Source organism: Lepidochelys kempii, chromosome 15 (assembly GCF_965140265.1).
Source record: "Lepidochelys kempii isolate rLepKem1 chromosome 15, rLepKem1.hap2, whole genome shotgun sequence".
In the NCBI taxonomy this organism is placed as follows: Eukaryota; Metazoa; Chordata; order Testudines; family Cheloniidae; genus Lepidochelys; species Lepidochelys kempii.
The window spans coordinates 788,332-840,769 of record NC_133270.1 but is presented as its reverse complement, the minus strand read 5'-3'; the positions used below and the strand labels follow the sequence as shown (position 1 = coordinate 840,769).

The 52,438-nt window shown below is 52.2% G+C and overlaps 1 protein-coding gene and 1 long non-coding RNA gene across 6 annotated transcripts; one reads left to right on the top strand and one right to left on the bottom strand.

The window, feature by feature from the left end:
* Window positions 1-6,272: 6,272 nt before the first annotated feature.
* Window positions 6,273-51,746, bottom strand: CASTOR1 (cytosolic arginine sensor for mTORC1 subunit 1). 4 transcript variants are annotated; one of them, XM_073313608.1, is made up of 10 exons: window positions 49,687-49,757; window positions 41,482-41,670; window positions 41,114-41,348; window positions 13,735-13,928; window positions 13,142-13,274; window positions 11,663-11,786; window positions 10,719-10,832; window positions 10,258-10,340; window positions 9,549-9,643; window positions 6,273-8,685 (listed from the first exon to the last, which is right to left on the bottom strand). In XM_073313608.1, the coding sequence occupies exons 3-10, from the start codon at window positions 41,127-41,129 to the stop codon at window positions 8,620-8,622; spliced, it is 825 nt and encodes a 274-aa protein (XP_073169709.1). In that variant the 5' UTR covers window positions 41,130-41,348; window positions 41,482-41,670; window positions 49,687-49,757; the 3' UTR covers window positions 6,273-8,619. The 4 variants fall into 4 exon arrangements, with proteins under 4 accessions (XP_073169709.1, XP_073169708.1, XP_073169711.1 ...); XM_073313607.1 differs by lacking the exons at window positions 41,114-41,348; window positions 41,482-41,670 and adding an exon at window positions 51,520-51,746; XM_073313610.1 differs by lacking the exon at window positions 41,114-41,348.
* Window positions 22,950-28,361, top strand: LOC140898965 (uncharacterized). 2 transcript variants are annotated; one of them, XR_012155169.1, is made up of 4 exons: window positions 22,950-23,114; window positions 23,898-24,176; window positions 25,604-25,711; window positions 26,770-28,361. It is a non-coding gene; the product is annotated as an uncharacterized lncRNA (long non-coding RNA). The 2 variants fall into 2 exon arrangements; XR_012155167.1 differs by having other exon boundaries at window positions 23,898-25,711.
* Window positions 51,747-52,438: the final 692 nt, after the last annotated feature.

Genomic DNA, 52,438 nt, shown 5'->3' with positions numbered 1-52,438 from the left:
GACAAGGAATCTGGGCTTACACAAGCACAAACTGTCCCCACAATAAATAGGTGTGAATAGGGAGAGCATTCTGGGTAGTATGCAAATTAGTATATCATCTGCAGCATTCCAGAGTCAGCAAAATTCTGCTCCAGATTCAAAAGCCAAGGGCAGTCACCCACACGGCTGGGCTGGGCAGCAGAGCTGCTAGGGTACAAGCCGGAGGAATGGAAGCTGAAGCAATCGTCATGGCAAGGCCCAAGGGGACAGAGCCCCTTTGCCAATGGAGTGCTTCCCCCCTGTACTCCTCACACTTCTTTGCACAGGTGGGAAGGGTCCCCATCTTACAGAGGGGAACTCACACAGACCACAGCCAAGAATGGCTACTACATCTTATGGCTGCCAGCTCTCCCCCCGCCCCGTGTTCTCAGCTTGCTGCTAGTTTGTTCAACTCATCACCTTCCCAGGAACAGGCTGCCAAGTCTGTGGTTAACAGGTCCTCCCTCTGATGCAGTGTCAGCACTTGCTGCTGTGGGGAAGGAGGGGGGAAGCAGCAGGCCGTAACTGAGGTGAGAGACACCCGACCACGGGGCTAGACAGAGCTCATGGTAAAGCATGGGGCACCTCCCATCACCACGGCTTCCCGATCTCACTCGGCTCAGCCTGGGGGACCCATCAGATCACGCCACATGCTGAGTAGTTAGGAGCTGGGGTGTGGAGTTCATTAGTACACAGGGACCTGAGCCTTCAGCTGTTGTTTATGATCATGGGAAACATTCCCAGCAAAGCAGAAAAACCTCAACAGCAAGAGGATTTTGCCTCATTGCTTCCATTCTGCAAGCTGGCTCCATTCTCCAGAACCAGCAGCAGTTGGCTTTGACCTGCTTACAGACCAGGTGACATGGGCGTAAAACATGCTTACCCCCACACACCAGGAACCAAGAGCTCTGCTTGGCAGAGTCCAACATTCCCTTTGGGCAAAGAACAATCCGGGCCTCAACACAGAAGGACTGGGTGGGGGGGAAGGGGGAGATTTCAATTTATAAAACCACAAGGATTTGTGGAGGATTGGGCCAAAAGAAATCTGATGAGGTTCAACAAGGACAAGTGCAGAGTCCTGCATTTAGGACGGAAGAATCCAATGCACCGCTACAGACTAGGGCCCGAATGGCTAGGCAGCAGTTCTGCAGAAAAGGACCTAGGGGATACAGTGGACGAGAAGCTCGATATGAGTCAACAGTGTGCCCTTGTTGCCAAGAAGGCCAATGGCATTTTGGGATGTATAAGTAGGGGCATTGCCAGCAGATCGAGGGACGTGATCGTTCCCCTCTATTCGACACTGGTGAGGCCTCATCTGGAGTACTGTGTCCAGTTTTGGGCCCCACACTATAAGAAGGATGTGGAAAAATTGGAAAGAGTCCAGCGGAGGGCAACAAAAATGATTAGGGGACTGGAACACATGACTTATGAGGAGAGGCTGAGGGAACTGGGATTCTTTAGTCTGTGGAAGAGAAGAATGAGGGGGGATTTGATAGCTGCTTTCAACTACCTGAAAGGGGGTTCCAAAGAGGATGGCTCTAGACTGTTCTCAATGGTAGCAGATGACAGAACGAGGAGTAATGGTCTCAAGTTGCAGTGGGGGAGGTTTAGGTTGGATATTAGGAAAAACTTTTTCACTAGGAGGGTGGTGAAGCACTGGAATGGGTTACCTAGGGAGGTGGTGGAATCTCCTTCCTTAGAAATTTTTAAGGTCAGGCTTGACAAAGCCCTGGCTGGGATGATTTAGTTGGGGTTGGTCCTGCTTTGAGCAGGGGGTTGGACTAGATGACCTCTTGAGGTCCCTTCCAACCCTGATATTCTATGATTCTATGAAGGGATTTCCCCTAAAGATCATGGGTTATTCATACGTGCCAGCTCCCCCAATCCCCCAGCCTCCTCTCTGCCCCCAGCCTCATAGGGAAGCCAGCAATAAAGTCCCTCCCCAAGCATCTCCACAGATCCCTGCTCTGAAACCAGCAGCTGCCCCACTCCCTGAACTACAGCTGCTGCCCATCAACCCAGTCAGCAAGGGGGGCTGGGGGTGGGACACGGCTGAGACAGAGGCAATAGTGCGGGATGGAGGGGGGACAGATGCTTCCAGGTGGAAGTTGGCGAGAAGGCTGCGGTGAGGTAGCACTTGGTCACATCTAGCCCCTGGTACATGGAACAAGTATCTACCTTTCATCACCCTCGTCTCAACAAGGCCCACGGGGGGGGGGGGAGGGGGGGCAGCTGCTTCTCCTCCCGCCCAGGGGCTGTGCTGGGGTAGCAGGCAGGGCCGGTGCAACCACTAGGCAAACTAGGTGGTCACCTAGGGCACCAAATGGTTGGGGGCAGCAGTGGAGCGGAGGGGAGCTGGGGCGGGTGGCGGGCTGCCTGCAGCAAGTAAGGGGGGGGGTGCACAGGGGCACTGCTCCCCCCCCCAGCTCACCCCTGCTCTGCCTCCTCCCCTGAGCCCTGCCCTGCCCTGCCCTGCCTCTCTCCCTCCCAGGCTTGCCGGCAAACAGCTGATTGGCGCCACCAGCCTGGGAGGTGGAGAAGTGGCGCGTGCTCGGGGAGGAGGCGGAGCAGAGGTGAGCTGGGGCGGGGAGGTGCCCAGGCCAAGGGGCGGGGGCTTTGGGGGGGGCCTCAGGGCGGAGAGCTGCCGTGGGGGAGGGGCACGCAAGGTGGAAGTTTTGCCTAGGGCGTGAGACCTCCTTGCACCAGCCCTGGTAGCAGGAGACAAGTCCCATGGCCCCCAGCTGTCTGGCCTGCAGGCTGAGATGGCACTGTGCTGGAGAGGGCTCCAGAGGGGGCACGAGAGCCAAGGGGGCTGACGCCAGGCGAGGTGGCAGCTGTCCTGGCACTCCCGGCTTTGGGCTGGGAGTCTAGATGCCGAGCGCTCCTACACACTTTGCCACGTGACCTTCACCTCTGTGCCTCACTCGTTCCAGCACACTGGGGAAGGGGTTTCCTTGCCTAATTCACACATTGGTCAGCCACCAAAACCCAGAGTGGGGCAGCTAGCAGCAGCGTTCATTGTTAGGACTGTCACAAGGCCTCGGCTATTGGCACAAGCCTCCAACAGCCCCTGGGAACCCCACTGAAGGCCGTAGGGTGTTCGTGCCTGCAGCCCCCCAGGCAAGATCCAGGCCTGCAGGTAACTGGCACTTCAGTTTGTAAGTAAGCTGGGTTCCTTGCTCGGAGATGGGGTCAGTGCACCAGGTCCAGCTGAACTGCATTGCCCAGCAGTCTGTGGCTCCTCTACTGCTCGACAGAACAGGGGGGCTGCCTGCTATATAAACTCCACTGGCCCAGGCTTCAGTGGGCCCTCCAGACCTTGGACACCATGGGCTTGTCTACACAGCACTCCGTATGAATCCACCGTGCACCAGCTTGGTGTGCAACAACACCCCCTCTGGATGCTGTTAAGCAAGAGTGTGGCTTGGCTTATCGCCCTCTGAATCAGTACGTCAAACCACCTGCTGGGACTTTCCCTGTACTGTAGCACCGTCCACACAGGAGGGCACTGTGCGCTGTCGGTTCGCACCCTAGCTTGCCACGGAGGAAGCCCTAGGAGACATCTGATCCTTGCTCCCATCCCACAAGCAGAGTGCTAGAGGCAAGGCTGGATTAAGGCAGGGGCTTTAGGGGCTGCAGCCCAGGGTCCCAGCTCAAGGGGATATCCACAAAAATAAATCACAGGCAGCGATCTCCAACTCCAGGCCACTAAGAGTCTCGCAGCACAGCACTCAAGCAGGCTGCCTGAATGCCGTGGCCCCACGCTGTTCCCGGAAGCGGCCAGCTGCTAGCACAGTGTACAGAGACACGCTATTCCCCTCCCCACAGGGGCCATAGAGACATGCCAGCAGCCAGCTGCTTCCACGAGTGGCGTAGGGCCACGGCATGCAGGCAGCCTGCCTAAGCCCTGCTGCACCATCACCTGGGAGGCGCCTGTGGTGAACACCTCCTGTCCAGAGCCTACTCCTCACACTCCCTCCTCCATCCCAACACCCAGGCCCCTCCCAGAGCCTGCACCCCACCCCACCAGCCCTGAGCCCCCTCCCACACCCAAACTCCCTCCCAAACCCTGCACCCCTCCTGGACCTCAACCCCTTGCCCTAGATCAGAATCCCCCTCCTGCACTCAAACTCCTTCCCAGACCCTGCACCTCATTCTGCACCCTAATCCCCTACCCCTGCCCCAGCCCCCTCCTGCACCAAACTGCCTCCCAGGAAAAAGACTCTTATACAGGGGCCCCACAAAATCTAATAGCCCTGGGCCCACAGGAGAGTTAATCTGGCCCTGGCTAGGGGAAAGTGCTCTAGGTCAGTCAGTGCCATGGGCTGCAAAAGTAGCAGGGCTCTTTATAAGGATGGGGACTAGCTCCCCATGCTGGTTTGCAGGAAGACTTCATGGAACTCTACTTGACCTACCCTCCGAATTCATCGCTTGTGGTACTGATCATTCAGATATCTGCCAACAGCTCCACATGGCAGGATCAGGGCACCTCATCTGTCCTCCCCAGCATCTTCCTCTTGCTAGGTCTCCCCTGCAAGCTGAGGGTGCGCCATCATCTATCCTGATCCCAAGCCCAGAGCCACTGAGCTCTGAGAGCTTTCCCCTGTTCCCCCAAAGTCAGCCCTACGGCTATAGGTGGCTTCGCACCTGGTCATGGTCTGTCAGCGCCACTACACCAAATGCATCCAGCAGAGCTGGTGGGAGACGCTTCGGCTGAGCCTTTGTCTATCAGAATAGGCAGTTCAGGCACAAGGCAAAATGGAGCATGAAATCAAGTCAGTTTTGCCAAAATTTCACTTAAGAAAACCAAAAAGTCCCAAGGGGACACCTTTCAGGGCAAAGACACTTCCATGTTGAAGTTCAGTTAAAAACAAAATTTTTTTTTTAAACAAAGTTTGTCATGGTGTAAACACAATCAGGAGTCAAAATTGAAAGAAAATGGTACAATTGACCCAAAATGATTTTTAAATTTTCCTTTGGAGAATTAAGATTTTCAGGTTTGCTCCAATTTAGACACCAAGTTCCAAAATCCTTTGCAGAATGGAACTGCTGTTCTCTGCCTGAAGACTGTTCAAAAATAATCCTCCAATTTCTTCATCCACAGCCTGATTCTTCCATTGCATCCCACCCCATAGCTTGAATGCTCACCCAGGGTCAAGGCACCTCCTTCCTGGACTGTTGCAACTTCCTCCTCCCCATGCCCCCATCCAACTCGTCAGAAATCCCCCCCACATACTACCCCTCCAGACTGCTGCAGCAAAATCAAGCTTAGTGACCCAGAGTTCAGGTTGCTAGGCCCTGTGCTTGTCACGCTCGCTACCAGAGCACTCCTCCATTCCAGGGACCCACAGCTATCACATTCCTTTGGGGCTGCAGTGGCCTCTGCTCCACTGTGAATTCCTGGCAGGACCCAGCAGCTATTTTTGAGTTAAAAGGAAAAGTGACTTCCCCTCCTGGTAAAGACACCAGATACAGTATGTCCTGGTTCTGTTTTAGCGTCCTACTGCTTATTCTGTACCACGCGCACCACGAGCTGCGTTGCCCAGACACTGCCGTCTGTTAGTGCTGGGGCTTTTCCAATTTCCCAGCTATCTGGGCCACCGTAACACAAGGGCTTTTGCATTAGCCTGGCCCTAGACTGCAGCACCCAGTAGCACTTTAGGAGCGACTTAGGGCAGCTGTAGTAGAAGTGAAACCTGTTAACAAGGGAATTGGGTAATACGATCTTCTTAAGAACTACAGGCCTCTAGTTTGTTGCTTGCTGTAGCAGATTTTCTGAGAGACAGCTGCTCTTCTCCATTCCTAGCAAAGGAAGAGCTGGCTTAACAGTATTTGGCTCCCACCCCCAACCGCTTGTCTAGTTCCTGAGCAACCTTTGCTGCAGTATGCCTCTCCCCCAAGGCCAGCTTGTCTCCTTGATGTGTTGAGAATCCATAAAGGTGCTGGCCCAAAAACCATTTCCCTAAACTCTCGCTACCCACCTTCCCACTCCAGTACAGCTGGAAACACAACACAGCTAGGTCCCATTCTCTTTGGCAATGGAGTGGAGGGATTAGAACTGGTCTAGAGACAGATTCTTGGTTTGTGTAGTGGAGACCAGTGAAGTGCCCTTCCATCCTTGTTCAGTGCCTCACTCCTCAGGGAAGCTCGTGTCCCCTGACGCTTATGGTCTGGCACTGCAAAGCTAGACGCTCTGAGCATGAGAGGGGCCGTTCCCCTCCAACACCGGGCATATACACAGCAGCAACCACATGTTCTTCAAAACGGGAGATTTATTGATATTAAAAACCCTATGCAAAACTAGAAGATTAAGGAAATCTGGTTTTGCTGCACAAACTAGTGGGCGCCTTGCTGCATTGGCAAGAAACTCAACAGGGATAAAGTCACCTGAGGATGAACTGGTCAGCCACTGGGCTAGCAGCCAGAGGCCTTTCCTATGCACACTAAACGGATGAAGAAGAGTCGTCAGTGGAGGACAGCTGCCCTTTCCCAGAAGATGACCCTGCTGTTCTGAGAACCTGCACGTGGCCTCCCTGAACACACCTAGTTCAGCCCTGAACTCTTCATTGTGGCACACAGGCTGCCCTGACTAGTGAGTGCTTCCAGCAGCCCAGGCCGAGCCTGGGATGGGGCAGTGGACCATAGAAGTTTCTCACGGGTTTTCCTATGCTAAGGCGTGGTGGGAGTGTTCAGCCTGGTGAGACATAGTACTGCTGCCAACCCAGCTTGCTCCGTCCAGAACAGAAAAGGGAGTTGAGGGGTAGGTTGAAATCCAAGAACAGGCTCTGGGAGAATCTTTCAGTCACTGCTGGCAGCTGTTCCCTCATGCAAGAGGCAGAGCTGTGCTTCAAAAGGGGAATGAGTTTTGAGAGGAAGAGTGCCCTTGCGATGGCCTGGAGATTAAGAGCCATTCCCTTGCAGAAACAAGAAAGATCTCTATATGGTAACAAGCTACGCATTCACCTAGAGGCAGCTTTCCTGGCCACACAGGAAGGACCGCCTCACCACTTCGGGAGGACCATCCCCCTCTCTGGGAAGCAGCAGGCCGTGGCAGAGGCTTGTGGGGGGTCCCTTGAAAGCCACTGCCATGACAATGCCCCAGAAAACAGGGGTGCAGGAGACACAGAGGGAATTCCACCTCCATGGATACCAATGGCTACAAGAGGAAATATTGTGGCTTTCCTACTCCAGTCTGAGAGGAATGTGAAAAAACACACCAGGCTCCTGGCTCTCTCAGTGTCCATCACAAAGGTACCGCCAGCTAACCCAATGCACACTTCAGCTGCAGTGGGGCACTTCAACCACCCAGCTCAGACACGCTTTTCTTCCACAACTGTCTTGCTCCAATCCAGGGAAATTCTCAGCTTCACAACCATAAGATTTGTATATTTCCACCATCCTCCCTTCCCTGCCTGGAGTTGCATATATCCCAGAAATCCTACAAGAACTCAACTGTCTAGCGCACCCCATCCTGGCACAGACGCCATCCCGCCCATCAGATGGGATTCTGAGCCAATCAATCCCTGCTCGCCTGCCCTAAGGAGAGGGGGCTTATAAAAGCAATAAAAATATCGTATCCAAGTACAGCTAGGCAGCCACAGAGGGGTTCGGATCACATGATATTTCCCAGCACGTATGGAAAGGACAGTCTACTCTAGAAAGCTCTCTGCCCCTCCTTCCTTGGGCGGGCCATGCTATAAATAGGGGCCATTCTTACGTGCTTTAGGTTACCTGCAATTCTTAATACTGTACTAAGCCAGGACTGTCCAAGAGGCCGAGCGCCTGTCCTGAGCACCCGGCAGAGGTGTTAACACTGGTACAAGACCACACAAAGCAAGAAAGTAATTTCTCCCACATCTTTGACCATGTGGCAGGAATGATTGTATCATAGGAACCCTCTTCCTTGGCAACTCAGGAGCTGCTAGACAACCCAATGCCCAGCACCTCTTCTCATGCCGCCAGCCACTGCCCCCCCGACACGTGAAGGGAAGAAACTCCCTACCCCCTACCCCATACACAGAGATGCCCCCTAGCCACGTTTTAGGGAGAGAGCCCCACTGCTGCCTAAGCCTGGCATTGCGAACGAAACACTAAGTACTGGAGGCTCTACGCAACTAGGCAATTGGCTACAAAAATAGTCAAAGGAAAAAACAACGTGACAGGCTTGACTCCAAGCCGGAAGAGTTACAATCCGGGGATGGGCAAAGTCTGCCCAACACCACCTCACGGTCCATGACAGACTCTGCTCCCTGAGGGGCGGGTCTGGGGATACAAGGAGCCTTAGGGCAGGTAACACAAACTGCTGCAGGAAACTCAGGTTCCCAGTGGGACGCCCTGGGAGCCCGTCAGAGCCCACGCTCCTGCGGAGAATGCAAGGACTCTCCTGCTGGAGCCCAGGGCTAGCTCTCCACAGCTAGAGCAGTGCCCCACACCGCAGGCAAGCCACACCCCGGAAACCTGAAGACAAACAAGAGGCCCCTGCTGATGTGGAGCCAGCCATCAGAAACAGGAGACTGGAGTGTTCTCTGCCCTGCTCCCCGTGTTGAGCTCCCCCTCGCCTTTCCGGACAGGTATCAGAGCGCACGGGAGCTGCCATGCCAGCTATCTGCTGCTCTCCTGGCGCTTCCGGAGCAGCTCGATGATGCTGTCAATGCCTTCCTCTGGGACCTAGCAGCAGAGAGAGGAAGTCAGGGCTATGTTACCAGAGACAAAGCTTCAGTCACTCCTTTGCCAACTGTACTTGGAAGGGGGGTGCTGGAGGGAGGACTGGAGTCTGTTCCCATGCAGCTCCACAGGGATCACTAACTTCCACTGCAAGGTGGGATCAGATCCAACTCCCCAGCTCTATTCATCCCCCCTCGGCAAGGAAAGCAAGATTTGGACCAAGCTAGTTATCGCTCACCTTCTCCACTCAACATGGAGATGGTGCTTCATAGCCTCAGGGCAAGGTGGCAGCTAGGCAGGGCTCCCACAATCCCCTCAGCACCCCTTTCCCCCGCCTTTGTGGGGCTGGCACTGACAGCCAACAGGTCAGCAACAGACCTCCTCCTGGACCCACCTGGGGCCCCTCCTACTGCCCCACACATTCCTGGTACCAGCATTTCTCACGCCGCAGCCCTGGCTTGGCAGTAATGCCAGTGAGCGGGAGCCAGTGAGGTTCATTCTTCGGAGGAGACGCATTCCTGTGCCACCCACCCCGGGTGGGCCCCACACAATGGTGCATTGAACCTTGCACTGGTGTCAGAGCAGCCAGGCTGAAATGCCCCCTTCCAGGGAGCCACGCAGGGCTAGGAGACTGATGAGCAAGGCTGGCATGGAGCCAGGGACAATGGGGAGAGGCCCATTCAGAGAGCAAGGCAGTCAGGTGGCCTCACCCCCTCGGAATGTCTGTCCCCAGCAGTGGCCTCTGCTCCCCCCCGGGCTGGGAGAGAACTCCTCAGTTAAGGGGCTGGGAAGTTGGTCAATTAGCAGCATCTGTTTGCCTGGTTCATTTCCAGCATGCTGGGATCTGGGCAGGGGAGTCTACTTACCAGGGCATGGTCGAAGTTAAAGGTGCTGATGTAATATGCCGATATGTCTGCATCGGCCAGAGGCTCGGCGATCTGAGCCACTATCCCACACTCATCTGAGGAAGGGGAACAGAGGAGTCAGCGTGGGTACCAGCCCAGTGCCTCTGGGGGGCATCCTCCTCCTCCTATCACCCATGTGCCCCTGCCCCCTAGGCAAGGAGCTCTCTCGTCATTGGCTAAGACTGGCAGACCCATTGGCAGACCCATGCCTGAAAAGGGCTTTGAGCAGGGGGTTGGTCTAGATGACCTCCTGAGGTCTCTTCCAACCCTAATCTTCTACAAACTCAGATAGGACACCATGAAATGAGTGCCTCTTGGCTCCCTGCCATTGAGTGGCCACAGGGTCTGTGCAATGGGGCAGGGGCCTCATGGCCAGGCACTGGTGTTCAGTACCAGCATGATTTGTTGCTCTCTGGGGCCTGATAGCGATGGGATAGCGAGATCCTGGTTACAGTGCTGGCCTGGAACAGGGGAGTCCTGGCTTCAAGTCTACTTTGCCACTGGCTTCTGTGACTTTGGGCAGGTCACTCTGCAGCGCCCCTGTCTCATGGGAACAGCAGCCCGCTCTGCCCCCTGGAGTGCATTGAACATCTCAGCTGGGGAGGGCTCAATGCTGCACTGAAGACAGCTGATCCACTGTGCAGGAGAGCTTACGCCCGATTCCACTTACCGAAGCCCAGCGGCTGCCCACCAATTCTCACCATCCGCCAGAGCTCCCCAGAGGAGCTGGTCAGCAGCAGGTCACTGGGGAACCTAGAAGCATTTAATGGAGTACGTCACTCCTACCCTAAGACCGTTCCTCATTCCCCCGCTAGCTGGCATGAGCCAGGGCACAGACTCCCATGAAGCTGCTCCCAGAACCCTGGGTCCACCCTGATTCCAGCAGTGGTTCCCCAGCCCTTGAAGCCCTACCCCTCTGCACAGCCCACCTGCTGACTTGGGACTAGGAGGAGAAACACCCACGAGTCCCCAAAACATCACAATGGGGGGAGAAAATAGGAGCAGGCAGGAGCCAAAGGGAACGCGTGACCTCCAGAATACCAGCCTCCCAATCCCAAGGTCAAATCTTCAGAGCATGTGGGCAGCTTTAGGTGGGGTGAAGGATGGATCTGGTGGATGGAGAATACCTACTTCTTCTGGGTCTCTGCATCCATGACGATGGAGATGTAGCCCTCGATCAATGAGAAGGCGAAGAACCTGCTGGAGTCGATATCCTGACTGCCTGAGGCAGCTTCCTTTGGAGGGCTGCAAACACACAGGGGACCAAGGGGTCAGCCCCCGAGGCAGGCTGAGCCCTAGAAGTGCATAGCAGAACATAGCAGCCATTCCATGGCTGGCTCCTGGAGCGTTACAGGGGTGCAGCCACCCAAGAGGTGCCCTCCCCAGGAATCAGTGAAGCTCCCTGTTGGCATCTCTAATACCAGCTGGCTAGTGACGCCATGTCTAGCCCAGTGCTGGGAGTAACAGATCTTCTGGGCCAGCCCCTGAAACAAGCCAGGTCAGACCCAGATGCTCTATTTCCCCTCACCTTGAGCACCTGTTGTCTGATCCACCTCCCGCTGGTCAGGAAGGTCCCCCCCTTTCCCTCCCCCACCAACAGCCCAGCTGAGCTAAGGCTAAACTCCAGCCCATTCTCTGCTGGGGGATGCGGTCCTGTGGGAAGAGCCTTACCCCATCTCTGCCTTTGACAAGGTTCTTTAAACACTGGTGCTGCACGCAGTGTCCCAAGTGCCATCCAAGCCAGGTGCTGGAAGGCTTGACATCACCACTGGAGCCCCTAATGCCCCCATAGGGCACTGTGGGCACCCGCAGGTGGGCTGCAAAGGCCTTGGTCGCCCGCCCGTCAGAGCCCTTGGGTGCCTGAAGAATTTATGAACCACTAAAGAACCTTCAGCGATCTGGAAGTTTTTGGCTGCACTCCAGCCCTCCACCCTTCTCTTCAGGGCCTGTGCTGAGGCGAGAGGCCAGTGCCTCCCTGCCCCCTTCTAGCTGCACTCACCCCTGAGTACTGAGAATGCCTGTGCTAAGGGGTGGGGCGAGCACAGTCCCCTCTCGCTGCCCGTGCGGCTGCCTACCTGTGCGAATAGAACAGGACGTCGAGGAGCATGGTCGCAATGGCCGGCAGGGTGTCAGGAGCCACGGTCAGGATGCAGAACCGGTTCTGGGGACTCTGCACAGGGTGCACAGTAGGGCTGACGGCTGGGAGGAGAGACAATCACTCGTACAGCCCGGACCGCCAGAGCGCGCGGCCCCTTCCTCCTGCCTGGCGGCCATAGCCAGGCCATGCCGCTGACGGCGCAGCAGCACGGCGGGAGTCTGGGCCGGCAGCGCGAAGCTGCTCTCACGAACTCAAACCAGCCGTGGGACGAGCACGTCAGCCTCCAGCAGGGCGGCACTGTGTGGCCAGTACCCGGCCTGGCAGACCAGCTTCCCCCGGGGAGACGGGACACCACAGGCGTGAGCAACGGCAGCGCCCCTCGAGGCGGCACTGCACAGAGACCGACAGCCGGGTGTGGGCGAGGAGAAACATTCCTTCCAGGGCCCAGTTCCCACAGCTGCACTGATAGGGAGCAAGTGGAGACACGTCAGCAGAGCAGCCTGTGCCGTGGAGGGGGCAGGGGCCTGGGCCGGGCCAGGGACGCTCAGGCCACCTGCGCAGACAGCCGCTTCTGGGCGCGGAGCAGGTGCTCGATGGAGGAACTCAAAGTTGAGGTACTGGTGCCCTCCAGAGGCAGAGCCATGCTACTGCTCCTCTGAGCCATCCACAAAAACCCACCTTTGGTCACCTGGCCCATTAACGCTCCACTTATAGGCGGATTAGAACATGGGTTAACAGATCAGATGCTACAGATAACAGTACTGTGTGCTATACACTGTTACGGGCAAACCAGCAGAAGGCATGACAGACTGGACTGATCACCATTTATTAAAAACATCATGTATTCTCTATAAACCATTTATAAATGGAACCTTAATACATGAGCACGCACATTTTGGATTGTCCCCTAGCCGGGCTCCAGTCTCTCCCTGGATCCCCAAGCATTTCCGGTGTCTACCAGAGTGGCACCCACAGCCATATGCATGTCATGCCTGCTGCATACCACTGGCAGAAGCAGGACTGCTTAAGGGGGCTGGGGAGGAGGAGGAAGGCAGGCAGCTTGTGCGAGGCCCTCTGTTTGAGAGGACCCCATGGCAAGTGGCATGGTGACCTGGCACACTGGGTCACAATGCCACTCACTGAGTTTTGGCCTGTCCATCACAACAGAGGGGCTGGGCCACTGAACCAAAGCTGAGGGGTGCCAGTTAAGTTCAAGTGCGAGTGGTTCATGCCACAGGAGGTACATCTGGGGACCCCTCTGGTTTCCCGCTGTCTGGCCTGTTCAGTAACTCCTCTGAGCTGGCGTGGCCGGAGCACAGAGCTGTTCACGCTGGTGGGGTCAGCGCACAATAGGCAGTTTCTGTTGCAGGGGACAGCGGAGTTCTTCGTTCAAACCCTCCTCCACTCTGAAGAGGGCAGACAGGGTGAGAGCCCGGAAGCTGGGTCCTGGACTCACCATGCTTGGGTTTCAGGAAGCCGTTGCTCGCATCATCACAGTTAACAGGGATGGATTCTCCATTCACCTCCTTGTAGATATCAAACTCGCCAGCCAGCGTGTGGATCACCACAGGCAGGTCCTTCTCTCGCACCTGGGGAGGGCAACAGGCCTCAAACCTCACCTTTCAGCTCCCCATGAAAGCCTGCCGTCGCCTTGTCATTCTTCTCTACCCCGCAAGGAAGGAAGAGCTGAGCTTCGAAACCCATATCTCACCTATTCAACTGAACAGCATGCAGGGAAAATCTCAGGCACCACCCTTCCCAGGTGTATCCTATTGCTATGACGAGGACAGCCTGACCCCTGCTGTCCTCCGAATGGCACCCAGTACCCTCTGAATGGCACATCCCAGTATTGAAGAGATGGATACATTCATCTGACTGTTGCCGTAGGAGAGCCTGCACCATTCACCTAATGAGGGTTACTGTGTCACACTCCCTACGTAGTTGCTCCCCTGCTTCTCCCCTTAGGGCCAATTAAGAGTCCTCCACCCACACTCCTGCCCGAAGGGCCTGCTACAGGGGATGGCCATGAGGAGAAAGTGGGGGGCTCACCAGGATGAAGTCCGTTTGGTAGGTAGACAGCATCAGCACCGAGACGTTGTGCTCGGCCAGTGGCGCGATGACCGACTTGGCAATCTTCGTCACTCCTATGGCCTGGGAGCTGGTGGAGGACCTGCCGTTGGACAAGACGTTGAGCACCAGCCAGGTGGAATCCACCACCTGCATGAACTCTGACGGGGGCAACTCTGAAATGCCAAGAGGCTGAGGTGAGACTCCAAGCAGGCATTCAGATGCAGCATTAGAAACGGACATGTCAGACCACCTAATGACTAGGTCACCTAGCACCTATCCCTTCCCAGCCACAGCTCAGAGTGCTTTACCAGGAAGTTAGAGGTTATCAGCCAGTATTCAAATTGGGAAACTGAGACACAAGCTCTCACTGAGCTGCTCAACATCACGCAGCCAGAGGGAAATAAGCCAGTTGCATAGAACTGTTTCAGCACATTCAGTGCATTCCCATTAGCCACGCTGACCATTTAAGAAACTGTATTAATTATTTGTGTTGCAATAGCACATAGGAGCCTAGTCACGAACCAGGACCCCGTCGTGCGAGGCGCTTACAGAGAGGACAGAAAGAGCTTGCACTTTGACTCCACACCCACTAAGTCAGTGGCTCTCAACCTTCCCAAACGACTGTACTTCTTTTAGGAGTCTGATTCGTCTTGCCTACCCCCAAGTTCTACCTGACTTAAAAACGACTCGCTTACAAAGTCAGATCTAAAAATATTTAAAAAAAAAAAAAAAAGTGTCACAACACACTATTATTGAAAATTTGCTTCCTTTCTCATTTTTACCATTTATAAAATAAATCAAATGGAATATAAATATTGTAGAATCATAGAATCTCAAGGGACCTCAGGAGGTCATCTAGTCCAACCCCCTGCTCAAAGCAGGACCAATCCCCATTGTACTTGCATTTCAGTGTATATTAGATAGAGCAGTATGAACAAGCCTTGTAGGAAATGTAATTTGTAGGGACTTCGCTAGTGCTTTTTACGTAGCCTGTTGAGTTGACATACCCCCTGGAAGACCTCTGCATAGCCCACGGGGTACGTGTATCCCTAGTTGAGAACCACTGGACTACGTGTCCTACACCATTCCAGTTACAGTGCTCTCTGGCTAACCATCCCACAGCGCTCCCAGAAGTGGTGGTTCTGGAAGGTTTTGAAAGGCCACCTGGGACCCAGTGAACTATTGCAGCTTCCTAGACCACAGGGCCGGAAGAGAGCATTGCGATCCAGTCGGACGGCCTTTCTGACAGGCCAGAGACCTTTCCCTGAACTTGTTCCTGTTTGAACCACAACATCTCTCAAAACATCCAACTGAAAAAACGGCTAGTGCTAAAAATCCACCACAACCCTTGGGAAGTTGTGCCACTGGTTAATTGCCCTCAAAAATTTGCACCTTATGTCTAGCCAACATATCCAGCTTCAGTCTGCAGCCATGACTCATTATACCTTTGTTAGGCTGACGAGACCTCTGTTGTCAAGTGTTCCCCATATAGGTACTTAGACTGATCAACTTACCTCTTAATGGTCTTTGTTAAAACAGATTGAGCTCCTTGAGTCTATCACTATAAGGACAGGTTTCAGAGGAGCAGCCACGTTAGTCTGTATTCGCAAAAAGAAAAGGAGGACTTGTGGCACCTTAGAGACTAACCAATTTATTTGAGCATAAACTTTCGTGAGCTACAGCTCACTTCATCGGATGCATCGAAAGCTTATGCTCAAATAAACTGGTTAGTCTCTAAGGTACCACAAGTCCTCCTTTTCTTATCACTATAAGGCATGTTTTCCAATTCTTTAATCATTCTCCTGGCTCATCTCTTAACCCCCTGCAATTTATCACTATTAGTCTTGAACTGCGGACACTGGAATCCTCGGCAGCAATTGTATTTGTGCTAAATACAGAAGTAAAATAACCACCCTGCTCGTACTCTCTGTTCCTTGTTTATGCATCCAAGGATTGTATTAGCCCTTTTTGCCATAGCAGGACACAGGGAGCTCACGTTCAGCTGACTGGCCCCCATGACTCCCAAGTCTTTCAGAGTCACTGCTTCTCAGGATAGAGTCCCCCCCATCCTGTAAGTATGGCCTGCATTCTTTGATCCTAAGTGCATGACTTTACACTTGGTTGTATTTAAACACTGCTTGTGCCCAGCTTCTTGAGTGATCCCACTCTGTATCAGTGACCTGTCCTCTTCATTATTTACCACTCCCTAGCCTTTGGGTCACCAGCACACTTTCAGCAGTGATTGTTTTCTACCATGTCAAAAAGTGTTAAATACCCTAGAGCCAAGAACTGATTCCTGTGTCCCCTCCCCACTGGAAACACACTGTTATGGTGGATCATATTAAAGAAGTTCTGTATTAAAATCACAAATGAGTTTAATACCCTGGAATTTAAACTATGGGGAATTACTAATTAAGAGGTCTCTTGGTTTTTGGTCTCTCATTTTTACTGTTTCTCTCCCTCTGTGTGAAACTTGCAAGCTGCTAATTGTGTTAGTACATCTTAAGACAGAGTCTGTTCTCAAAGCAATACTTTGAAACAACAACAACGGCTCACACAGAGAGAGACTCAAAGCAATACTTTGTAACAGAAACAGCACACAGACTCCCCGCCCTTTAGTTGTATTTATCTTGCTTTGTTAACAATTGCGATTAAAATAGAGATAAAGGATGTATGCGGATGGATGCTTGGCGTGGATAATAAATTATCAGGAAGGTGCCAGGCTAAGAATCCAGCGTCCATCGGCCAAAGAAGGCGTCAAGTGGAAACACCCAGAGGACCCCGGAGGGCAGACTGGAATCCACCCAACAGCCTCAAGGGTGGGAGAACCGAAGAAGAGAACATCTGGCAGCACGGAGCCGTCAGGAATGTGCCATCTGCCGATTGATTCAGCAACAGCATGGTGAAGCAATTCCCGTAGACTGGCATAGGAATAAATTCCTATAAAAACGGACTCTAGAAACAGAACTTTGGGTCTGATTCTGCAAACCAACTTCCAAGAGCATCTGACAAGGCCCTGCTCCCTCCTTGTGTCCAGGCCACCTGGCCTGTGGCTTGGCATGAGCAACTCTAAGGCTGATAATTATGATAACAACCTTGCAGAACCTGTGTGTGTTTGAATGAATGTGTGAATAAATATGAAATTGAATGGAATGTTATAGCTATAACTAACTGCTTACGAGGATTCTTTCTGTACCCACAATAAATGTCGCATTTTGCCTTATTCCCTTTAAGAAGCTCCCACTGGTTTTTATTTCATTGGTATAACACCCACCTGAAGAAAATTCCACATTTAACCTATCAGCTAGTTTTTAATCCATTCAGCGTGGGCCATGTTAATTCTGTACTGTTCTAATTTTGTAATCAAAAAGCTTGTCTGCATCCACACTGGCACTAGAGGGATGCAGGCTGAAGACACCACAGAATGAACTAGTTCTTAGCATGCACGTCCTCCAGTTGGAGCACACGGTCCCTTACAAGCATGCTAAGGAGACAACAGTTCCTACAGCATTAGATTTCTCTAGTAAAGAGAAGGCCAATGTGTCAGCAGCAGAGTTGGGAAGAGCTATCTAATCTTTCAACTCCAAGACCTGCGCCTTAGGCCAACGGGCTGATCTGCCCACGCCACCACCTAACCCCAGCCTGTGCAGAACTGCACAGCCTGGTTTATCCAGCCTAGATCTAAGGGAATTCAAGCCAGGCCAAGACTGGCTCAACATGCAGTCCTGGGGAAGAAGGAGAGCTCTGCTCATAGCCAAGAGGCTCAGTCACTGGTTCATCATCGCTCCCATAACCGCATTGGTCGTTGGGGCATCATCATTGATGAGCAATCAATCGTCTCCACCCGATGATTGTGTGGCAGTGAGTCTCCGCGAAGTCCATTCCTGTCCACTCTTACGTTGTCAATTCATCTCTTCTTCTGTCTACCTCTTCTTCTCTTCCCTTGCATTTCCCTTGGATGATGATCTTGGATAGCCCAGATCTTGTTACATGGCCGCACCACTTCAGCTTGTGCTTCTTGACAGTCGTCAGGAGGTCTTCGTATGACCCAGCGCATTGGGCGATGATGTAGTGGACCTCTTCATTAGTGACATGGTCGAAGTAGGAGATGCCCAGGATTTTAAGGAAATCTCTCATCTCTACTATCTCTATTTTCCATTGAAGTTCTGCCATAAGGGTCCGTGTCTCGCACGCAAACAGAAAAATGGAAATGACCTGCAGTTTCAGTTTGGATTCCAGGGAGATGTTCTTATTCCTCCAAATTGGCTTTAGGGGTGTGGGGGGAGGGGGTGCAGGGGTCAGGGCAGAGGGCTGGGGTTGTGGGGGTGCTCCCAGCCCCCATGCCCTGAGCGGCTCACGGCGGGGGCTGGAGGGGATATGCCCTAATTCCACCCCCTTCCCCAAGGTCCCAGGAGCAGAGAGCGCGCTGCAGCTCCGCTTTTACCTCTCCCGCTGGTAGCGAAGCTGATCGGCCACAGGGAGGGGGAGAAGGAGGGGCAGGAACCCAGCACGCTGGGGGAAGAGGCGGGGGGAGGGGGAAGCTTGCCTGCCCTGCAAGGAGAGAGGGGTGGGCAGAAAAGAGTGGGCCGGGCAGGATTTTTAGTGGCACGCTGCTGTCTGCCCGGGTCCAGCAGACAGCAGCGTGCCATTAAAAATTGGCTCGCGTGCCGTAGGTTGCCGACCCCTGGCTTAGAGGGAATTTAGCAGGCAGGAGGTGAGTTCAGGGAGTCTTCAATGAAGCAGAGAGACGACAGATTTAGGGGTAATACCTTCTTCCTTGTACTAACCGTTCTATCTGAAAGTAAATGGTGGTGGTTCTGTACCTTTGATGCCAGACAGGCTGCATAAAATAAATGAACAAGGTGCAGTTTGAAGCTGTATCCATGGAGTCTCTCATTTGGTTTAATCATAGACTCCTAAAAGATTAGGGTTGGAAGGGACCTCAGGAGGTCATCTAGTCCAACCCCTGCTCAAAGCAGGACCAATCCCCAACTAAATCCTCCCAGCCAGAGTTTTGTCAAGCCTGATCTTAAAAACCTCTAAGGAAGGAGATTCCACCACCTCCCTAGGTAACACATTCACCACCCTCCTAGTGGAAAAAAGTTTTTCCTAATATCCAACCTAAACCCCCCCACTGCAACTAGAGACCATTACTCCTTGTTCTGTCATCAGCTACCACTGAGGACAGTCTAGATCCACCCTCTTTGGAACCCCCTTTCAGGTAGTTGAAAGCAGCTATCAAATCCCCCCTCATTCTTCTCTTTCGCAGACTAAAGAATCCCAATTCCCTCAGCCTCTCCTCATAAGTCATGTGTTCCAGTCCCCTAATCATTTTTGTTGCCCTCCGCTGGACGTTTTCCAATTTTTCCACATCCTTTTTGTAGTGTGGGGCCCAAAACTGGACACAGCACTCCAGATGAGGCCTCACCAATGTCCAATAGAGGGAAACGAATTTAAAATTAAAATGCAGGTCTTATCAGTTTAGCGTTATCCTTGCCCTTGCTTTTCCTTGCCGAGTTTTCCAATGTCTGGCACGTATTTGGATACTTTAAGCTGCACACAGGCTTTTGAGTAATCAGCTGTTAACTGGCTCCGAGAGGGACAGAGGACAGATTTCATGTGTGAAAATACCTGTTCACACAGGTATGTGGATCCAAATGCTGAAAGCATTGCAAACGCAATTTTCTTCAAACAGTTAAATTTCACTGGCAGGGACGTCCAGCAGGTCAGAATAGAGGCCCCATGATCTCTCTCAGTCGCTTCAAGTTCACACCACAGATCTTCAAATTTTGATGCCCAAAACTCTGAGCTTTTTAACTGAACGAGCTGCATTTCGAAATCTTCAACACCCACCCACTGAAACACAGACAAATCCAAATTGCTTTCGTTGAACTTTTTAGGTTTAATTAGAAAAGAAAGCATTGGGCCAAATCGCTGGAAATCTTGAAACCTGTCAGAAAATTCTGATTCCAGTTCTTGCATGTACATTCCAATCTCATCAGCACTGACCGTGCAACATGTCGATGGCTCTTCTATGTGGTGGAAGTAGCGGAAAGTCGAAGTTCGACTACCCCAAGAAAAAACTAGTTTTACAACAAATGCCTTCCAGGCTTCATAAAGATCCAGAACCATTTGCCCTGCACCCTGGAGACAGAGGTTGAGTTTAGGTGAGCAGTGATGTCCGTTAGAAACATGAGCTTACACAGCCATTTGTCATCATCCAGTTTGGGGTAGTTTTGTGCTTTTTCAGAAAAAAGGCCTTGATTGCATCAAAACAGTTTACAAAGCATACCAAAACCTGGCCACGACTCAGTCACCGAATGTTGCTGTGAAGTGGAATGGCGTTATAAGCACTAAAGAAAAGGAGGACTTGTGGCACCTTAGAGACTAACCAATTTATTTGAGCATGAGCTTTCGTGAGCTACAGCTCACTTCATCGGATGCATACCGTGGAAACTGCAGCAGACTTTATATACACACAGAGAATATGCTATCACCAGCAGGAGAGTGAATTTGTGTGGGGGGCGGAGGGTGAGAAAACCTGGATTTGTGCTGGAAATGGCCCAACTTGATGATCACTTTAGATAAGCTATTACCAGCAGGACAGTGGGGTGGGAGGGGGTATTGTTTCATGGTCTCTGTGTATATATAAAGTCTGCTGCAGTTTCCACGGTATGCATCCGATGAAGTGAGCTGTAGCTCACGAAAGCTCATGCTCAAATAAATTGGTTAGTCTCTAAGGTGCCACAAGTACTCCTTTTCTTTTTGCGAATACAGACTAACACAGCTGCTCCTCTGAAACCTGTTATAAGCACTGTCCATCTCGTCTAGCAGTGCTTGAAACTGTCTGGGTCAAAGCAGTCAAAGCAGGTTGAGCAATAAGGACATTCACAATTCGTGCCACTGTATTTATCACATTATTAAGCTCGAAATTAGAAATTTTAGTATACAGGTTTTCTTGATGGAGGATACAGTGAAATTTGACTGTCGGGCAGCCAATTTGATCAAGTAACTTTACAAATCCCTTCTGTTTTCCAACCATGGCAGGAGCACCATCTGTTGACATCAGAAAAATATTGTGTGAAAACTCCTCATTCTTCAACATGGTTTACAAAACTTTCCACTGAATCTTCCCCCTTGGTTGTGCCATGCAGGGGTTTTAGGAAACAAAGTTCCTCTTGGATTTCATCGGAAGCACAATATCATGCAACAACTGCCAAAATGTGGAACATCGTTTATATCCACGCTCTCATCAACTGCAACACTAAACACTGCTGTCTCTTTTAATGCAGTCGTCTGCTTTTCGTTAATGTATCTCTCAACTGTTCTGGCAGAGACAGGCAGTTCTTTTATTCTAGATACAATCACATCTTTATTTGGCAAATCATGGAACAAAACCTCTGAACTGCTGAGAAAAACTTCTTATATATTCCTCATCTGTAAACGGCTTTCCGTTTTTTACAGTGCACTGTGCAATCTTGTAACTTCCTTCTGTAGCTTAATTTTTACTTACACTTAAGCGTTTAAAAACACTGCTTTGCTTCTCATATCCTGCTACTGCCTTTTGGATCGATTCAGTCTTGTCTGCTTCGTCAGAAAAGGTTTTCTCTTGCTTCGTTTCAAAATGTCATCGAACACTTGATGTGCGACAAACAACACTTTCACAACAGAAAGCACAAACAGCACGTTCCTTCTTTTGAATAAATCCAAATGTGTCTGTCCAAGAAGGCTAAAATGAATGGACATCTGACTTTGCTTTCTTAGGAGCTGACATTTTGTCAAATGTACTCCTCAACTCAAAGCAGGGGAAAAAGAAAAAATCGCGACAGACGGCACGCACAATGTCAAACGCAGTGCGCTGTTCCACATGATGTGGTATAAGCAGCAAATCAGGACTTAAAAATATCCCAGTGGTGCTGGAACAAAACCCCCCCTGCCCCTGTCTGCACCCCTCACTGCCCCAGGCTGGGGCCAGTGGGCCACAGCTGGGGGCGGCTGCAGCACGCCAGGCCGAGGCAGGAGCAGAGCCCTGGGCCGGTGGCCGGGACCCAAGGCCAGCAGCGGGCTGAGCGGGGCCTGGACGGAACCCCAGCTGGCAGGGGGCCAGCGGCCGGTACGCCAAGCGGGCAGCAGAGTGCCGCTGAAAATCAGCTCGTGTGCCGCCTTCGACAAACGCCATAGGCTGCGGACGCCTGCTCTAGAGACACCTCCCCCTCAGCCGCTCCAGCAGGAGGGACCCTGCCACCGGAGAGCCAGCATTAGCACTAGGTGCCAAGACTGCTCCCCACACCCTGCAACCTTTCCTGCCTCAGGATGCTCTGTGGGGCTGGCGTCCCTGCCAGTGCGCTTCCTGCCTAGCCACAGCATTTCCACCAGGAAGCCAGGCCCTACAGTCTGGCAGGGCAGAGCCTGGGTCCAAGGTGGCTCAGCTGAAGTGGGGAAGATGAAAGCAAGACAGCCTAGGAGCCAGTCAAGAGTAGGGGGCATGGCAGAAGCCATGAGGCTACTGCAACAAGTACAGAGACCCAGCTGCTCCTGCTGCCTGAGCAACGCACGACCCTTCCCCACGGCAGCCAGTAACATCCCATTTGCGCAGCCATTCGTTGTGCCAAGCCTCGCCAGCTGCAAGAGCTGTGCAAGCAGGCCAGGACACCACTCAAGGAATGAATGGGGGCAACAGCTCCCTTGGATGGGGACTTACTGTTCCCATGCTGCAGTGAGACACACGCTGACTGGCAACAGCTTGCTAGTTCCAGAACAGGGCTCTGTCCCTTTGCTCGTGCATGCCTCTCCCTACCCAGGAGAGGTAACGCAGGAACAGTCTCCATGGAGCCAAAAGAATTTCCTGCTTAGCTTGGAATCAGTGCTGTATGTTTATGCAGTATCTGAAGAGCGAGTGCCATACAGGCAGGCAGGCAGGCAAGCTTACACTCAAATAAATTGGTTAGTCTCTAAGGTGCCACAAGTCCTCCTTTTCTTTTTGCGAATAAAGACTAACACGGCTGCTACTCTGAAACCTGTATATGCATAGTGAGGCGGTGCGGTTCCCCGCTGCTCGCTCGGAGAGAGACAGGTCCTCCGGACATCAGAGTGGGTGGAGCCAGGGAGATCTGAGCCCGCCCCCAGAGGGTCAGGTGTGGCAATGGAAGTATAAAGGCCGGACCCCAGAGCTCATTGAGAGAGCAGCCGCCGGGGAGGCCAGACGCCTCCGGCCTAGCTCGCGATTGGGAAACCCCAAGGACTGGCCCGACCTGCCCCGCGCCAGCTACCCAGAGAAGTTGCCGAGTCTGCCCTGTGCCAGCTATCCTGAGGAACCCATGAAAATGCTGGACCCCGCTGAGGACACCACCCTGACCCAGGTACCTCAAGAGGGGGAGTCTGGAAGTAGCCCGGGGGCAGCTGACCCGAGTCTGGCTGCAGCACTGCCAGATCCCACATCAGTGTTGCGGCCAGGATCCCCATGGACGCGGGTCTTCTGCCGCTGCTAGGGCCCCGGGCTGGGACACAGTGGAGCAGGAGGGCCTGCGTCCCCCCTGCCACCCAACTCACGGGTGGCCGTCTCCCCCTCTCCCAGGCCCTTTGGGGCCTAGGGCCTGGGCTTGCTAGTATATACGGTTACTGCTCAGCCCCTGCCTGAGCGCCTGACTCACTACTGCCCCGCCCCGCCCCAGGGCCTGGGATTACGGTGTTTAGCTCTACCTTCATAAAGGCCGCAGAGGAAGACTCCCGCAGCCGGACTAATTCCCCGCAAGACCTATTGCCAAATTTAGTGAGGCGGTGTGGTTCCCCACCACCCCAGAGAGAGGCGAGCCCCGGCTAACCTCTCTACAATATGCAATAGCTATTAAGGCACCAAAGCACCAATTACCACCCCACACTCACACTATGCGACATTTAAAGTACTGGACTCCTAAAAGAGGTACAAATTACACCTAAAGCAACTATGGGAAACAAGTGATTTTTAAGTGGTTCAACTACCTGAGAAAAGACACTCCAGGAGTTGATAAAATACTGGGAGTTTCCTAGTAGGCAAAGGCCTGCTGCTCCAGCTAGCAGGAGTCTTGCTTTGTCTGGCATTGAGCCCTTCAGCTCTCTGTATCTAGAACAAACAAACTTTTGACATGGCTGTGTCTCCACGCTAGGCTTTATGCCAAAGATTTCTCACCGGTTGAGTCCCAGCAGTAACAGAAGTAGGTCTAACACTTGAGCCATCTACATCTGCTCACCACACAAAGTCCTGATGCCACCAATCCAAATCAGCACTCCCACTGGTGAGATCTTCGTGAGACTGGAATGGCGGTAGCAACAGTGGGAATTTCAAATTAAAGAGACTAGTGCAACAAACCAAAGAATCTCAAGGCATCTTCAGAGCATCAGAGAGTTTACCACTGGTTTTGTCAACAGTGAAAGCTCTCATTAAGGTTGGTCTTAAGCAGCATTCTCAGAAACAACCATGAAACAGGACACACAGGGAGTTAAGATTCCAACAATAGCCTAAACTCTGCTAGGCTACATAGAGGGCTTTGCTTCACAGCTATATCAGAGTTAAGAAAAAACAGGAACAGCAGTACCCAGTTTTTAGGAGGTGCTAAGCATCCTCTGCTCCCATTAGATGGCCTTAGGCAAGTAGCTTCCTCTGTGCCTCAGTTTCCCCTAACAGTAAAATTGGGTCCATAATGGTACTGACTGCTTGTAAAGTGCTTTGCAGTTTACAGGTGAAAAACATCAGGTCATGTATGTGCAACTCAACTGAGATAATACTGAACGAAGCTTAGCAAGGAATTAGAGAGGAGATGACACTCGGTTGTCCCTTCAGACTGAGTTACTCTTTGGTTTGCCCTTCCCCTTACTCGTGGACCCACTTCAGAATGGCAGGGCCAGCTCAAGCAGGTGGAAGGCTCTCCACAAAGAGCATCCGAATACCTCTCCTGCCTTTCCTTCCCCCTGCCCGCCTGCCTTAAGAGCCCAGATTTAAGCTGATCCCTTTCCCCACACCTGTGCCAAACTGCTCTGCCATGCTCACTGCATCAGTCCCACAGGGTGGTAGGGAAACCAGAAGGAGGGTAGTTAGAATAGTAGAAGGAGGTTTCCTACTGAACAGGAAGAGGGGTAACCTGCCATATACTCCTGAAGTGGGAATGGGGTCAAGTGAGCACCAGCGCTTAGTCCCCAGGTCACACCACTCCACACTATGCAGCATGAGCACAAATGACAACAGCAGAGCAGCCTCTGTGGGCTTGTTCCCCTTCCTTCCACTCCCATGACACAGCCCTTAAAACCACAGTTGAAGCGGCTCTGGGACTTGGACATGGGGGGAGGATGGGCCTAGGGAACATGGAGAGGAGTCCAGCCACCCCAAGGGACTGCAGCTTTGCAGCCTCTTGGAAGGTGCTTATTTGCTTTCAAGCTATAGAGCAAATCACATTGGGGTGGGACAGCTGAGCCAAATGAAGAGGTTGATGAGAACCCAGGCCCTTGACATGCATTTAACACTTGCCCTCCCACCCAAAATACCAGGCTCAACAGGAGGGCAACAATCCAGAATTGGCTGACCAGCACTCAATAGATAACAGTAATGTATCAAGTGGGTTCTAGCCCATGAAAGCTTATGCCCAGATAAATTTGTTAGTCTCTAAGCTGCCACAAGGACTCCTCGTTTTTCAGCAATGTATCACTCTTTAGATCCTTCTGCATATCCTTTTAGCCAGTTGAAAGGCACCCTTTCTCTGAATGCAGACTAGAGCTGCATGCCCTTGCTAGTCAATACCCTCCCCTTTCTGTTGATCTCTCCTCTCCATTACAGATTTGCTTCCATCACTTCTCCTTGCCCTTCCTTGTCTTTCTCCAGATTCCCTAGCCACTCCTGCGCTGCTCAGCTGGAACAGCTCATTATGCACACCATCAGTAAGATTGCCCCTTGCAGAAGTGGCAACAGAACTGGGCTCAGCCTCTTAGGGTATGTCTACACTACGGAATAAGGTCGAATTTATAGAAGTCGTTTTTTTAGAAATCGGTTTTATATATTCGAGTGTGTGTGTCCCCACAGAAAATGCTCTAAGTGCATTAACTCGGCGGAGCGCTTCCACAGTACCGAGGCTAGAGTCGACTTCCGGAGCGTTGCACTGTGGGTAGCTATCCCACAGTTCCCGCAGTCTCCGCTGCCCATTGGAATTCTGGGTTGAGATCCCAATGCCTGATGGGGTTAAAACATTGTTGTGGGTGGTTCTGGGTACATATCGTCAGGCCCCCGTTCCCTCCCTCCCTCCGTGAAAGCAAGGGCAGACAATCGTTTCGCTCCTTTTTTCCTGAGTTACCTGTGCAGACGCCATACCACGGCAAGCATGGAGCCCGCTCAGGTAACCGTCACCCTATGTCTCCTGGGTGCTGGCAGACGCGGTACGGCATTGCTCCACAGTAGCAGCAACCCCTTGCCTTGTGGCAGCAGACGGTACAGTACGACTGGTAGCCGTCATCGTCATGTCCGAGGTGCTCCTGGCCACGTCGGCTGGGAGCGCCTGGGCAGACATGGGCGCACGGACTAAATTTGGAGTGACTTGACCAGGTCATTCTCTTTAGTCCTGCAGTCAGTCCTATTGAACCGTCTTATGGTGAGCGGGCAGGCGATACGGACTGCTAGCAGTCGTACTGTACCATCTTCTGCCGAGCAGCCATGAGATGTGGATGGCATGCAGTCCTTCTGCACCGTCTGCTGCCAGCCAAAGATGTAAAAGATAGATGGAGTGGATCAAAACAAGAAATAGACCAGATTTGTTTTGTACTCATTTGCTTCCCCCCCTCCCCTGTCTAGGGGACTCATTCTTCTAGGTCACACTGCAGTCACTCACAGAGAAGGTGCAGCGAGGTAAATCTAGCCATGTATCAATCAGAGGCCAGGCTAACCTCCTTGTTCCAATAAGAACGATAACTTAGGTGCACCATTTCTTATTGGAACCCTCCGTGAAGTCCTGCCTGAAATACTCCTTGATGTAAAGACACCCCCTTTGTTGATTTTAGCTCCCTGAAGCCAACCCTGTAATCCGTGTCGTCAGTCGCCCCTCCCTCCGTCAGAGCAACGGCAGACAATCGTTCCGCGCCTTTTTTCTGTGCGGACGCCATACCAAGGCAAGCATGGAGGCCGCTCAGCTCACTTTGGCAATTAGGAGCACATTAAACACCACACGCATTATCCAGCAGTATATGCAGCACCAGAACCTGGCAAAGCGATACCGGGCGAGGAGGCGACGTCAGCGCGGTCACGTGAGTCATCAGGATATGGACACAGATTTCTCTGAAAGCATGGGCCCTGCCAATGCATGCATCATGGTGCTAATGGGGCAGGTTCATGCTGTGGAACGCCGATTCTGGGCTCGGGAAACAAGCACAGACTGGTGGGACCGCATAGTGTTGCAGGTCTGGGACGATTCCCAGTGGCTGTGAAACTTTCGCATGCGTAAGGGCACTTTCATGGAACTTTGTGACTTGCTTTCCCCTGCCCTGAGGCGCATGAATACCAAGATGAGAGCAGCCCTCACAGTTGAGAAGCGAGTGGCGATAGCCCTGTGGAAGCTTGCAACGCCAGACAGCTACCGGTCAGTTGGGAATCAATTTGGAGTGGGCAAATCTACTGTGGGGGCTGCTGTGATGCAAGTAGCTCACGCAATCAAAGATCTGCTGATATCAAGGGTAGTGACCCTGGGAAATGTGCAGGTCATAGTGGATGGCTTTGCTGCGATGGGATTCCCTAACTGTGGTGGGGCTATAGACGGAACCCATATCCCTATCTTGGCACCAGAGCACCAAGCCGGCGAGTACATAAACCGCAAGGGGTACTTTTCGATAGTGCTGCAAGCTCTGGTGGATCACAAGGGACGTTTCACCAACATCAACGTGGGATGGCCGGGAAAGGTACATGACGCTCGCATCTTCAGGAACTCTGGTCTGTTTCAAAAGCTGCAGGAAGGGACTTTCTTCCCAGACCAGAAAATAACTGTTGGGGATGTTGAAATGCCTATATGTATCCTTGGGGACCCAGCCTACCCCTTAATGCCATGGCTCATGAAGCCGTACACAGGCAGCCTGGACAGTAGTCAGGAGCTGCTCAACTACAGGCTGAGCAAGTGCAGAATGGTGGTAGAATGTGCATTTGGACGTTTAAAGGCGCGCTGACGCAGTTTACTGACTCGCTTAGACCTCAGCGAAACCAATATTCCCACTGTTATTACTGCTTGCTGTGTGCTCCACAATATCTGTGAGAGTAAGGGGGAGACGTTTATGGCGGGGTGGGAGGTTGAGGCAAATCGCCTGGCTGCTGGTTACGCGCAGCCAGACACCAGGGCGGTTAGAAGAGCACAGGAGGGCGCGGTACGCATCAGAGAAGCTTTGAAAACCAGTTTCATGACTGGCCAGGCTACGGTGTGAAAGTTCTGTTTGTTTCTCCTTGATGAAACCCCCCGCCCCTTGGTTCACTCTACTTCCCTGTAAGCTAACCACCCGCCCTTCCTCCCTTCAATCACCGCTTGCAGAGGCAATAAAGTCATTGTTGCTTCACATTCATGCATTCTTTATTCATTCATCACACAAATAGGGGGATGACTACCAAGGTAGCCCGGAGGGGTGGTGGAGGAGGGAAGGAAAATGCCACACAGCACTTTAAGCACAGCACTTTAAAAGTTTACAACTTTAAAATTTATTGAATGACAGCCTTCTTTTTGGGGGGCAATCCTCTGTGGTGGAGTGGCTGGTTGGCCGGAGGCCCCCCCACCGCGTTCTTGGGCGTCTGGGTGTGGAGGCTATGGAACTTGGGGAGGAGGGCGGTTGGTTACAGAGGGGCAGCAGTGGCAGTCTGTGCTCCAGCTGCCTTTGCTGCAGCTCAACCATACACTGGAGCATACTGGTTTGGTCCTGCAGCAGCCTCAGCATTGAATCCTGCCTCCTCTCATCACGCTGCCGCCACATTTGAGCTTCAGCCCTGTCTTCAGCCCACCACTTACTCTCTTCAGCCCGCCACCTCTCCTCCCGGTCATTTTGTGCTTTCCTGCACTCTGACATTATTTGCCTCCACGCATTCGTCTGTGCTCTGTCAGTGTGGGAGGACAGCATGAGCTCGGAGAACATTTCATCGTGAGTGTGGTTTTTTTTTTCTTTCTAAGCTTCACTAGCCTCTGGGAAGGAGAAGATCCTGTGATCATTGAAACACATGCAGCTGGTGGAGAAAAAAAAAGGGACAGCGGTATTTAAAAAGACACATTTTATAAAACAGTGGCTACACTCTTTCAGGGTAAACCTTGCTGTTAACATTACATACATAGCACATGTGCTTTCGTTACAAGGTCGCATTTTGCCTCCTCCCACCACGTGACTACCCCCTCAACCTTCCCCCCTCCCTGTGGCTAACAGCGGGGAACATTTCTGTTTAGCCACAGGCAAACAGCCCAGCAGGAATGGGCTCCTCTGAGTGTCCCCTGAAGAAAAGCACTCTATTTCAACCAGGTGACCATGAATGATATCTCACTCTCCTGAGGATAACACAGAGAGATAAAGAACGGATGTTGTTTGAATGCCAGCAAACATACACTGCAGTGCTTTGTTCTACAATGATTCCTGAGTACGTGTTACTGGCCTGGAGTGGTAAAGTGTCCTACCATGAAGGACGCAATAAGGCTGCCCTCCCCAGAAACCTTTTGCAAAGGCTTTAGGACTACATCTAGGAGAACCTCAAATGCCAGGGCAAAGTAATCCTTTCACATGCTTGCTTTTAAACCATGTATAGTATTTTAAAAGGTACACTCACCAGAGGTCCCTTCTCCGCCTGCTGGGTCCAGGAGGCAGCCTTGGGTGGGTTCGGGGGGGTACTGGCTCCAGGTCTAGGGTGAGAAACAGTTCCTGGCTGTCGGGAAAACCGGTTTCTCCGCTTGCTTGCTGTGAGCTATCATCTTCTTCATCCCCAAAACCTGCTTCCGTATTGCCTCCATCTCCATTGAAGGAGTCAAACAACACGGCTGGGGTAGTGGTGGCTGAACCCCCTAAAATGGCATGCAGCTCATCATAGAAGCGGCATGTTTGGGGCTCTGACCCAGAGCGGCTGTTCGCCTCTCTGGTTTTCTGGTAGGCTTGCCTCAGCTCCTTCAGTTTCACGTGGCACTGCTTCGGGTCCCTGTTATGGCCTCTGTCCTTCACGCCCTGGGAGATTTTCACAAAGGTTTTGGCATTTCGAAAACTGGAATGGAGTTCTGATAGCACGGATTCCTCTCCCCAAACAGCGATCAGATCCCATACCTCCCGTTCGGTCCATGCTGGAGCTCTTTTGCGATTCTGGGACTCCATCATGGTCACCTGTGCTGATGAGCTCTGCATGGTCACCTGCAGCTTGCCACGCTGGCCAAACAGGAAATGAGATTCAAAAGTTCGCGGTTCTTTTCCTGTCTACCTGGCCAGTGCATCTGAGTTGAGAGTGCTGTCCAGAGCGGTCATAATGGAGCACTCTGGGATAGCTCCCGGAGGCCAATACCATCGAATTGTGTCCACAGTACCCCAAATTCGAGCCGGCAACGTCGATTTAAGCGCTAATCCACTTGTCAGGGGTGGAGTAAGGAAATCGATTTTAAGAGCCCTTTAAGTCGAAATAAAGGGCTTCATTGTGTGGACGGGTGCAGGTTTACATCGATTTAACGCTGCTAAATTCGACCTAAAGTCCTAGTGTAGACCAGGGCTTGGAGGGGAAAGCAAGAGAGTCTCATTGTAGCATTGCAAGCTGAACTAGGTCTGGTCCCATCCCACCCCCCCCAAAGACCCCATCAAAAGCCTGGTCCTAGACAGGTCTTTGTTGCACCAACTCCAGCCACCCTGGTGCACCTTGTCCCACCAATAAAACCCTTGAAATTGTGCAGTCCCGTGGCACAGGCAGAATCTGAAGTGCAGTGGCCACGCGCTCAGCGGCCCTGGCTCCACTCTCTCAGGTGTGCATGGCAGACATCCCCCTGGCAGTCACCAGCATGAGACACTGGCAAGCACAAGAGAGGACTCAGGACTGGGTTAGAGCAGCAAGGGTGCAACTGCCCCCATCGTAACCTCAGGCACATCTCAGAGAGAGGGACCGCTCCCATGTTTAGTGCCCCTCCTCCTTCCCTGCTCCCAAATGATCAGGAACATCCATAGCCACCGCCCCCCCCCACCCACCCACACACACTAGTGGTGCACAGCAGGTAGCCCTCCCCCTCAGGAAGAGGGGAATGTAATGAATGGTCGGTTCCTCCAATCAGCCCTGAGTGTTCAGCCAAGCCCAACCTGGCTGGGATCCAGGAACTAATTACACAAAAGCTGCCTTTGCAGGCATCAGCCAGGCATCCTTGTTGCTTCCTTCCTGCCCCCACTGCGCTGAACCTCCTGCCCCTTCCCAAGGCAGGAAAGAGAGATCCTGGTTGTGATTCTCTCCCAGCTGGGTTTGGGGATATCTGTTGTGCATTTGGGGCCTCAGCTTCTTCAATGCACTGGGGACCCAGCTAACTAGTCTCTGCATCATTTGACATGAGGAAAAGCCACTTAATTGCAAAATCTGCTTCCCTTGAGAGGCTGAGGACTGCCAAAGCCAAGTAGTTGCAAATTACTTTTGTTTAATTGCCTGGTGACATTCCCCCCTGCATCCAAAGCAGCATTCCAGATGCAGGCACCACATTACAAAACACTCTGCTCCCTGACATCCAGAAGCTTGAGTGACAACAGGATTCCCTGTAAAGACTGAAAATGCAGCTCCCACGTAGATGGGAACCTGCCCAAGAAAGTTATTCTGCTACAGCCCGGATCTCACCTGCCCAAGGTTAACAGCGCTCCTCCGTTAGAGCGAAAGGCCAACTACAAACCTTCACTGGGGAGAACAGAACTGCTGAGCAATGCCATCTGGGACAGCAGTGACTGGCAGAGTCAGCCAGGGGCTGGGACAGCCAAGGTCAGCAATGGATGCCGGCTTTGCAAGGGTGAGAATTTCTCCAACTTGACCAAGTGAGCTGGTCTGGCCAAACCATGCAGAAGGAGTGTGGGACAAAGACATTCAGTGACAGATGGGTCAAGCTGTCACTTTGCATCAAGAGCAGCATCAGGGTTAGCAGTGAAGCTCTAATTGTAACTGAGCTGAGAACAGAAACATCACGCCTAAGAACTCGAGATATTGCATCAGATCAGGGGAAGAAAGGAAGCAGTGTGTTGGATCTCAGCAATACAGTTAGACTGTGAATAGACGTGGCAACTCAAGTGGTGATTGGAAGAGAGAGAAGAATTTAGTTACCTGTTGATGCAGGGCTCCTTAAGCAGCAAAAGAAACATCAAAGCTGAGCTCTCCAGACTGATCAGAGATTGCTTGTCTGACGACAGCTGACCAAAAGGAATACAGTATAAAAGCTTTGGTGGATCAGATTCAGTCCAGACCTTCAGAGGGTTTCTCCAAGCCATAGCGGTTAATGATGGACCAGAGATTCTCAAACTATGGTCCGCGGATAGTTCCCTCCAAGGTGCGCATCTGGGCGGCTGCACACCAGAGAATGAAGGGCCACCCCCCTAATTAGTGGAGCCGTGCAGGCCTCCAGATTAGGCCTCACCAATGCCGAACAGAGGGGAACGATCATGTCCCTTGATCTGCTGGCAATGCTCCTACGTATACAGCCCAAAATGCTGTTAGCCTTCTTGGCAACAAGGGCACACTGCTGACTCATATCCAGCTTCTCGTCCACTGTAACCCCTTGGTCCTTTTCTGCAGAACTGCTGCCGAGCCATTCGGTCCCTAGTCTGTAGCGGTGCATGGGATTCTTCTTTCCTAAGTGAAGGACTCTGCACTTGTCCTTGTTGAAGCTCGTCTGATTTCTTTTGGCCCAATCCTCCGATTTGTCTAGGTCCCTCTGTATCCTATCCCTACCCTCCAGCGTATCTACCTCTCCTCCCAGTTTAGTGTCATCTGCAAACTTGCAGAGAGTGCAATCCACACCATCCTCCAGATCATTAATGAAGATATTGAACAAAACCGGCCCCAGGACTGACCCTTGGGGCACTCTGCTTGATACCGGCTGCCAACTACGCATGGAGCCATTGATCACTACCCGTTCAGCCCGACAATCTAGCCAGCTTTCTATCCACCTTATAGTCCATTCATCCAGATCATACCTCTTTAACTTGCTGACAAGAATACCGTGGGAGAACATGTCAAAAGCTTTGCTAAAGTCAAGGAATAACATGTTCACTGCTTTCCCCGCATCCACAGAGCCAGTTGTCTCATCATAGAAGGCAATTAGATTAGTCAGGCATGACTTGCCCTTGATGAATCCATGCTGACTGTTCCTGATCACTTTCCTCTCATGCAAGTGCTTCAGAATTGATTCCTTGAGGACCTGCTCCATGATTTTTCCAGGGACTGAGGTGAGGCTGACTGGCCTGTAGTTCCCAGGATCCTCCTCGTCCCCTTTTTTAAAGATGGGCACTACATTAGCCTTTTTCCAGTTATCCAGGACCTCCCCCGATCGCCGTGAGTTTTCAAAGATAATGTCCAATGGCTCTGCAATCACATCTGCCAACTCCTTTAGTACCCTCGGATGCAGCGCTTCCAGCTCCATGGACTTGTGCTTGTCCAGCTTTTTAAAATAGTCCTGAACCACCACTTTCTTCACAGAGGGCTGGTCACCTCCTCCCCATGCTGTGCTGCCCAGTGCAGTAGTCTGGGAGCTGACCTTGTTCGTGAAGATAGAGGCAAAAAAAGCATTGAGTACATTAGCTTTTTCCACATCCTCTGTCACTACGTTGCCTCCCCCATTCAGTAAGGCACCCACACTTTGCTGACCTCCTTCTTGTTGCTAACATACCTGTAGAAACCCTTCTTGTTACTCTTAACATCTCTTGCTAGCTGCAACTCCAGGTGTGATTTGGCCTTCCTGATTTCACTCCTGCATGCCTGAGCAATATTTTTATACTCCTCCCTGGTCGTTTGTCCAATCTTCCACTTCTTAAACACATAAAAGAAGCTTACAAGATCAGCAAGGATTTCACTGTTAAGCCAAGCTGGTCGCCTGCCATATTTACTATTCTTTCTACACATCAGGATGGTTTGTTCCTATAACCTCAATAAGGATTCTTTAAAATACAGCCAGCTCTCCTGGACTCCTTTCCCCCTCATGTTATTCTCCCGGGGATCCTGCCCATCAGCTCCCTGAGGGAGTCAAAGTCTGCTTTTCTGAAGTCCAGGGTCCGTATTCTGCTGCTCTCCTTTCTTCCTTGTGTCAGGATCCTGAACTCGACCATCTCATAGTCACTGCCTCCCAGGTTCCATCCACTTTTGCTTCCCCTACCAATTCTTCCCGGTTTGTGAGCAGCAGGTCAAGAAGAGCTCTGCCCCTCGTTGGTTCCTCCAGCACTTGCACCAGGAAATTGTCCCTACACTTTCCAAAAACTTCCTGGATTGTCTGTGCACCGCTGTATTGCTCTCCCAGCAGATATCAGGATGATTGAAGTCGCCCATGAGAACCAGAGCATGCGATCTAGTAGCTTCTACTACTTGCCGGAAGAAAGCCTCGTCCATCTCACCCCCCTGGTCCGGTGGTCTATAGCAGACTCCCACCACGACACCACCCTTGTTGCTCACACTTCTAAACTTAATCCAGAGACTCTCAGGTTTTTCTGCAGTTTCATACCAGAGCTCTGAGCAGTCATACTGCTCCCTTACATACAGTGCAACTCCCCCACCTTTTCTGCCCTGCCTGTCCTTCCTGAACAGTTTATAACCATCCATGACAGTACTCCAGTCATGTGAGTTATCCCACCAAGTCTCTGTTATTCCAATCACATTATAATTCCTTGACTTTGCCAGGATTTCCAGTTCTCCCTGCTTGTTTCCCAGGCTTCTCGCATTTGTGTATAGGCATTAAGATCATAGAATCATAGAATATCAGGGTTGGAAGGGACCTCAGGAGGTCATCTAGTCCAACCCCCTGCTCAAAGCAGGGCCAATCCCCAATTAAATCATCCCAGCCAGGCTTTGTCAAGCCTGACCTTAAAAACTTCTAAGGAAGGAGATTCTACCACCTCCCTAGGTAACGCATTCCAGTGCTTCACCACCCTCCTAGTGAAAAAGTTTTTCCTAATATCCAACCTAAACCTCCCCCACTGCAACTTGAGACCATTACTCCTTGTCCTGTCCTCTTCTACCACTGAGAATAGTCTAGAACCATCCTCTCTGGAACCACCTCTCAGGTAGTTGAAAGCAGCTATCAAATCCTCCCTCATTCTTCTCTTCTGCAGACTAAACAATCCCAGTTCCCTCAGCCTCTCCTCATAAGTCATGTGTTCCAGACCCCTAATCATTTTTGTTGCCCTTCGCTGGACTCTCTCCAATTTATCCACACCCTTCTTGTAGTGTGGGGCCCTAAACTGGACACAGTACTCCCAGATGAGGCCTCACCAATGTCGAATAGAGGGGGATGATCACATCCCTCGATCTGCTCACTATGCCCCTACTTATACATCCCAAAATGCCATTGGCCTTCTTGGCAACAAGGGCACACTGCTGACTCATATCCAGCTTCTCGTCTACTGTCACCCCTAGGTCCTTTTCCGCAGAATTGCTGCCTAGCCATTCAGTCCCTAGTCTGTGCATTGGATTCTTCCGTCCTAAGTGCAGGACCCTGCACTTATCCTTATTGAACTTCATCAGATTTCTTTTGGCCCAATCCTCCAATTTGTCTAGGTCCCTCTGTATCCTATCCCTGCCCTTCAGCGTATCTACCACTCCTCCCAGTTTAGTATCATCCGCAAATTTGCTGCGAGTGCAATCCACACCATCCTCCAGATCATTTATGAAGATATTGAACAAAACCAGCCCCAGGACCGACCCCTGGGACACTCCACTTGACACCGGCTGCCAACTAGACATGGAGCCATTGATCACTATCCGTTGAGCCCGACAATCTAGCCAACTTTCTACTCACCTTATAGTGCCCAGCCCATACTTCTTTAACTTGCTGACAAGAATACTGTGGGAGACCGTGTCAAAAGCTTTGCTAAAGTCAAGATACAATACATCCACTGCTTTCCCTTTATCCACAGAACCAGTAATCTCATCATAGAAGGCGATTAGATTAGTCAGGCATGACTTTCCCTTGGTGAATCCATGCTGACTGTTCCTGATCACTTTCCTCTCATGTAAGTGCTTCAGGATTGATTCTTTGAGGACCTGCTCCATGATTTTTCCAGGGACTGAAGTGAGGCTCACTGGCCTGTAGTTCCCAGGATCCTCCTTCTTCCCTTTTTTAAAGATTGGCACTACATTAGCCTTTTTCCAGTCATCTGGGACTTCCCCCGTTCTCCACGAGTTTTCAAAGATAATGGCCAATGGCTCTGCAATCACAGCCGCCAATTCCTTTTAGCACTCTCGGATGCAACTCGTCCGGCCCCATGCACTTGTGCACGTCCAGCTTTTCTAAATAGTCCCTAACCACCTCTTTCTCCATAGAGGGCTGGCCATCTATTCCCCATGTTGTGATGCCCAGCGCAGCAGTCTGGGAGCTGACCTTGTTAGTGAAGACAGAGGCAAAAAAAGCATTGAGTACATTAGCTTTTTCCACATCCTCTGTCACTAGGTTGCCTCCTTCATTCATTAAGGGGCCCACACTTTCCTTGGCTTTCTTCTTGTTGCCAGCAAGATAACTTGCTGTTTGTCCTGCTTTCTTCATATGAGGCACGAGCCCTCCCTTCTTGCGCTCTCCTGCTCGTGCTTCCTCCTGGTATCCCACTTACCTCAGGGCTTTGGTCTCTTTCCCCCGGTGAACCTAGTTTAAAGCCCTCCTCACCAGGTTAGCCAGCCTGCTTCCAAAGATGCTCTTCCCTCTCTTCATTAGGTGGAGCCCATCTCTGCCTAGCACTCCTCCTTCTTGGAACACCATCCCCTGGTCAAAGAACCCAAAGCCTTCTCTCCGACACCACCTGCGTAGCCATTCGTTGACTTCCACGATTCGACGGTCTCTACCCTGGTCTTTTCCTTCCACGGGGAGGATGGACGAGAACACCACTTGCGCCTCAAACTCCTTTATCCTTCTTCCCAGAGCCATGTAGTCTGCAGTGATCCGCTCAAGGTCATCTTGGCAGTATCATTGGTGCCCACGTGGAGAAGCAGGAAGGGGCAGCGATCTGAGGACTTTAAGAGTCTCGGCAGGCTCTCAGTCGCATTGTGAATCCTACTTCCTGGAAAGCAGCAGACTTCTCGGTTTTCCCGGTTGGGACGGCAGATAGATGACTCAGTCCCCCTGAGGAGAGATTCCCCGACCACCACCACCCGCCTCCTTCTTTTGGGAGTGGTGGTCATGGAACCCCCATCCCTAGGACAGGGCATCTCATGCCTTCTAATCGGTGAAGTCTCCTTCTGCTCCCTTCCCACAAATGTATCATCTAGTCCACTCTCCGCATTAGTACCTGTGGCGAGAACATGAAAACGGTTTCTCACCTGTATCTGCATTGCTGATACATGGATCCTCCCCTTTCTTCTTCTGGAAGTCACATGCTGCCAAATTTCTTCACCATTCTTCGGTCCCCAATGCACAGCCTGCTCTGATTTAACAACTGTTAAAGTGAAACTTAGCACCGAGACCTGCCTTACCTCAGGTGAGCACAGACCTCCATTAAGCCAGTCCTACATTCATCATTTGGACCAGTGCAGGCTTAGGGTGGCCACTCTCACCTTTCTGGAACACCAGACATTTTTGCAAAGCATGACGCCACACATACTGCATGCAAGATCACACCACCCAGAGGTGCCAATTGGAGGAGCACACCACTTCACTCCCGCCAGCACGACCTTGTATGCAAGGTCACACTGGTGGGGGCAGAGCACACATTCACTAGGGTGTCCCTGGTTCGATTTGGTCTCAGCATCGGATAGGGGACAAGCCCCACAGAAGAACACCGTTCAGCTGATAACCAGATGAATGGCCTCTCCACGCAGACATGAGGATTTACAAAGACAAAGGAACCCTAAAATGTTTCTGACTATGGACCCCCTGGGGTAAGACAACAGTGCGTAACTGTGCAAGAGAAGAGAGCACAAGATTTTATCCATTACGAAGGAGATTCTGCCAGCCGGGGTGTCTCATGAAAGGTAGATCCCAGCTTTCTGGACTGGGCAAGCACTGTCAGAACCAAGCCTTGGGTGACAGATACCTTAGGCCGGAAAATAACTTGATAAGTATAGGTGCTTTATGGTTTTCCTTTACCTGTAACCTTGTTTCCAAACTCTTATATCTGAATCAGTTAAATAAACTTCACTTTGGTTTTACTATAGACCTGTATGAGTGCCTATATGCTAAGGAGAGCGTGGAATGGAGGTGAAATCAGTGAACTGGCGTGCCTCCACGAAGACAGCCGATCAGCGTACATTGCAGGCATCCAGAAGGGACTAGGCACTTGAGTAACAAGGTACACTATGCTAACTGCTAGCCCGCAGAGGGAAAAGGTGGGGCTCACAGAGCCCAGAGCAGAGAGCCCTGTGTTGCAAGCAGCTAATGGCTGGGGAGAGTTCCTCTCATGGGCACAGACAGGGCTCCCTCCTGCTGTAGTAGGGATTTACCCCAGACACCCCAGGTAATCCTGAAAGGTGCCAGAGAGAAAGAAAGCAGGTGAATGCATCGTGATACATGGCATGAGAGAAGCTAAAAAACAGCTGTGTTCCCCAGGCAAAGCAGACAGTCGGTTCTTCAGTTATGATTTCCTCGTTAGCCTCTTTCATCACATACAGGAATTACTGGCATTTGTTTTGTAATAACATCTGGCATTGAAAAGCTCACCACAGTTTCTCTGCTATAATGTTACCTTGTATTTAAGGCTAGCTGTGTAGGAGGGTGTGAATGCAGAGTGATCTTTCCTGAGCCAGGTAACAAGCAAGGTAACTGACATCCTGGTTACTGATCCTGGGTAAGGAGCGGGGCTTGGGTGCTGATTAACTCTTTGGACAGGTCTTCACATACAGTGCTGTGTCCTGTCCGCGTAGTTAATACGCCTCCCCGAGACAGCTCGAGTGACAGAACTCTCCTGTCAACATAGTGCTCTCTCCACGGGGGGTTATGCCTTCTCTAGAACCATGTTGCTCAGGGTGTGGATTTTTCACACCCTGAGCAATGCAGTTATACTGATATAGGTCTGTAGGGCTACTAGCGAAGGCCAAGTCTACAACACTGGGCTCTAGTGACACTTCCCTCCTGCGGGTTACATAACCCACCCCAGCAGAGCGTGGGCATCCACTTCTAGCGGCTTTATCTCAAGCGCCAGAGGTGTATGTTTTGGTATTGAAGGTCCCAGGGTCAAACCCTGACAACCGAAACAAAAGGGTTGTTACAGCAACTTGGCCACACTGCACCTATGTGGCATTTGCCATTCCAGCTCCTTTTAAAGACCTAGCTCAGTGATACTGGGCAGGCTTTATCTACACTGAGACAATCCCCACTAGTAGAATTACTATGTAGCGATGTAGTTATGCCAGTCCTGTGACAGGTATGTGTCATACAGTCACTTCAGTACTTCACACCAGCAGGTCACCTGTGTAAACTGCAAGACATGAGCTCCCCTGATCCATAAACCTGGAAATCCTGGGCGCCCCATCATCTCAGGCATTGGCACCCTGACAGCAGGATTGTCTGGCTATGTAGACTCCCTCCTCAGGCCCTGCGCTACCTGCACTCCCAGCTACCTTCGAGACACCACTGACTTCCTGAGGAAACTTCAATCCATCGGTGATCTTCCTGATAACACCATCCTGGCCACTATGGATGTAGAAGCCCTCTACACCAACATTCCACACAAAGATGGACTACAAGCCGTCAGGAACACTATCCCCGATAATGTCATGGCTAACCTGGTGGCTGAACTTTGTGACTTTGTCCTCACTCACAACTATTTCACACTTGGGGACAATGTATACTGCTGTGGGTACCCGCATGGCGCCACAGTATGCCAACATTTTTATGGCTGACTTAGAACAACGCTTCCTCAGCTCTCGTCCCCTAATGCCCCTACTCTACTTGCGCTATATTGATGACATCATCATCTGGACCCATGGAAAAGAAGCCCTTGAGGAATTCCACCATGATTTCAACAATTTCCTTCCCACCATCAACCTCAGCCTGGTCCAGTCCACACAAGAGATCCACTTCCTGGAAACTACAGTGCTAATAAACAATGGTCACATAAACACCACCCTATACCGGAAACCTACTGACCGCTATTCCTACCTACATGCCTCCAGCTTTCACCCTGACCACGCCACACGATCCACTGTCTACAGCCAAGCTCTTCGATACAACCGCATTTGCTCCAACCCCTCAGACAGAGGCAAACACCTACAAGATCTCTATCAAGCATTCTTACAATTACAATACCCACCTGCAGAAGTGAAGAAACAGATTGATAGAGCCAGAAGAGTTCCCAGAAGTCACCTACTACAGGACAGGCCTAACAAAGAAAATAACAGAACACCACTAGCCGTCACCTTCAGCCCCCAACTAAAACCCCTCCAATGCATTATTAAGGATCTACAACCTATCCTGAAGGATGACCTAACACTCTCACAAATCTTGGGAGACAGGCCAGTCCTTGCCTACAGACAGCCCCGCAACCTGAAGCAAATACTCACCAGCAACCACATACCACACAACAGAACCACTAACCCAGGAACCTATCCTTGCAACGAAGCCCGTTGCCAACTGTGCCCACATATCTATTCAGGGGACACCATCATAGGGCCTAATCACATCAGCCACGCTATCAGAGGCTCGTTCACCTGCACATCCACCAATGTGATATGCCATCATGTGCCAGCAATGCCCCTCTGCCATGTACATTGGTCAAACTGGACAGTCTCTACATAAAAGAATCAATGGACACAAATCAGATGTCAAGAATTATAACATTCATAAACCAGTCGGAGAACACTTCAATCTCTCTGGTCAGGCGATTACAGACATGAAAGTTGCGATATTACAACCGAAAAACTTCAAAACCAGACTCCAGCGAGAGACTGTTGAATTGGAATTAATTTGCAAATTGGATACAATTAACTTAGGTTACCTTGCATAATGACTTAGCCACTCCCAGTCTCTATTCAAGCCTATTTCCCCTTGTTTTTTCCTCCCCTCCTCCCCCCCCCCCCCCCCCGACGTTCTTGTTAAACCCTGGATTTGTGCTGGAAATGGCCCACCTTGATTATCATACACATTTGTAAGGGGAGTGATCACTTTAGATAAGCTATTACCAGCAGGAGAGTAGGGTGTGGGGGGAAAGAAAACCTTTTGTAGTGGTAAACACCCATTTTTTCCATGGTTTGTGTGTATATAAAGATCTTATGTACTTTCCACAGTATGCATCCGATGAAGTGAGCTGTAGCATCCGATGAAGTGAGCTGTAGCTCACGAAAGCTTATGCTCTAATTTTTGTCTCTAAGGTGCCACAAGTCCTCCTTTTCTCTTTGCGAATACAGACTAACACGGCTGCTACTCTGAAACCTGACCCCTGAGGGCTGCCACTGCTGTGATGACATCAGCATAGTTCTCCAATGGTGTGAATGTCTTTGCTGTAGACAGGGCCTAGGTTAAATAGATCACAAAATTCACAGAATCGTCAACAGGGCCAAGTGCTGTGGGAGCTTTAACTGAACATTTCTTGGCTGATTTTAAGCTTTGCAGCCTCCACACTACTAGTGCAGCGTTTGACCTTTACCAGGCATTCTGCTTCTTGCCAACTCTCTTCACCGTGTCCGCATGTGCTGGCTTTACATCACCTCACCAAGGCGCTTTGCTCTGTTGAAGTTACAGCTCAGGAGGAAGAGGGAGCAATTCAGCAGGGTCCAGCATGCTGCTCTCAGATCTATTGTTCTACGTTTCCTGCCCTCCCCAGGGTTATTGTGTCCTATGTATAAACATGTATCAATGAACAATGCATTAAAACCAGCTTTTAACTTCTAACTGGTTGTTACAGTACAACTCACAATAGAGATCTGGCTGTGAAGCTCTTTGTGTTCACAGCCCAAAATGATTTCACTGAATTACTTCCCACCCCCTGCCCTGAAGGGACAGATTCCAAATTGGCCTGAGCGACACAGGGCAGCTCTAAGGTGCCACAAGTCCTCCTTTTCTTTTTGCGAATACAGACTAACACGGCTGCTACTCTGAAACAGGGCAGCTTGTAATGGATTAGAAGCTAAGTGACCACCCGACCCTCAGCTACTATAGAAGGACCAGTGCCACTGATAGATCCACCAGACCCAATCTAGTGCCATGCTGCAGCTGAAAGAAGCAGGGAACTTGAGTTCAGCTTCCAGGCCAGTGACCCTCCTGGGCCAGATCCAACAAGGTAAGACATTCATTTTAGTCTCTGCCAGCCTGTGCTGTCCTGCAACAGGAAGATGCAGGAGTAGGAAGTCAGAAACAGACCCAGATTGGGAAGCACAAATCAGAGGCCTCGTTCTCCAAGCATACATGCACACCAGGTGCAGGAAAGGGCTAGGTTAGCTTTAGGCTGCATCATGCATGTACCTGGCAAGAGTTGTGCAGATATATAGCACACACAATTCCAGTAATACGGTCCCTTCCCAACTCCTCTGACAAGCACTGAGTGAGAGGTAGAAATCCATATATAGGAATGAATTCCCTTCTGCCGCCACCATTTTTTGGAGTGGGAGACAAGGGAACCCTACAAAAGTACACGAAAGGGATTTGGATTTGTGCTTGCTCGTATAATATGCTAACCGAGAAGGAACGGAAGCTTCTCTTTCTGGAGCTAGTTTCACCAGCACAGAACCCATGTGTCGCAGACAGAGGGCCAGTGAAGGGCTCGGCACTGCAGAACAACCCCATCAGGTCAGAGCAGTGGTTTTTAAACTTTTTTTTTGGCGACCCAGCTGAAGAAAATTGTTGATGCCTACTACCCAACAGAGCTGGAGAGGAGGGGTTTGGGGTGTGGGAGGGGCTCAGAGCTGGGGCAGAGGGTTGTGGTGCAGGGGGTCATAGGCGCTGACTCTGTGGGTGCTCTGGGGCTGGAGCACCCATGGGGAAAAATTAGTGTGTGCTCTGCACCCACCGGCAGCCAAGCTTCCCTCACCCCCTGCCCCACCTCCTCCTCCCACTCCCCTGAGTGTGCTGCGTCCCTGCTCCTCCACCCACCTCCCAGTGCCTCCAGCCCCGTGGCCACCAAACAGCTGTTTGGTAGCACGCTCCAGGAGGGAGGGGGAGGAGGCAGGGAAGAGGTGGGGCCGGGGCAGGGATTTGGGGAAGGAGTTAGAATAGGGGCAGGGACGGGGCGGAGTTGGGGTGGGGACTTTGGGGAAGGGGTGGGAAGAGGCAGGGCAGGGGCGGGGCTGCATGGAAGGGGTGGAGTGGGGGCCAAGCACCCATGGAAAGGAGGGGAAGTCGGTGCCTATGGCAGGGGTGAGGGCTGCAGGGTGAGGCCAGGGATGAGGGACTTGGGGTGCAGGAGGGGGCTCCAGGTTTGAGGAGGCTCAGGGCTGGGACAGGGGCTTGGGGTGCGGGAGGGGGTCAGGGCAGGGGGTGCAGGCTCTGGGGTGGGGCAAGGATGAGGGGTTGGGGTGCGGGAGGGGGTCAGGGCAGGGGGTGCAGGCTCTGGGGTGGGGCAAGGATGAGGGGTTTGGGGTGCAGGTGGGGCTCCAGGTTTGGGGGGGGCTCAGGGCTGGGGCAGAGGATTGGGGCATGGGGTTACCTCAGGTGGCTCCAGGTCATCAGGGGTGCTAAGTCAGGCTTTCTGCCTGTCCTGCCACAACAGACCACGCTACGCCCCGGAAGTGGCCAGCAGCAGGTCCGGTTCCCAGGGGCTCTTGCCCGCAGGCACCACCCCCCGAGCTCCCAATGGCCAGGAACTGGCCAATGGGAGTGCAGAGCCGGTGCTTGAGGCGGGGTAGCGTGCAGAGCTGGACCTGTTGCTGGCTGCTCCGCCCCGGCCTAGGAGCTGGACCTGTTGCTGGCTGCTTCCAGGGTGCAGCGCGGTGTTAGAACAGGGAAGGACTAGCCTGCCTTAGCTGGGCAGAACCGCTGACAGGACTCTTAACAGCCCTGTTGGTTGCGCTGACCAGAGGCGCCATGACCCAGTGCCTTACGTGCTGTGACCCAGTACTGGATCGCGACCTGCAGTTTGAAAACTACTGGGTTAGAGTAGGGACAGCCCTGTACTGAATGGCGAATTGATTGCAGTGCGGGAGGTCTAGGCTGGATATTAGGAAAAACTATTTCCCTAGGACGGTGGTGAAGCACTGGGATGGGTTACTTAGGGAAGTGGTGGAATCTCCATCCTTAGAGGTTTTTAAGGTCAGGCTTGACAAAGCCCTGGCTGGGAGGATTTAATTCAAGGTTATCTCAAGTGCTTATATACGAATGCACAAAGCCTTGGAAACAAGCAGGGAGAACTGGAGGTCCTGGTGACGTCAAGGAATTATGACGTGATTGGAATAACAGAGACTTGGTGGGATAACTCACATGACTGGAGTACTGTCATGGATAGTTATAAACTGTTCAGGAAGGACAGGCAGGGCAGAAAAGGTGGGGGAGTAGCACTGCATGTAAGGGAGCAGTATGACTGCTCAGAGCTCTGGTACGAAACTGTAGAAAAACCTGAGTGTCTCTGGATTAAGTTTAGAAGTGTGAGCAACAGGAGTGATGTAGTGGTGGGAGTCTGCTATAGACCACCAGACCAGGGGGATGAGGTAGATGAGGCTTTCTTCCGGCAGCTCACGGAAGCTACTAGATCGCATGCCCCGATTGTCATGGGTGACTTTAATTTTCCTGATATCTGCTGGGAGAGCAATACAGCGGTGCATAGACAATCCAAGAAGTTTTTGGAAAGCGTAGGGAACAATTTCCTGGCGCAAGTGCTAGAGGAGCCAACTGGGGGGGAGCTTTTCTTGACCTGCTGCTCACAAACTGGGTAGAATTAGTGGGGGAAGCAAAAGTGGATGGGAATCTGGGAGGCAGTGACCATGAGTTGGTTGAGTTCAGGATCCTGACGCAGGGAAGAAAGGTAAGCAGCAGGATACGGACCCTGGACTTCAGGAAAGCAGACTTCGACTCCCTCAGGGAACGGATGGCCAGGATCCCCTGGGGGACTAACATGAAGGGGAAAGGAGTCCAGGAGAGCTGGCTGTATTTCAAGGAATCCCTGTTGAGGTTACAGGGACAAACCATCCAGATGAGTCAAAAGAATAGTAAATATGGCAGGCGACCAGCTTGGCTTAATGGTGAAATCCTAGCGGATCTTAAACATAAAGAAGCTTACAAGAAGTGGAAGGTTGGACATATGACCAGGGAAGAGTATAAAAATATTGCTCGGGCATGTAGGAATGAAATCAGGAGGGCCAAATCGCTCCTGGAGCTGCAGCTAGCGAGAGATGTTAAGAGTAACAAGAAGGGTTTCTTCAGGTATGTTGGCAACAAGAAGAAAGCCAAGGAAAGCGTGGGCCCCTTACTGAATGAGGGAGGCAACCTAGTGACAGAGGATGTGGAAAAAGCTAATGTACTCAATGCTTTTTTTGCCTCTGTTTTCACTAACAAGGTCAGCTCCCAGACTGCTGCGCTGGGCATCACAAAATGCGGAAGAGATGGCCAGCCCTCTGTGGAGAAAGAGGTGGTTAGGGACTATTTAGAAAAGCTGGACGTGCACAAGTCCATGGGGCCGGACGAGTTGCATCCGAGAGTGCTGAAGGAATTGGCGGCTGTGATTGCAGAGCCATTGGCCATTATCTTTGAAAACTCATGGCGAACGGGGGAAGTCCCGGATGACTGGAAAAAGGCTAATGTAGTGCCAATCTTTAAAAAAGGGAAGAAGGAGGATCCTGGGAACTGCCTCACCTCAGTCCCTGGAAAAATCATGGAGCAGGTCCTCAAAGAATCAATCCTGAAGCACTTGCATGAGAAGAAGGTGATCAGGAACAGCCAGCATGGATTCACCAAGGGAAGGTCATGCCTGACTAATCTAATCGCCTTTTATGATGAGATTACTGGTTCTGTGGATGAAGGGAAAGCAGTGGATGTATTGTTTCTTGACTTTAGCAAAGCTTTTGACACGGTCTCCCACAGTATTCTTGTCAGCAAGTTAAGGAAGTATGGGCTGGATGAATGCACTATAAGGTGGGTAGAAAGCTGGCTAGATTGTCAGGCTCAACGGGTAGTAATCAATGGCTCCATGTCTAGTTGGCAGCCGGTGTCAAGTGGAGTGCCCCAGGGGTCGGTCCTGGGGCCGGTTTTGTTCAACATCTTCATAAATGATCTGGAGGATGGTGTGGATTGCACTCGCAGCAAATTTGCAGATGATACTAAACTGGGAGGAGTGGTAGATACGCTGGAGGGGAGGGATAGGATACAGAGGGACCTAGACAAATTGGAGGATTGGGCCAAAAGAAATCTGATGAGGTTCAATAAGGATAAGTGCAGGGTCCTGCACTTAGGACGGAAGAATCCAATGCACCGCTACAGACTAGGGGCCGAATGGCTAGGCAGCAGTTCTGCGGAAAAGGACCTAGGGGTGACAGTGGATGAGAAGCTGGATATGAGTCAGCATTGTGCCCTTGTTGCCAAGAAGGCCAATGGCATTTTGGGATGTATAAGTAGGGGCATAGCGAGCAGATCGAGGGACGTGATCGTTCCCCTCTGTTCGACATTGGTGAGGCCTCATCTGGAGTACTGTGTCCAGTTTTAGGCCCCACACTACAAGAAGGATGTGGATAAATTGGAGAGAGTCCAGCGAAGGGCAACAAAAATGATTAGGGGTCTAGAACACATGACTTATTTGGAGAGGCTGAGGGAGCTGGGATTGTTTAGTCTGCAGAAGAAAAGAATGAGGGGGGATTTGATAGCTGCTTTCAACTACCTGAAAGGGGGTTCCAAAGAGGATGGTTCTAGACTATTCTCAATGGTAGCAGATGACAGAACGAGGAGTAATGGTCTCAAGTTGCCGGGGGGGGGGGGGGGGGAGGTTTAGATTGTATCTTAGGAAAAACTTTTTCACTATGAGGGTGGTGAAACACTGGAATGCGTTACCTAGGGAGGTGGTAGAATCTCCTTCCTTAGAGGTTTTTAAGGTCAGGCTTGACAAAGCCCTGGCTGGGATGATTTAACTGGGAATTGGTCCTGCTTCGAGCAGGGGGTTGGACTAGATGACCTCCTGAGGTCTCTTCCAACCCTGATCTTCTAGGAGTCTATGATTAAACCAAATGAGAGACTCCATGGATACAGCTTCAAACTGCACCTTGTTCATTTATTTTATGCAGCCTGTCTGGCATCAAAGGTACAGAACCACCACCATTTACTTTCAGATAGAACGGTTAGTACAAGGAAGAAGGTATTACCCCTAAATCTGTCGTCTCTCTGCTTCATTGAAGACTCCCTGAACTCACCTCCTGCCTGCTAAATTCCCTCTAAGCCAGGGGTCGGCGACCTACGGCACGCGAGCCAATTTTTAATGGCACGCTACTGTCTGTTGGACCCGGGCAGACAGCAGCGTGCCACTAAAAATCCTGCCCGGCCCACTCTTTTCCACCCACCCACTCTCCTTGCAGGGCAGGCAAGCTTCCCCCTCCCCCCGCCTCTTCCCCCAGCGTGCTGGGTTCCTGCCCCTCCTTCTCCCCCTCCCTGTGGCCGATCAGCTTCGCTACCAGCGGGAGAGGTAAAAGCGGAGCTGCAGCGCGCTCTCTGCTCCTGGGACCTTGGGGAAGGGGGTGGAATCAGGGCATATCCCCTCCAGCCCCCGCCATGAGCCACTCAGGGCATGGGGGCTGGGAGCACCCCCACAACCCCAGCCCACACCCCCAGCCCTCTGCCCTGATCCCTGAACCCCCCAGCCCTCACCCCTGCACCCTCCTCACACATACCCAGCCCCCCCACACCCCATGCCCTGACTCTAGCACCCCCCACAGTCTCACCCCCACTGTGAGCACCAAATGGGAGCTCCTGCACCCCCCCCCATTCCTACCTGCACCCCTCGCACCAAATGGGAGCTGCCCAGGTAAGTGCTCCACACCCAAACCTCCTGCCCCAACCCTGACCCCCTCCCTCATTCTAGCTCCTGGCCAGACCCTGCACCCCAACCTGCTCCTTCACCCCCAGCCCTGTGCACTCCCACCCCCATCTCAGTGCAGAGAGAGGAAGAGAACGGGCTAGAACCAGGGAGAAGGTAGGTACACACTCTGTGTGGACAGGGCCAGGACTCCAGACCGTCAGTGGGCTGAGTGGCTCGTCCCGGCCGCCGGCCCCGCTGAGCCCCACCCCAGAGCCCGCACCCCCAACCAGAGCCCTCACCCCCCCACACCCCAATCTTCTGCCCCAGCCGAGCCCCCGTCCCACGCTCCGATCCCCTTGGCCCCACTCCCACCACATGAAATTTTGTTATGTGCACCAATATAGAGGTGATGTGTCACACGACACCTCCATATTGGTGCACATAACAAAATTCATTCTGCACATGGGCAGGAAAAATTAGAGGGAACACTGCTTCCCTGGCTTAATGCTACAGTTTTAAAGAAACAATACATACTCTTCCAGCCTTATCTATATTGTTTCATTATGCTGTAGGAATTTGGAATAGTAAGTAAGTCTTAGCAAAAGTCTACAAGCAGCAACAACTCAAGCAACCAGAGATTATTTTCACTCGAGTTCTGCTGTATGCCAGGGTGATGGATTCTTCCTAAAAGTGGAGGAGCAATGAAGCCCTCCCCACCCCCGTGAGGCCCTGCCCCCCCAGCCAAGCGGAAGCTGGAGCTGGGCCAGGAAGGACAGGCCCCTCCACCTGCCTGGGGTGGGAGGGTCTGGGAGCAGACCCTGGCAGTGTCCCTGTCCCCAGGGGTCCCCCGCCCAGGGCAGGGGGAGGTTCTGTGTCTCCCCACAGCTGCCTACATGGCTCTTACCCCAACCCGGCTCCAACTTCCGGTGTGGGCAGGGCCTCAGGGGCCAAAACACCACAGGCAGGCCATGGTAAGAGCCACCAGGGAGCCATGAACCCTCTACCTGCCCTGCGTGGGGGGACCTAGGGAGCAGGGACATGAGCCAAGGGCTGCTCTCATGACCCCCACCGCAGGCAGGTGGAGGGTCCATGGCTCCCCACAGCTGCCTGGGCTGCTCTTACGCAGGCCAGGCACCAACTTCCAGCCTGGCTCTGGGGCAGGGCCTCGGGGGGAAGAGGAGGGGCAGGAGGCTGGGCCCATGACAAAAAGTGGACAGGCCAGGCCTATCCCCCCCCACCCCCGTTCCGGCATCCCTGCTGTACACTGCACCCTCTGTAAAGCATTAAGTTGCTGCACCTTCTTGTCTACAGAAGTACGCTCGGCACGACCACCTCATAGCACGTCCCCGGCCCCTCTAGGCCAGCGGGCAAGGTCCCATGGTGAACGTGACATCAGCAGCACCCCGCAGGCTGGGAAGGTGCTGAGCAGGAGCCACATCTCCAGAAGTAGAACCCCACCCGATGTGGAAAAGCCCCACCCTCACATACCCAGGTGATGAGGGGCATTCACGCTCACTACACTAAAGCTGATTGATATTTGCATTTCCTCTTTAAATAGCAAAGCGCACCTAGCACGCAAAACGCTAACAAGCCGTCATCCAGTATTAACACGTACAGACAGCTACCGGGCCCCCAATGCACATCGACATGAGCATTCGTAACATGGACCGAGGCAAACACATTATACTGACAGACCCGTACACTAAGCCCACAGCCAGCGACAGAAATGGGGCTCTACAGAAAAATCTGCCCCGCGTCCTGCAGTTGCCCTCTTATGTAGGGTTTTCAAAGCAGCAAAGAGAAACAATGGGCCTGAACATCATTTGAATGGCAATGAAACAGGAAGCATGCGAATGCCAGAGCTGGGGGAAAGCATTGTGTCTCCATGAATTACAGCCTTAGCATGAGAGAGTGATTACACCATACCTTTAAAGCCTTCTTCATCCAGCATAAGGGTGTAGTCCTCGGGAGTCTCCGTCAAGCTGAAGAATTTGCACCTACCAACACATAATTGCATGTAATGCGCACACTGAAAGATTCTGCAGTCCTGGTTCACTTGCCACAGGCCAAGCAATTCCTCTCAGGTGAGGATAATTAAGGTACTTTTCCATGGACCTGTATGCCTTGCCCACCATTTCCCTGCTGCAAACTGGAAGGAACCGTCTATACTACACAGCAGTAGCCCAACAGGATTAGAAACATCGTGTTTCACAACAGCGCTTAGACAGGATCTCAGTTTCCTTCCATCCCATCAGGTTTAGTACTGCAAGATTACTGGCTTTGATAAAGATGCATCCAGTCTTTGAGGAGGGAGATCCAGGCTATAGCATGTCTTTATAAACCCCTCCTCATTATTATCTACAGCAGGACTTGGAAGCATTAGCACTGTTCTAGCAAGAATCAGGGTCAAACATGGCTGTAACTAACGTGACTTGACTGATCTCTGGCAAACAGCAATGCCCACAGAGAGCACCACATCCAGGGGCAGCTGGGATGCTTCGGTGGACTTGGGGTGAGAGGGAATGGTTTTAAAGAGCACACCTGAATTCAGAAGCATACTTCTCAGTGAAGAGAAGACAAGCAGCAGCAGAGTTAAGTGTTCTCATGAAGGGAGCCAGGGCTCTCTGAGCCTGGGGCAATTTCATTCACAGATACGCAAAAGATGGACCTGGGTTTTGTAGGCATATTAGGACAGGGAAATTTCCCCAGCTGCTGAATCACAAGGAAGTTTGATGCAAGCCAGAGAAGCAACAAGCGTGGCAGCAAACAGCTGCCCACTGCCAACATTCACTTGTGTTAGGAGTGAGCAATAGACCCAACTTGGAGTGAGCACAAAGCGGACTTATCCATGATTGTGTGTGAAAGTCTCAGGTAAGTGTGTCTGGCACGCACAGCCTACCAGCTTCCAAAGAGGCTATGCATTTTTGCACAGGTTAAAGTTCTATTTACATCAGTACTCATTACGCGAAGTTCCAGAGCACCAGCCTGTGAACAAGAACGTGCAAAGAGCGATCGAGCACAAGAGTGTGCATAGTTGTAAAAGCACCTTGTATTAGGAGACCAAAAAAAGCTTCTCATACTCACACTTCTAACATGTGTGCCTACCCTGGGAATGTGGGAGAAAGAAAATGTCTGAAATTTCATAGTCTCCATCTTAAAGGAAGCCAGGACTCCCTTCACCCTGGCCCAGTTTCAGCTTATCATAGAAGCAGCCTACCAAAGCAAGGAACTCCGCACATCCAGGCTGCTGGGCACTGCATCCCACCTCACCCTGCAAGCAAGGCAGCCATCCTCCTGTAAACTGCCCCAACCCGACCCACTATCGATGCCTGCCCACCTCAATCCTGGCCCCCATCTAGCTAACGCTCATCCACCCGGGATCCCGCAATTAGCTCGCTCCCACCACAATCAGAAAGAGGGCACGGGGCACCCAGAGGGAGGATTGAGGGTCTCCATCTCGCCCCATGTCCTGACTCACTGGGGGCGCCCTGCTTGCCACCCCAAATTAACCAACCCCCCGACCCCTCTCCACGCCAGCATCTCCCCCAACAGCATCTCCCCCTGAGCCCACCACGTGCCGCAGACCAAGGGCTCTCACAGCCCCGCCGCCCAGAGGCCTCTGCCCACGCCCAGGGACGCTGCCGCTTGGGAAGGGAGCGAGAGCCGAGCCCGGGGCACGGGCTCTCCATCAGCCGCCCCAGCCCGGCCGCCCCTCCGACCCCCGCGCGGGGCAGCGCAGCGCAGCCCCCGGCCCGGTACCTGCTGCGGCGGGGCAGCAGTAGCAGCTTGAGGAGCGGGTGGGTGTAGAGCCAGAGGCCGCGGCGGGCGAGGCTCAGCACCCGCACGCGGTGCTCCAGGATCTGCAGGTCCATGGCGGAGCCGCTCCGGAGCGGGCGCGGGCGAGGCCGCCTCTCCGCGCGGCTATAAACGGGCCGCCCCGCCGGGAGGAGCCCGGGGCCCGGATCCTCCCCCGACCCGGGGCCGCGCCCAGCTGCGAGCCGCGCCGCGCCGCGCCGCGCCGCCCGCGGGACCGGCCCGGCTCCGGCCCAGGGGGTCTGGGGCTGAGCCCGGGCGCTGGAAACTGGCGCCCAGCGCCGTAGCCAGCAGCCACTCCCAAACGAGCGCCACGCCTGTTCCCAGCCCGGACCCGGACTCGGGGAGCCCGGAACCCGCCGCTTCCTAATGCCCGCCCGACGCAGACCCGACCCGCAGGCTCCCAGAGCCACTGCCCCGAGCCCCGCGCTCCTTCCTCTCCTGCTCCCTGCAGCCCGGCCGCCTGAGCCGCCAGACAGGCGCAATAAAGTGTACTTTCAGCTTGCAGTTCCAACATGCCGGCTGCCGCAGTGGCTGAAGCTCAGCCATGGGGCTCTGGGGGACTGGAGAGCAGCCTCCTTTTCCCCTTTAAATGTGCAGTATTATGCCTGCACCCTGGGCCGACTCCTGCTCTAATGGGCTCCACACACATGACCAGATTTCAGAGTAGCAGCCCTGTTAGTCTGTATTCGCAAAAAGAAAAGGAGGACGTGGGGCACCTTAGAGACTAACCAATGTATTTCAGCATGAGCTTTCCTGAGGTGAAGTGAGCTGTAGCTCACCGAAGCTTATACTCAAATAAATTGGCTAGTCTCTAAGGTGCCACAAGTCCTCCTTTTCTTCTCACTTAAAAACTACTTGCTTA

What these genes read in the sequence shown, in the direction of transcription:
- CASTOR1 (XM_073313607.1), bottom strand. Translation starts at nt 51,632, where the DNA reads ATGGACCTGCAGATCCTGGAGCACCGCGTGCGGGTGCTGAGCCTCGCC. An exon ending in CTTCCTGAAACCCAAGCATG is followed by an intron (nt 11,787 to 13,141) that starts GTGAGTCCAGGA and finishes CTCTCCTCCCAG; the next exon opens with CCGTCAGCCCTACTGTGCAC. An exon ending in GATGCAGAGACCCAGAAGAA is followed by an intron (nt 10,341 to 10,718) that starts GTAGGTATTCTC and finishes AAATGCTTCTAG; the next exon opens with GTTCCCCAGTGACCTGCTGC.